At 37.1% G+C, this 72089-nt stretch overlaps 1 protein-coding gene across 1 annotated transcript; it reads right to left on the bottom strand.

Moving 5' to 3' along the window:
* Positions 1 to 52606: 52606 nt before the first annotated feature.
* Positions 52607 to 58619, bottom strand: Pcdh20 (protocadherin 20). The gene is made up of 2 exons (XM_059274321.1): positions 58488 to 58619; positions 52607 to 57435 (listed from the first exon to the last, which is right to left on the bottom strand). The coding sequence occupies exons 1-2, from the start codon at positions 58617 to 58619 to the stop codon at positions 54709 to 54711; spliced, it is 2859 nt and encodes a 952-aa protein (XP_059130304.1). The 3' UTR covers positions 52607 to 54708.
* Between the last annotated feature and the right edge of the window lie 13470 nt (positions 58620 to 72089).

Below are 72089 nucleotides of genomic sequence, written 5' to 3'. Positions count from 1 at the left end.
GATAAACTAGGACAAAGAATGAGTTTATCATGTTAAAATAATCTCACAATTCTGTGCTTGTCTTCAAACATGCCTTAGACTTTGAGTAACATGCAAATATGTGGAACTCCATGTTTGCAGTCACTTCTCTGTTTTTATGAATAGATTAGCTAAGCTTGTTTCCATAGTCAGATGAGCACAGTTGTCCTGCTTTTGTTATTTTCCTGTCAGCATCAACATTATCTTTATATATGAGATTCGTTTATATATTTGTTCTCTTAAAATCTGTGCATTCAGGTGAGAAAGTAACAATATATTATGACTCTCTTAGCATTTCCCTGAGTTACTATTGTTTGAGTAATCTTCAGTTTTCATTATATTTATTTATGTACTCTGTGCATGCGTATGAATTACTTCCACAGCTTTCAATAGAAGACCAGAGGTCAGTTTTCCTGAGTGACTCTTGACTTCTGCCTCATTGAGACTGGATTCTTCTTGTTTCTGCTGGGCCATGTACTCCAGCCTAGCTGGCCTGCCAGCTCCCAGGTGTTTCTCTTATTTTTCCAGTCTTCTCACTATACAAGTTCTAGGATTATAGATTTTTAGTTATATATATATATATATATATATATATATATATATACATATACACTTTATATACTATATATATATTATATAATTTAACTTCTTTATTGACTCTTTGGGAGTCAATAAAAAATTGTTTGTAGAAATATAAATGTAAAAATAATGTAGAAGATGAATAAATATAAAGAAAAATCCTACTCTGTGACTTGCAATGAGGAATGGCATTTTTGAAAGCTATTATGTGACCATCTGGAATTGCCTAACTCTCTATAGGGTCCACATTTTGGGACCCGTGTAGGCTCTGAGGCTGCTCTCTGAACGATGCTTAGTTCACAGTAAGGAAAGCATGTGTCTATATCCAATGGGTTAAATTATATATATCATATAATTTAACTTCTTTATTGACTCTTTGGGAGTTTCACATCATGCCCCCTAAGGGTCTGTTTTGTCATGTGGGTTAAAAAGGTGAGGATAAGAATTGTGTCCTCAGGCTTGCACAACTTGTGCTTTTACTGAATAATCCACTTTCCTTGCCTTAGATGATCTTTATGTCAATAGGTTCACTGAGAAATAAAATTTTTATTGTTTAGTAAACATACAGAAAGAAAGGAAAGGCAGAGAATTTAAAGGAAGAAAAATAATGTAGAAGATGAATAAATATAAAGAAAAATCCTACTCTGTGACTTGCAATGAGGAATGGCATTTTTGAAAGCTATTATGTGACCATCTGGAATTGCCTAACTCTCTATAGGGTCCACATTTTGGGACCCGTGTAGGCTCTGAGGCTGCTCTCTGAACGATGCTTAGTTCACAGTAAGGAAAGCATGTGTCTATATCCAATGGGTTAAATATTTACTCAAAAGTGACACATTGCATTGGCCAAAGAAATCTGCAGAGTGAAAAGTTTACAGAGTGTCACCCTCACTCAAATGATCTGTGAGGCTATCAAACAAAACATTTCCCTTTGATCATCCTCCCTTCCATTGTCAGTGCTTTGATTGGCTTTGTCAATACTCTTCTACTTAACTTTTTTCTATTTTCATAATTAGCCTTTTTGATCTGTATGCTATAATTTTATAATCATTGATTCATTTTCCTCATTTTAACTCCTTGAGATATATTCTTACCCCATTGAGTATCAACATTCTCATTTTTAACATTTCATATAATGATAGATTTCCATTTATATATGTTTATTATTAGTATACTCTACATACATTAACATTATTTTCATGAATATTACTAAAACCTTTTAAAGTTTTTGTGATGATTTTTTTTTTTTAATTTTTATTTTGCAATACAATTCAGTTCTACATATCAGCCACAGATTCCCTTGTTCTCCCCCCTCCCGCCCCCCTCACCTTCCCCCCAGCCCGCCCCCCATTCCAATCTCCTCCAGGGCAAAGCCTTCCCCACAGACTGAGATCAACCTGGTGGACTCAGTCCAGGTAGGTCCAGTCCCCTCCTCCCATGCTGAGCCAAGGGACCCTGCATAGGCCCCAGGTTTCAAACAGCCAACTCATGCAATGAGCACAGGACCCGGTCCCACTGCCTGGATGCCTCCCAAACAGATCAGGCCAATCAACTGTCTCACCCACTCAGAGGGCCTGATCCAGTTGGTGACCCCTCAGCCATTGGTTCATATTTCATGTGTTTCCGTTTGTTTGGCTATTTGTCTCTGTGCTTTATCCGACCTTGGTCTCAACAATTCTCTCTCATATAAACCCTCCTCATTCTCGCTAATTGGACTCCCAGAGATCCACCTGGGGCCTAGTCATGGATCTCTGCCTCCAGGTCCATCAGTAGTTGGATGAGGTTTCTAGCACGACAATTAGGGTGTTTGGCCATCCCATCACCAGAGTAGGTCAGTTCGGATTGTCGCTCGACCATTGCCAGCAGTCTGTTGTGGGGGTATCTTTGTGGATTTCTGTGGGCCTCTCTAGCACTTTGTTTCTTCCTATTCTCATGTGGTCTTCATTTACCATGGTCTCCTATTCCTTGTTCTCCCTCTCTGTTTTTGATCCAGCTGGGATCTCCCACTCACCCAAGCTCTCTTTCCCTCGACCCTCGCCCTTCACTACCCCCACTCCTGTCCAGGCTGTTCATGTAGATCTCATTCCATTTCTCTGTCGTTGGGCGATCCCTGTGTCTTTCTTGGGGTCCTGTTTTCCAGGTAGCCTGCCTGGTGATGTGAGTAGCAGTCCAGTCATCCTTGTTCCACATCTAGTATCCTGTTATGAGTGAGTACATACCATGTTTGTCTTTCTGAGTCTGGGATACCTCACTCAGGATGATTTTTTCTAGATCCATCCATTTGTCTGCAAACCTCATGATGTCATTGTTTTTCTCTGCTGAGTAGTATTCCATTGTGTATATGTACCACATTTTGTTTATCCATTCTTCAGTTGAAGGGCATCTAGGTTGTTTCCATGTTCTGGCTATTACAAACAACGCTGATATGAACATAGCTGAACAAGTGCTCTTGTGGTGTGGTTGAGCATTCCTTGGGTATATGCCCAAGAGTGGTATAGCTGGATCTTGGGGGAGATGGATTCCCAATTTTCTAAGAAATCGCCATATTGATTTCCAAAGTGGTTGTACAAGCTTGCATTCCCACCAGCAGTGGAGGAGAGTTCCCCTAGCTCCACATCCTCTCCAGCATAAGGTGTCTTCAGTGTTTTTGATCTTAGCCATTCTGACAGGCGTAAGGTGGTATCTCAGAGTTGTTTTGATTTGCATTTCCCTGATGATTAGGGATGTTGAGCAATTCCTTAAATGTCTTTCAGCCATTTGAGTTTCCTCTGTTGAGAATTCTCTGTTTAGTTCTATAGCCCATTTCTTAATTGGACTGTTGGGCATTTTGATGTCTAATTTCTTGAGTTCCTTATATATTCTGGATATCAGTCCTCTGTCAGATGTGGGATTGGTGAAGATCTTTTCCCATTCTGTAGGCTGTCGCTTTGCTTTGTTGACCGTTTCCTTTGCCCTACAAAAGCTTCTCAGTTTCAAGAGGTCCCACTGATTGATTGTTTCTCTCAGTGTCTGTGCTACTGGTGTTCTATTTAGAAAGTGGTCTCCTATGCCAATGTGTTCAAGACTACTTCCTACTTTCTCTTCTAGCAGGTTCAGAGTAGCTGGATTTATGTTGAGGTCCTTGATCCACTTGGACTTAAGTTTTGTGCACGGTGATAGATATGGATCTATTTGCAGCCTTCTACATGTTGATATCCAGTTTTGCCAGCACCATTTGTTGAAGATGCTTTCTTTTTTCCATTGTGCACTTTTGGCTTCTTTGTCAAAAATTATTTGTTCATAGGTGTGCGGATTAATATCAGGGTCTTCAATTCGATTCCATTGGTCCACATGTCGGTTTTTATGCCAGTACCAAGCTGTTTTTATTACTGTAGCTCTATAGTACAGCTTGAAGTCAGGGATCGTGATGCCTCCAGAGGTTGTTTTATTGTACAGGATTCTTTTGGCTATCCTGGGTTTTTTGTTTTTCCATATGAAGTTGAGTATTATTCTTTCCAGGTCTGTGAAGAATTGTGTTGGTATTTTGATGGGGATTGCATTGAATCTGTAGATTGCTTTTGGTAAGATTGCCATTTTTACTATGTTAGTTCTGCCTATCCATGAGCATGGGAGATCTTTCCATTTTCTGACATCTTCTTCAATTTCTTTTTTCAGGGACTTAAAGTTCTTGTCATATAGGTCCTTCACTTGCTTGGTTAGTATTACCCCAAGGTATTTTATGTCATTTGTGGCTATAGTAAAGGGTGATGTATCTCTGATTTCCTTCTCCGCTTTTTTGTCCATTGTATATAGGAGGGCTACTGATTTTTTGGAGTTGATCTTGTATCCTGCTATGTTGCTGAAGGTGTTTATAAGCTGTATCAGTTCCTTGGTGGAATCTTTGGGGTTGCTCAAGTATACTATCATGTCATCTGCAAATAGGGAAAGCTTGACTTCTTCCTTTCCAATTTGTATCCCCTTAATCTCCTTATGTTGTCTTATTGCTCTGGCTAGAACTTCAAGTACTATATTGAATAAGTATGGGGAGAGCGGACAGCCTTGCCTCGTTCCTGATTTTAGTGGAATTGCTTTGAGTTTCTCTCCATTTAATTTGATGTTGGCTGTTGGCTTGCTGTAAATTGCCTTTATTATGTTTAGGTATGTTCCCTGTATTCCTGATCGCTCCAAGACCTTTATCATGAAGGGGTGTTGGATTTTGTCAAATGCCTTTTCAGCATCTAGTGAGATGATCATGTGGTTTTTTTCTTTGAGTTTGTTTATATGGTGTATCACATTGACAGACTTTCGTATGTTGAACCATCCTTGCATCCCTGGAATGAATCCTACTTGATCATGGTGGATAATTGTTTTGATGTGGTCTTGGAGTCTGTTTGCCAGTATTTTATTGAGTATTTTTGCATCAATGTTCATGAGGGAGATCGGTCTGTAGTTCTCTTTCTTTGTTGTATCCTTGTTTGGTTTGGGAATCAGGGTAATTGTAGCCTCATAGAAGGAGTTTGGTAATGTTCCTTCTGTTTCTATTGTATGGAACAATTTAGAGAGTATTGGTATTAACTCTTCTTTGAAGATCTGGTAGAATTCTGCACTGAAACCATCTGGTCCTGGGCTTTTTTTGGTTGGGAGACTTTTAATGACTGTTTCTATTTCGTTAGGGGTTATTGGACTATTTAAATAGTTTATCTGGTCTTGATTTAATTTAGGTATGTGGTACCTATCCAGAAAATTATCCATTTCTTTTAGGTTTTCCAGTTTTGTGGAATAGAGGTTTTTGAAGTATGACCTGATGATTCTCTGGATTTCCTCAATGTCTGTTGTTATGTCCCCCTTTTCATTTCTGATTTTGTTGATTTGGATGCTCTCTCTCTGTCTTTTGGTTAGTTTGGATAAGGGCTTGTCTATCTTGTTGATTTTCTCAAAGAACCAACTCTTTGTTTCATTAATTTTTTGTATTGTTCTCTTTGTTTCTATTTTATTGATTTCAGCTCTCACTTTGATAATTTCCTGGCATCTATTTTTCCTGGGAGACTTTGCTTCTTCCTGTTCTAGAACTTTCAGGTGTGCTGTTAAGTCACTAGTGTGAGATTTCTCCAGCTTATTTATGTGGGCGTTTAGTGCTATGAATTTCCCTCTTAGTACTGCTTTCATAGTGTCCCATAGGTTTGGATATGTGGTGTCTTCATTTTCGTTGATCTCTAGGAAGTCTTTAATTTCTTTCTTTATTTCTTCCTTAACCCATTGGTGATTCAGGTGGGTATTGTTCAGTTTCCATGAGATTGTAGGTTTTCTGTAGTTTTTGTTGTTGTTGAAATCCAACTTTAGACCATGGTGGTCTGATAGAACACAGGAGGTTATTCTAATTGTTTTGTATCTGTTTAGATTTGCTTTGTGACCAAGTATGTGGTCAATTTTAGAGAAGGTTCCATGGGGTGCTGAGAAGAAGGTATATTCTTTTTTGTTAGGATGGAATGTTCTGTAGATGTCGATTAAGTCCATTTGAGTCATGACATCAATTAAGTCCTTTATTTCTCTGTTAAGTTTCGATTTGGGGGATCTGTCCAGTGGTGAAAGTGGGGTGTTGAGGTCTCCCACTATTAATGTGTGGGGTTTTATATGTGATTTAAGCTTTAATAATGTTTCTTTTACATATGTGGGTGCCCTTGTGTTTGGGGCATAAATGTTCAGAATTGAGACTTCATCTTGGTGGATCTTTCCTGTGATGAGTATGTAATGCCCTTCTTGATCTCTTTTGATTGATTTTAGTTTGAAGTCTATTTTGCTGGGTATCAGGATGGCTACACCCGCTTGTTTCTTAAGACCGTTTGATTGGAAAGTCTTTTCCCAGCCTTTTATTTTTAGGTAGTGTCTATCTTTGAATTTGAGATGTGTTTCTTGTATGCAGCAGAAAGATGGGTCCTGCTTTCGTATCCATTCTGTAAGCCTATGTCTTTTTATAGGTGAATTAAGTCCATTGATATTGAGGGATATTAATGTCCAGTGATTGTTCATTCCTGTTATTTTTTGGTGGTGATGTGTGTGTACTTTTCTTCGTTGGGGTCTACTGCTGTGGCTTTATCTATTGCCTGTGTTTTCGAGGTTGTATCTGACTTCCTTAGGTTGGAATTTTCCTTCTAGTGCTTTCTGTAGGGCTGGGTTTGTGGATAAATATTGTTTAAATCTGGCTTTGTCATGGAATGTCTTGTTCACTCCATCTATGACGATTGAAAGTTTTGCTGGGTATATTAGTCTAGGCTGACATCCATGGTCTCTTAATGTCTGCATTACATCTGTCCAGGACCTTCTGGCTTTCAAAGTCTCCATTGAGAAATCGGGTGTTATTCTGATAGGTTTGCCTTTATATGTCACTTGGCCTTTTTCCTTTGCTGCTCTTAATATTCTTTCTTTATTCTGTACGTTTAATTGTTTAATTATTATGTGGCGAGGGGACTTTTTCTGGGGGTCTAGTCTGTTTGGTGTTCTATAGGCTTCCTGTATCTTCATAGGCATTTCCTTCTTTAAGTTGGGAAAGTTTTCTTCTATGATCTTGTTGAATATATTTTCTGTGCCCTTGAGTTGGTATTCTTCTCCTTCTTCTACCCCTATTATTCGTAGGTTTGGTCTTTTCATGGTGTCCCAAATTTCTTGGACATTTTGGTTCATGACTTTGTTGACTTTAGTGTTTTCTTTGACTGATGAATCTATTTCTTCTATTGTATCTTCAACGCTAGAGATCCTCTCTTCCATCTCTTGCATTCTGTTGATTATACTTGCATCTGAAGTTCCCAATCGTTTTCTCAGATTTTCTATTTCCAGCATTCCCTCTGTTTGTGTCTTCTTCATTTTTTCTATTTCCTTTTTCAGGTCTTGGACTGTTTCCTTCATTTGTTTCATTGATTTTTCTTGATTTTCTTTCAGTATTTTATTGTTCTCTTCCAGGACTTTATTGATTTCTTCTAATTTGTTTGCCCTTTCCTCTAGTTGTTTACAGCGTTCTTCACATTTTTTTGTCTTTTCCTCTACACGAGCCTCTAGCTTCTTCATGATGACATTCATAAGGCTATTTTCTTCTGCTTCTTCCAATTTCTGATGTTCAGGTCTAGGTGTTGGAGGAGGGCTAGGGCCTGGTGATGGTGTATTACTATTCATTTTGTTGTATGTGTTTCTGCCTTGACGTCTGCCCATCTCCTTGTGGTTCGTTCCTGGCCTTATCCGCACACTTGGTTCAGAGCTGACAGATTCAGGAAGTCTCTCTCTCTTGTCCAGATGGGAGCTCTCTTGTCCAAATTGGAAGTCCGGGGCAGGATGGAAGCTCTGTGCTTCAGAAGGGAAGTCCTGGGCAAGATGGGCTTGTGATGATTTTTTAATCAGTGGTTCATTAATTTTGAAGTACATAAATATTTTTTTCTAAAACATATGAAGTCTTGCTTCATTTTTATCAAAACATCTTGCATTATTTCCATCCAATAAAATTTTTTGCCAAACATAGGCAAGTGGTAAATGTTTGTGGTTATAATAAGGTGTATTTTACTTAATAGTGGAGGCTATGAATTCTTATTGTTTACTATTCAATTTTCTAATCTTTTTGATATTTCTTGCCACATTTATCAACTCAAACTGTTTTTTCTGGACTTCTTATGTTGACTTTCCAATCTCTGGGCTAATGATATTATGATGGTAACTCAAAGTCAGCCATGTTGGCCAAATTTACATCACAAGTCAGCATATGCTAGAAACTTGGGATTTTTATTCTCAAGAGCCATCTATATGACATTCTGTGGCACAGCTTTGGATATAAGTTTATGTATATGTCCATATATGGCATCAGACCTGAGAGCAGAATTTATTACTCTTTCATTCATTGTGCAACATTTCTAGTTTTCTTTCAGATTCTCCTAATATATGTTTTGAAACTGTATAACTATGAACTTTAAAGTGTACATGCAGAATTGATTGTTTTATGTTCTGCAACCCTTATCCTTCTATTTCTAGTGATATGTTTTGCCTTGATGTCTCCTTTGATAGGACAACTTTGGAAGGATTTATTTGTTTATGTTAGATCATTTATGGATTAAATGTTTCCATCTGTGCTTCCACCCACTTAGATATGCCTCTTGTAAATAAAATATAATTAAAGATTTATCCAGTCAAACAACTCTTTTTTTAATCATTGGGACAATTAGTTTGTTTACATCTGAAATATTATGCACATGTTGGAACTTGGATTTTTGTTATCAGTCGATATCTTTGGCTTCATCTTCACTGACATTCCTTATTGGTGTGTCATCTTTTGTATCATATTGTTCTGCTTATCTTTTTCTTTTATTCTAAATGTAGTCTTTAATATTCATTTTCAAGAATATTAATATAAACACAATTGTTTACTGACATGAAAAGAATAGAGAGGAGTGTCTACAAATAAAATCTGGATGATGAAGTTTGCATCAGTTCTTGCAGTTTATAGTTTAAAAGTATAACTGAGAACTCCAATATAGTCCTGAGGTCCATTTAAATTTTCTGTCACTTATCTGGTTTCTAAATTTGACTTTTGATAGTACATAGATTGAAAGTTGTATTTCTTTCTCTTTTTTTCTGTGACATGGTAAAATTCTACTAAGGAGAATTTGTGTTCTTCTCTGCCTTTCTGGCATGGGCAATACTGCCCTGAGTCCCTGTTATCAATGATAGATTTAAGCTGATTTGAAGCTGAACTAATGTGTTGGTAGCAATCTATCATCTCTCATTCATATTTTTTCCTAATATGCATGATTCATAATTCCACTAAAAACAAGAAGTCTATCCAGAGTGTCCTGAGAGGTTAGCCATTCACTGTTGAGACTGGTGTCCTGTGAAGATATCCCTCACTGTTATAGCATTGCATCTTTTTTTTCTTTTTCTAGTCATTATTTTATTTTTAGAATCCATCAATAGTCATTGACATTACACTAGTAGTGTGTATGGTATTACTAGAAATGGCAGTAGTGGTATGGTATTTGGTAGGTCCTTAAATCAAGAAGCGATTCTGCCCACTGGCAGTTGTTATTGAGCCCCATGACTTCAGACCATGGTCTATGTGGGTATTATTCACCTGCAGAACAATGTTATTTGTGCTCACTTGCAGTAACTTTCTTTACTTCTTTCTTTTTTTTTTTCATTTTACATACCAACCACAGTTCTCCCTTCACCTGCTTTCCCCCACCTTCCCCAAACCCCCATCCATTCCTCAGAGGGGGTATGGTCTCCCTTGTGTAGTCAACACAGCCTGGTATACCAAGTTGGGGCAAAACCAAGCCCCTCCCTCCTGCATCAAGGCTGAGCAAGGCAGCCAGCCATAGGGTAATTGGCTCCAAAAAGCCAGTTCATACACCTGGATAAGTCCTGGTCCCACTGCCAGGGGCCCCACAACAGATCAAGTCATACAATTGTCACCCACATTCAGAGGGCCTAGTTCAGTCCCATGCAGGTTCTCCCGCTGTCAGTCTAGAGTCCATGAGTTCCTAATAGCTCAGGTCAGCTGTCTCTGTGGTTTTCCCATCATGATTTTGAATGCCCCTCCCCTCTTGCTCAGATAATCCCTCCTCCCTCTCTTCAACTGAACTCCAGGAGCTGGGTTTAGTGCTTGGCTGCAGATCTCTGCATTTGCTTCCATCAGTTACTGAATATAGGTTCTATGATGACAGTTAGGGTATTCACCAATCTGATTACAGGAGAAAGCCAGTTCAGGCACCCTCTCCACTATTGCTAGGAGTCTTAGCTTGTTAGAGTGCAAATGTTTCTTTTTCTTTAAAAAAATCTTTTTGACTATATCCTTTCGAAATCAGTCTTGAGTAGATAATACGAAAGAATCAGTTATTTCCATTTCATTATGAAACAGTTAAGACATGGGATCTAAAGGATAAAAATATTTGTTTTTCCATATTCTATTAAGATGGACAACTGGGGCTGGAGAGATGGCTCAGCCATTAAAGGCTAGGCTCACAACCAAAAATCTAAGATGGACAACTGCAGAGAAACTTAGCAATTTATCTTCTTTCTGAATTCCATTCATACTTAAGACATGTAAATATTGCAAACCTTAAATTACACTGATTTTGTTGCTGTTTTACTTTGGTCTTTTAATAATGTTTTTAGTATTTATTTGTATATGACCAAGTATACTGTTATCTATTGATTAGATATTGAATGTGTGTCAATTTATCATAAAATAGTTTCTATCTTCCCAGGACCTGTATTAAGTTATAAAAAGATCCAAATCTTTATTAAGGAACAGCCTTCATGTATCAATACATTTACAATCTAAATAAAAACGCAGCTATGCAACATAAATTGATGTCAATGGACGGCAGGGAGAGTGGTGAAGGTGGAGAGAGCAAAATCACGCTTGTGTGGGTTGCAGGGTAAACAGACCGCTGGAGCAAAGGTAGGAACACCACTCAATGCGCGACTTCCCTTTACTCCTTTCTAATAGCATGGGTCACAATCCTGGGTGCAAACCAAGTGAGTGAAAAGACCTTTCATCCTATCCACCAGATGGTTGACTTTAACAATATTAAGTGGGCTGTCAGATGGCTTAGTTGGTAAGGTTCTAGCTGCTCATGCACAAGGACCTGAGTCAGGCTCACCAGGACCCAGGTGTGACTCTGCAAGCCAGTAATCACTGCACTGAGAGACTAAGGCAGGAGGGGGAATCTTGGAGCTCCATGTCCAGAGAGTTATCTTGTCTCAACTCATAAAGTGGGAGCAATAAAAGAAAATAACCGGTGACAACGTCTGACCTCCAAATATTAGTGCACAATCTGCATACTTGCACACACAAATGTCCACAAAAATAAAAATTTCAATAGGAGAGCAGTATGTAGTCTCAAGAGGCCTGTCTCATTTAAGAGAAAAGTGCTTGGCATATAACACATACTTGACAAATTTTTGCCAAAATAAATGTGACTGACTTGCAGTGGACTTTGTTAATAAACAATGTCGGTCCTCTTCATACCTTTTCTATGATAACTGGAATTCTTTAATATATGTTTGAACATTAATAATGTTTTATCCCAAATTCTATGTATAAAAATAACTTACATATTCTTATACAAAGTGGCTAGATATCTGCTTATATAAAATAAATGTTAAAATATATTTATATTTATTTATGAAAACATATTTCATTTGAAAGTATGAGACAAAGATTGACATTTTAATGTAACTGAGGTTAAAATGCACTTTCCAGCAGTAAGAAAAAAAATATTTTACAATTTTATCAACTTTTGGATTCAATTTGGTGCAAGTTGTCTGCCATAGGTCTTTTCTTAGTCCTCACAGTAAGCTTTCTCATAAGTCTGGAGTAGGTCCCTGCTTATCTTTATACGTGATGTTTATCTGTATTAAATCAAGAAATAAATGTGTTCTTTTTTTCTGAAAAACAAACAAACAATCAGAAATGAAACATTAACAAAAAAAAACCTATGTGGTGACTAAACTTAATCTGGGTGAACTCAAAAATCTGTGTATACAACCAATTTACAAGGTCTGGAAAAGGAGAGTGAAGCCTGTAATAATGGAGTCAATATAGTATTATTACACACACCTCAAACTACCCATTGAAAGTAAAATATAAAGGAAAATCAAGCATGGTCTAACTCTCTGTGAAGGTCATTCATCTTCTTGAACATGACACATTCCTGCTGATAATATGAACGGTTATACCACTTCATATGAACTTACTCTGTCATACTTTATTTGAGAAAATTCTCTAATAAACCAGTTTAGAAAAGACATCTCCGATAGGAGAAATCAGAAGTCATCTTGTCATTTGTTTCTCTCACTCTGTGATCTGTCCTCCTCTTTCTAACAGGGAACCTGACAAGGTTGTCAAACTGATATTACAAAGATTACAAGGAGTGGTCTCTTGGGGTGGGGAAATATAACCACATACTAGTTATGTAGTGAGTGAAGCAAAGGGAACTGCTACTTCTGATCCAATTCCATAAAGGAAGGTAATTGCCAGTTGCCTGTTTTGTACCCTTATAGAAATGTCAGTACAGTGTTAAGGTTTTATACAGCCCATGGGTTTTACACTTAAATTGGATCCTGCAAGAATAGAAAAGATTTAAAGTCAACCCAGGAAACAGTCATTTAGTGTGGTAATCAAGCAGAATTTTTCTAAAACCAGCAGTATGAAAAACACTTCTGTCATTTCCACTTTAGTGACTAACCAATAACTCACAAAAGGAATCTACTAAAATTAGATATTTTACACACTTTATAGAATTTTTTTCCTGAATAACCTGATGGATGGAGGCTTTTCCTCTTCTTGCTGAATTTTACATTCTCAACACAGTGTATTTGAGATTTTTATGGAATCAAGGTAGGAATTACAAGTGGTAAGATTGCTCTGTGGTTGACCTAAACATATGTTAGCCTATTTTTCCTTTCTAATGAGAAAACTTATACATAACTCAGACTACAGATATAAGAACTATGTCAAGAAGAGACAATAATTATGAATTATTGGCAATTAAAACTCAGTACCTGGGCTGAAAAAGTAGCTCAGTGGAGTCCTTACATAACCTGAGGGTCTGGGTTTAATCCCCAGAATCACAAAAATAAAATCAAATAATAAATCAAAATGTTGTTTAATTACCACACTTACTTATGCTCTGTGTGTATGCAGCATGCTAGAATCTGAGGAGAGAAGTTTATTTAATACAGTTTATTATTTATTTTATTATACCTTTTCTTAATCAAGGTGCATGGATTTGAGTTGATTTATAAATATATGGACCTGAGAAATCTTAAGCACAATTTCCTTAAGTCATAGTTTTTTGGCTGCTTCAGGAGATACTATCCCCCATGTGGCCAGCTAATAACCTTGAGGGTGATGTTATCTTTGAATTGTTACACAGCAGTTTCCAAAGAAAAGTGTGTGAAAAAGTATCTTTGTCTAGGATCACTTGTGGTGATATTTTATTTGTGCTGAAATGTGGTCATATTTTATTTGTATGTTAATAAATAAAGTTTGCCTGGAGATCAGAGGAAATAGCAAGCCATTTTAAGTAAACACAAAAGTCAGGCAGTGGTAGCACACATCCTTAATCTGATCACTTGGCAGGCAGAATCTCTGTGTGTTCAATACCACAATAGGGAACAGAGCCAAGCAAGGTGACACAGGCCTTTAATCCCAGTACCAACCATAGAGACCTGGAGGTCTGTACAGACAGGCAATGACAAGGAATTAAGGTAGCTGGGCTGAGTCAATGAGAGGGCAGAACAGCAAGGCAATAAAAGCCTAGGTAGACAGGAAGTTGTGGCATTTGGAAGTTGCAGAGCTGGTGAGGTAAGGTTGGTTAGTGGCTCTCACTCTTTCCATGATCTCTAAGGCTTTCACCCCTATATTTGGCTCCGTGTTTTTTATTAAATAAGATTGCTTAGAAATTCAGCTACAAATCCATAATATATTAATCTGTGTATGTGTGAATGTGTAAGCAAAAGAGGGTACATATATTGTATATATGTACGTATATGTGTATGTACATATATTAATAAGATTACTTAGAAATTTGGCTACAGTCACTTATTTTTTTTCTTTTTCTTTTTTTTAAATTGCTTTGGATCACTTATTTTTGACTTGCAAATAAAACACTTTGTACAGCTATTAGAAATTAACTCTGTATTATTAAGGTATAGTCAACTGAAAGTAAATGGTGATCATAAAAAGACTGGATTGCTGTTGAACCTTCTGTTCTATTTACCATACACATCCCATTTGTGGGAAAGGGTCATTCATTTGAATGTAGCAAAGCATAGTGACTATCACAATAAAAATAATTTCTAATTTTAACATTATGTATACTTCAGTGAAAACCATGAGAGTAAAGGTCAGTGCACATTTTATAACAAACTATAATAATTATGAAACTTTGAAAATTCTACAGAGCTCAAGTCCTGGAATGACAAGCCCCAGGGGAGGCCTGAGTAGTGGTCTTTCTCATATTCTCAGTTGACTGTTTTACAGACCATTGAGAATCACTCTGAAACTATTTAAAGGAACAATACTTAATTACATCATTCAAGTAGTGACTGCATTCAAGTGCAATTTTACTTAATTTATTCTGACAGATTCACAATTCATTCACTCATTATTCATTAAATATGTGTTTATAGAATGCCTGCTGACAGGTGAGAGCTAGGTATAATGTTGACAATTTGTAATAAATATTTGGGTTTTATCCTCCAAGACCTTAGAGACAAAAAAGTAAAATGATTGTTCTATTTGGGCTTCAATTATTCACAGATTGTTGCATAAGTAGTTGTGAGAGAAAAGCAATCTCCTTTTAATTTCTTGTGGGTTGATATATTTGATTTTTTTTCTCTTTCAATAACTCTGAAGATGTTTTTGTCTTATAATTTTCATTGTTCATTTCATCCAACTGTCAAACATTTAGCACACTTTTGTCATGCCCTCCAATCAACTAAATTCAAGTGGAGTAGAATCTTTGCTTTGGTAATTCTGTTCTCTTCAACTGCCCTACCCTAAAATCTATTTAAGTACTTGGTAGACTTCAGAAATCCTACTGTAACTATCTGAACTACTGTAAACAGCTTTTAAATTGTATCCCAGATTCAAAATTGTAAAAGAGCTTAACTGTATTCTGAAGATCAATATACAAAATTCAAATTAGTTTCTGTTTGTGGGCAATGAAAAATATAACAGAGAAATTAATAAAGCAATTCACATTAAATAATATTAAAGGAATGAAATATACCAGTCTTAATTTAAAAATAAAGTTTGAAAATTATATACATCCTAAAATAAATATTTTGGAATAAAGGAAGATACTAGTAAATGAAAGCACACATATATTCAAAAATCCAAATGTGGTGATTTAAAGACTGCCTTTTATTTAGAGCCAACTGAATTCTTTGCAGAAATTAACTTTTTTTCTATAAACAGTGTAAAAAATTTAAAGGATCTCAAATAGCCAGTCTTTAAAAAGAACATGGTTCTACAAATCATACTTCTGTATTTGAAATCATACTCTAAATCATAGTCATTCAATCAATAATTCATGAGACTCAGGCATCCTAGGTTAACTATGTATGCATGCAACCAGACATGGGAATTTTTATTTGTGAAGCTTTTTTTTTTATCAATTAAATTGCATATCATAATGGTATATCACAATGTATCATAAAATAAATGCATGTGCTCTCTCTATTTGTACCACATCGGTTTTGTGGTGGTGTGTGACCAGTAACAGATAGTCAAATTGACACCATCAGATGTTAAAAAGTACCTTGACCAAAGAAATACAGCAATTATCAGTAGTTTTTAAACCCACCACTGCAAACATAGGCTTTTAAAGTTCTTTAGAAGACTTAGAAGACAACTAAGTGTACAATATATGTACTCTCTTTTGCTTACACATTCACACATATATAGATTAATATATTATAGATTTGTATCTGAATTTCTAAGCAATCTTATTAAATAAAAACACGGAGTCAAATACAGGGGTGTAAGCTTTAGAGATCAGGGAAAGAGTGAGAGCCACCAACCAACCTTACCTCACCAGCTCTGCAGCTTCCAAAATGCCACAACTTCCTGTCTACCTAGGCTTTTATTGCCTTGCTGTTCTGCCCTCTCATTGGCTCTTACTCTAGCTACCTCACTTCTTTGTCACTGCCTGTCTGTACAGACCTCCAGGTCTCTATGGTTGGTACTGGGTTTAAAGGCCTCTGTTCCCTAATGTGGCCTTGAACACACAAAGACCTTGCCATCATTACTTCAGGACACTGGGTTAAGATGCAGTAAGGTTTTAAGGCCTTAGAGTCTTCCTAGCTTTTAACGTGCTTATTATATTTTTTTATTCTTAGACAATTTGATTAGTGTATTCACTAAAATATGGTAATATTCACCTCTTTTTTTCTCATGCAATTCCTACTGAAAGTCTTCAACACCTCCCACTCCGAACTTCACGTCTTCATCTTCTCTACCTTTTCTTTGATTTTGTAAAATTCAACCTGGTAAATTCAATTAATGTTCCTAATTTGTACATGGGTATGGGGTTATTCTTGGAACACGGAAGAAAATCTGCCAGTGGCCACACCCTCAAATAAGAATGATTATCTCTTTCCCAGCAGTTCTCAACTGCCTATGGCAAGGAGTAAGTCTCGTAAGGAGTGATATAGTAGACACTTCTCCATCTATGGTGGAAGGTTGTAAGCTCAAATGACTTGGTCTTATGAAAGTAATGGGAGATGGTGTGAAGTCAATGGCCACATCATATTCAAAAGACAGCTCTTCACAGCTCTCCTCCCCATCTTCCATTGTGTCCATAATCTTCTCCCAAAATGATCCCTGAACCCTGGTGGTCAGGGTGAAAAAATAGGTAGTAAAAATGTCTCATTTATGGATAAGCATTCACAGTCTCTTATTCCCAGTACTTAAAACTGTTACATGCATCTGCATTGACAGTTAGCCACTGGGGGAAGAAGCTTCTCTGACAACCTTTGGGAGCAGCCCAAGTCTGTGGGTATAAAGATACATATTTAGAAAGCAATTTGACAATGTGGCCATTTAACCAAACAGTAACACTAGGTTTTATCCTAAAGCCTAAAGCAATGGGCTTTTGATAAAACTAGGCTATCAGGCATGGTTTTTCCTTTTGTAGAGCAGGCTGTAAACATAAAAATAACGTAGTTAATTACCCTGTAACAATTATGTCACTATTATACCAGTGGACATAGCTTACAAGGTGGGCTGGTATTGCAGTGTGATTGCAATTGTGATTGAGTGCTCACAATTGCCTGTAAATTCAGTTTTAGGAGATCCATTGCCCTCTTATGACCTCACAAGCATGCAGCATGTATGTGGTACACACGTATACATGTATGCAATATACTCAAAGACATTTAAAAAAGATAAATCTTTTTTAAAGCCAAGTATATCAAAGGTAGCCCTCACAAAACTCTAAAATTTAATTATTTTTTGTCATATTTCTTTAAGAAATACATTCAGTATCCACAAACATTCTCAGTTTAATAATCCATAATGAATTCATTTTTACTACCTATTTTAGTTTTCTTTTGAGATATTTTCACAACTAGTTAGGTGAGATGAAACTGTTAATGCCATAATTTGGGACCTAACAAACAGAAAATTGAATGCATTCCACCTTAAGGTATAAGGTCATTACAGATGCCTTACTTTTAAAGCAATAGCCAATATTGGCTTGACAGTCGATTCACATAAACCATTTGCATAAATTCCTGAATATGATTTAATTTTATTGTCAACAGAGCTGTGCTTCCTCTTATGAGACTTTTTTTTAAATATGGCATATGTTGCTTTTTATGTTTGTTCTCAGAATACATGGATAAGCCTCTAACTTAATTGTATTTACCAAATACCAGATGCCCCAGTAAATGCAATTTCTTTGTTATTTAAATATTTTAATTAATTTCTATTTCAATCATTATGATTCATATTTACTTTCTATGTTACTTAGTAGTCCAGAAAAATTAGCTAGGCATAAATTTTTAATGTATAGACTTATTGCTCAGAAAATAATAATAAACTTTATCCTTTAAGGAGAGAACAGAATTTATAATTCATTTTATTTTGGATGTCAGTCTCAGTGAGTAGGAGCAGCTAACCTCAAAATTCATAGGTTAAACACCATGTGTTCCTGGCCTCACCTGGACATTTTTTTTAGGCTGTTATAAAAATGAGAAAAAAGGCTTCAAATCTGTTAAGTCATAGTATTAGGAAGACAAGAAGAAAGCTGAAATCTAAATATCAGAAATTATCAAAAGATAGAGTGGTTCAAACAATGATACATAGGAAGCAGATTTTTTTTAAAGGTAATTATAAAATGTAGGTTATTAAAGGATCCTTATTTTATTACATGCAATTATCTAACTCAAGTAATACTAGGAGGCACTGTTTCAAATGTGTTTTTTGCCACTTACTGAACCTCAGTACTGATACCAAGAATTACAAAGTGCTTCCAAAAACAAACACTCCAGATCATGAAGATATTCTCTGCCATCGAAATACTCTATTGCTTTTCCTCTTGTGGACACAATGTACTAAAGAGGCTCAGAGGAAATGAATGATTTTTGTCTTCAACAAAAGCTGCTAGTTCTTTGAAAATGTTGTTTGTGTCTTTTCCAGGAAAATACCTCCACAATTTTAAACTAAAACGAAAGTTCCTGAGATATTTATTTATTATTTAAATCTTTTATCATGTGCCTCTTTTCCTAACACGAGTAACAAGTCTTTTTATTAAAGATTAAAGTAAATGACTAGTTACTTGAAGATTGATGAGATAAATGGTGCTAGAGTAATTAAAATATACATTTCTGAAGTGATCAAATTAAAATTAAACTTTAAGTATGATTATAATAATAGTTTAATAAAAAGCCAGGGTTCTAATTGTATAAACTTGAAACAATTTATTTTGTTATAATCTAGGCTTCCTGCCATTTCATTTAGACAAATTATACAATCATTAGAAATATTTCCAGCAATATTTTGTAGAGAAAATATAATCCTAATGTAAAAACAAATTCGAATGATCTCACCGAATGTGCAATCTATGCTGTTTGGGAGACAGATAAGGAAATGCACAGTGACATCAGTGTGGTCTAAATTGAGTTTCAGTGTGTGGAAAGTTCTGTCTAGACTTTGTTAGCAGTGCGAAGAAATGTGGAGTCTGCCTGTGGACCAAGGTCTGGGGCACCTTTATTTTAGAAAGTCATCAGGTCCCTAAATATGAAGAAGCAAAATCTTTCTGTGTTCATAGCCCAGGTGGATGATAGAAATCCTACTTGGTCATCTGCCTGAATAGCATGCACATCTTCTGTATGAAGAGTGTAAAGGAGAACGTTTATATAAAACCTTTGATAATCCAGATGGGGAGCCTACTGAGAAATTTGTTCTAGAGAATCAAATCAGTCTTTCACAATCCAACCACAACGCTGTGATACTGAACAAGCATAGATTTCCTTCAGAGACCATGAATAGCAGCAAGCACGTCTCTCTAAAAAACACGTGGCTGTTAGAACATGTGTGGCAACCGATTCTCTGGAGATTCAGTAGCATTCTTCGTCTCAAAATAAAAATCACAGCGACGAATAGGAAACACTGTGAGTTCTCACAGCCATGTAAACAAAGAAAGCAAGTAATTCACACTGGGAGTTTCCCTGGGACAGTCTGCGCAGTTTTTTTTTCGTTTCAATTTAAACTTTTTATGCTGCTTACTAGATGCCAGGTACTTTGGGTAAGAAAGGGATGCTCAGTGAGCTCTGAGAATAAGCCTTGGAAGTAATGACTGCCTTTACTCCATCTTCCAGGTAAGGAAATTGAGACATGGAGCAATTTCAAAATTGTGGTGATTGGGATGATTCAGATTGCTTGTGAACTCGGCAGGCTCTAGAGTTACCAAGAGAAATCTCTGGGCATAGCTGTGAAGGATTGTTTAGATTGGTTTCATTAGGGCAAGAAGGTGTAACAAACCTACTAATACACCATGCCATCGACTAGCGTCGTGGACTGAATGAAAAGCAGAAGTGAGCTGAACACTAGCATTCATTTCCTGCTCTCACGGATGCAGATACAGTGTGACCAGGGGCTTCCAGCTCCTCAGCCGTCACTCCCCTGCAATGACGCTGCGCCCTGGGACTTTGAACCCTAATATGTGCTTCTTTGAGTCGCTTTTGCCAGGGTAGTTTGTGAAAGCAACAATACAACTAACAAATACAGGGATTTGGCACTAGAAAGTCGGCTGCGATTATGACAAATCTGACCATGTAGTTCTTAGTCTTTGGAAGACATTTTCTGAAGGGATGTGTAAAAATTTAGAACTTTGGGTTAGAAAATAATTCTTGAATACTGTAATCGGAACTTAGTGAGCCATTATCTGGCAACTTCGAAGACAAAAGCACTAAAAAGGTAAAATGAAAAATACAGAAAATGGATTCCCAGCTCATAAAGTTTAAGAGGATTCACAAACTTCACTGCGAATTGGACTTGAAGCCATTCACATGAAATTCTGGCAAAAAAAAAAAAAAAAAAAAAAAAATCTGCTTCTCTCCTGAGAACTGAGTGAACTCGAGTCTAAGGGTAATGGACTAATTTGTTTGATATCAGAAATTTCAAGACAGAATACCTTTTAGGCTGTGTTATAGCTTCTGCTTATGCTCTCATCCAGACCTAAAGTAAGACAGATAAACAGATGGCATAGACATGTACAGAAAATGTACATGTTTGTGGAGAATAAAGAGTTTGATGAACCTCAAAGACACAGTAAAATGCTGAAAAGTGGATGCAATTGTTAGAGCAAAACCTCCTGCTTTTCGTTGGGGCAATATGAAAAGGCCTCTGACAGCAAGGCCCTGCCTATCAAAGGCTCCAACTTGTGACATGCAAACTTACCTGTAATGAAAAAACCTGAAGGTAGAGCGCTGCTGAAGACGGTTCCCTGGCCCTCAAATGTTACAGCCAAGGGCTCAGCATTGTAGTGGGTAGCAATTCCAGCTTTGATCTGGAAGTTCCAATCCCCATTGAGGCTTCCGTAACTGTCACGCCTACAAGGCGGGGACAAGAGAGGACCCTGAAGACCCGAGATCCGGATGCCCGTCCTCTCTTGGTTCCTGGACCATGGATGCTGAAGGTAGACCCAGCCAAGTTCTCCAGAGAACACTGCTGGACTGCGATATGTCTTCCGCAGACCCTGCAACCTACCTATCCCTTCATTTGTAAGTTATGCCACTAAATAAACCTCCCTTTTAACTACGTGGAGTGGTGCTATGGGATGTTCTGTATGGCAAATGTGTTGCTGATTGGTCAATAAATAAAACACTGATTGGCCATTGGCTAGGCTGGAAGTATAGGCGGGACAAGGAGGAGAATAAAGCTGGGAAGTGGAAGGCTGAGTCAGAGAGACACTGCCAGCCTCGATGATGACAAACAGCATGTGAAGATCCCGGAAAGCCACGAGCTATGTGGCAAGGTATAGATGAATGAAAATGGATTAATTTAAGCTGTAAGAACAGTTAGCAAGAAGCCTGCCATGGCCATACAGTTTGTAACTAATATAAGTCTCTGTGTTTACTTGGTCGGGTCTGAGTGGCTGTGGGACTGGCAGGTGAGAGAGATTTGCCCTGACTGTGGGCCAGGCAGGAAAACTCAAGCTACAGTGTGGCCTTAATAATTTCACCAATACAGCATAGAAAGGTTGCTGCAACTATTGACCAAGGGGGACAAGGTCCATGCCAAACTGTTAGTAGAAATTGGCATCATCATCCACAAGGTGCTGGTTTTGTATGTATGACAAATGTAAGTTTGATAGAGTCATGGAATATTGAACCAAAGAGCCACCAAGGTCAAACAATGTGTTCAAATCCCTTGAAAGAGGGTAAATTTTAATATTGTTTAAAACTCTAGGTGATTTCAACTAAAATTATAATGCTTATATTAAAATGTTAGGTTTGAGGTATATGCTGCTTTATTTACTATAGACAAGATTTTAACACAATGAAAGTCTTGTATGAGTCAATAAACAAGAGTTTGCATCTGCCTTTTAAAGCTAAATGTTTGCATACGGAGTTTTGCAAGCATGTCAACTTTCACTGACCTATGTGTATCTTTATCTATGAGACCTGGGATCCGAGGACCTGAAAGAATGGGACAGACTTTGGTGATATTTTATTTGTGCTGAAATGTGGTGATATTTTATTTGTGCTTTAATAAATAAAGCTTGCCTGGAGATCAGAGAAAAAAGGCCAGCCATTATAAATAAACAAAGAAGTCAGGCAGCCGTAACACATCCTAATATCACTTGGCAGGCAGGACCTCTGTGTGTTCAAGGCCACACTGGAAACAGAGCCAGGTGGGGTAGCACATGCCTTAATTCTAATGCTAGTTGACCATGGAGGTCTGGAGGTCTGTACAGACAGACAGAAAGTGACAGAGCTGCGTAGGAAGAGGAAGTGATGTAGCTGGACAGAGAGCAAATAAGATGACAGAAGAGCAAGGCATATGTGCGTGGGTAGACAGGAAGTAACTCACATTTAGAAGCTGTGGAGTTAGTGAGGTAAGGTTAGCTGGTGGCTTTCCCTATTTCCCTGATATCTCTAAGACTTTCACCCCTATATTTGGCTCCGTGTTTTTTATTTAATAAGACCATTTAGAAATTCATCTACAACAGACAGCAGTCTAAGTCTATAGACAACCATACTTCACTTTCAGTGTACTTTTATAACACATGTAACAAAAAAAAGCAATGATCCGTAGAGGGTTGAGTTCAGAAAAATGTGATCAGAAAAACATGTAAATAAATGTCAATACGTACCTACTAAATATTAACAGAGCAACCCTTTCCCAGAACTTTCTCAGGACAGACAAATTTAAACATCATTGCCTGGCAGGTACTATAGATTTATTTGTGGGAAAGCACTAAAGCAAGGCAGAGGCCTTATCCAGATTCAGGGTACACTGACCAGACTGGGTACGATCGATAGCTGTGTTCTGACATCCAGCAAAAATAAACATGTCTTATGAATTTAATGTAAATGTTTGTCATAGGAGACACAAAATCATGTCCAAGAACAACCTAGGGAATAAAATACACCTGAGGTAAAAGGCCCTCTGCCTTTTTTTCTGGAGCTTCTCTCACAATTCTCTAAGGTGTTGTTCATCATGTATCATATTTTTGACCATGTTCTGACACAAACACATTCTGATCAATGTGGTTTCTAAAGGAAAGATTACAGATAATTTGAATAAAAGAACAAAAGGTTTTTCACTTTTGCATTTGAAAATAAAGGAAACGTGATATAGAACTATGACTTAATCAGTGAAAATTTACGTACTGCATATATTACAGTGCATTGAAATTTGAGTGTCAGGGATTATACACCTACTACTAAGATAGCAAAATAAATATCAATTATAAAAATATAATCCATCTTTTATAGATGATGCATATGCAAATGTGTGGTGGTATTTCATCTCTACATTAGCTCTGTGTTTCTTATTTAACAAGACGGTTACATCTACACAAATGCTTATATCAAGGATTTGATGAAATGTCAACCCCCAGGCCCTTCATTAATATTAAACATTTAGAGCTTGGGTATATAACATTTGTTTTCTTAAACTCTTGAATGTCAGTAAGCAAAAGTAAGTACATTTCAGGGGATTGGAGAAATAGCAATCTTCACAGATTTTAATTCCTTGAAGAATTTAACTCATAGCTGAACTCAGAGTGACTTCAGTTTCTCCTCTACAGTTCCCACTGTTTCTTCATTATGGGCACTCAAGGGTTATTATTTTCTTTTAAGTCCACTATTTATTATTGTTATTGTTGTTTTAAGACAGGGTTACTTCGTGTATCCCTGGCTGTCCTGGAACTCGCTCTGTAGATCAGGCTGGCCTCAAACTCAGAGATCTGCCTGCCTCTGCCTCCAGAGTGCTAGGATTTAAAATCTATGCCACAACCACCTAGCTAATTCCACATTTCCCTGGTTTACACTTAATGCATATATCTGTTGAGTTATCGTTTCTCATATTGATCATTGTCCTTGAGATAATTTTTTCCTATTTATTCCTCTCCTGGCATTAACTAGCCTGATATTATATCTGCTCATTTTTAGATATTGCTCACATGCTTCTGTGTGCAAAAATATTACTTTAGCTTTGTATTATTCAATTTAACTTTTATTTTAAGCTTCATTCCATCCTTTAGTGAAAATTTTAATCTGGACTATTCAAAGTAAATTTAGTCAATTTTGTTGTTTCTGTTTAATATGGTCTCAGAATTTTTTTTATTTTTTTTATTTTGCAATACAATTCAGTTCTACATATCAGCCACAGATTCCCTTGTTCTCCCCCCTCCTACCCCCCTCACCTTCCCCCCAGCTCACCCCCCATTCCCACCTCCTCCAGGGCAAAGCCTCCCCTGAGGCAAAATGGATGGATCTAGAAAAAATCATCCTGAGTGAGATAACCCAGACTCAGAAAGACAAATATGGTATGTACTCACTCATAGGAGAATACTAGATATGGAACAAGGATGACCGGACTGCTACTCACATCACCAGGGAGGCTACCTGGAAAACAAGACCCCAAGAAAGACATGGGGATCACCCAATGACGGAGAAATGGAAGAGATCTACATGAAGAGCCTGGACATGAGTGGGGGTAATGAAGGGCAAGGGTCGAGGGAAAGAGAGCTTGGGGGAGCGAGAGATCCCAGCTGGATCAAGAACAGAGAGGGAGAACAAGGAATAAGAGACCATGGTCTCAGAATTTTATAATGTCAAGACTAGAACAATTCTGATGCAAAGAGTGTTAAATGAGAAGGTAGGAATCTCTTGGCAATATAAAGTCTATCTGAAGTCCTTCACATGGACATAAGAATGACAGGATACATAGTATAAAAATATACAATCCCCTTTTATGGTATCTAGTGTATAACGTGTATTCACAAAGACTCCAGAAGTAGTGATCCACACTGCCTCAGACAAATAGTGTCCTGTCAACCCTAGTAGGTATTGCCAATTAACTGCTAAACACCATCACTTGGAAATAAGGAATTTCACATACCGTTACCCTGTAAAAACTTAGTGTAGACACTTGTAGACATCATTAGCCTTGAAGTGTGATTCATCTTTGAAATGACATTCCTAATCCCAGGACCAGGCATTTTTCATGGCTCAGGTGAACACTGGAACAGAAGCACAGACAGGCTCTACTCACTGAGTCTAAACCTGAAGGAGGACACAAGACTGTACTCCTGAGTCCTGCTCTGTGAAATTCAGTGGTCAGTGGAGAATAGAAGAAAGTTCTAACATCGGTGTTTGAGATGTGTGTCCCAAGATGAACAGTTAACATCTTCATGTTCTTTTGGGCTTATTATTTCACTTCCTTAATGCAAGGGAACAAGGTTTTTGGCAGAGAGTCTTGCTGCTCTGCAGCCCATTTATTTCTGTGTTTTCTTCCATTGCTTGTGGTTCAGAGTCAAGAGATGCAAAGTGCATTGTTACTACTGTGAGAGTAGGAACAGCAAGTATCCTTGTAACATCTTAAAACATCTGCCACTTTAAAATCCACAGTGCTTGGCCATAGAATATTAAAGCAGACAGTGACTTAATGAAACACAATGCATACCACTTTTCAATTGTGATACTAGATATAATAGCTTTCAATGTTAATAAAACCAGCTATATAGATTTAAATGTCCACTCAATTTAAGGATAAGTATAAACACCATAAAAGAAAGAACAGTTTTAGTATAAAACAGCGTTAGTGTTTAGCATTGACAAACTTTGACTGGAATAAAATTAATTTTAATAGAATTAATATAAAATCAGATTATTCATGAAGCCAGTATTATTTATTTTTCATTTTGGAAATATCTTATGGTGAATTTTATACTAACTTATTAGAGAATAGTAAAAAGCATAAAATTTTATGCTTTTAAATCACAAGTAGGGTTTTAAGATGAAAAAATGCTTTCTCTTATAGATTTTTCTCACTATCACTCTCAAATTTCCTTGTCCTTCCAATTCATTCTCTGAAGACATGACACAACCCTCAATCATCTCCGACCTGGAATCCTGTACCATCTCTGGTTATTCACCTCCCTGTAGGAAATGTAGTCAGTTTTCTGGCATTTCATTCCACTTTCTGCTGATATTCCACCATCTAAATTCTCCTTCTCCATAAAATGAGCCAAAATTAAATGTCTTTCAAAAAGTAGTTGGTTTTATTCATACTATAAACTTCTAATCTATTTTAATTTAATAAAAAGAATTCACATTACAATGTACATGTTTTACTCCACATGATATTTTAATTTTTTCGTAGAAACTTTCTTGTCACTATTAATATTTTTTTATTTTCTAAGTTATAATTTTTATTACTTTAAACACCCCCTTTTATATTTCTTTATTTTATTTTCCATCTTTTCATCATCTTTCTTTCTTCATTTTTATCTCATACAATACATCCCAACCGCAGCCTCTCTTCCCTCCCCTCCTACCAGTCCCTCACTCTACCTCCACCCTGCCCCAGATTCACTGCTCCTCCATTTCCCTTCAGAAGAGAGCAGGACTCTGAGTGATATCAACCGAACATGGTATAACAAGATACAATAAGACTAGGCATAAACCCTAAAATGAAGGTTGGACACACAGTAGAAGGAAAAGCATCCCAGGAATAGGCAAAAATGTTAGAGAAATCCCTACTGTGCGATAATGCTCTTGAACACTGGTTTAAAAAAATGCTGATTGGCCAGTAGTCTGGCAGGAAGTATGGGCAGGGAGAGCAGAGAGGAGAATTCTGGGAAGAGGAAGGCTGAGTCAGGAGTCTCCAGTCAGACACAGAGGAGTCAAGATGACAAAGCAGAACTGAAAAAAGGTACCAAGCCACATGGCTAAATATAGATAAGAATTATGGGTTAATTTAAGTGTAAGAGCTAGTCAGTAATAAGTCTGAATTAATGGCCCAGCAGTTATAATTAATATAAGCTTCTGAGTGATTATTTTATAAGCGGGCCATGAGACTGCAGGGGCCTGGTGGGACCAGAGAAACTTCCAACTATACATGCACATTCCCAATGTTTGGAATCCAACAAAAATCTCAAGCTAAACACCATAGCACATATGTAGAGGATTTAACACAGACCCATCTGGCAAAACTATCAGCCTTAATTGGTATTCACATGCCAACATTCTCCATTCAGAATGTGTGCATGATCTGTACCCCAAGATCAGACAAATGCATGATCAAGTCCTCTTTTGCTCCTTTCCCCCCTACACATTCAAAGTATTTTTATTGATTTTTGATAATTTCCTATACAATATTTTGATCATATTTCTACTCTAACTTTAGCTCCTCTTAGATCCTTCCTCTCTTTTCTACCCATACTTTTCCTTTACTTAAAAGCTGTTATTTCAAATATCCCCCATGGCCAGAAACTTCTAAAAGCCTTCATTTCCCCTAATTTTCCATAGATGATATCATGTTCCTGCTTCACAAAGAGATTAGTTAATTGTGTTTTCAAGCAAAGAATAGAACTGTCACATTAAGGTGAATAAAGGATAGTTTATTCTTTAGCCAAATGGGAGTGACCATGACCCAAGAACCTTGATTTAATTTACACAAAACTCTATATTCCCATCTGATAACCATTGCATGAAGGTTTTGTGGCACAGGACAACAGAAGTTATTAGGCAAGCCACTTTTAAAATTAATTCTTTGATAACTTTATGCAATGCATTTTGATCATACTTGCAACACTGAACAAATCAAATACCTGTCCCAGCTCCCCATCTATCAAACTTTGTGTCATTTCTTTTAATGTATACTGCCTGTATATTCTTGGGTGTGTATAGATCCAGTCGAGCATGGCAAACCTACCATGGGACACACCATTAGAGAAAACTGATCATTTCTCTCCTGGAAGATATGAATTGCCAGCAGTTTCTCAACTGGAGATTAGAATTTGTGTCTACCTCTCTCTCTATGCTAGAATTTTATCTGGCTTGAAATTGCCCAGATCTTCTGCATGCTGCCACACCCACTGTGAGTGTACAACTGTCATGGTGTGTGCAGAAAACACTATTTATTTGAACTCATCTACCACTCCTCTCTTGATCCCTGAGCTCTGGGGAGGAGGGGAGAGCAGGTCATGTGATATAGATGTTCTACTAAGGGGTGATCATTCTATAGTTTCTTATTTTTGCAATGTGGCTAGCTGTGGTTCTGTGTTGCTCACCATTTGCTGCAGAAAGAAGCTTCTCTGATCAGGGTTGAGAAATATATTAATATATGTGTACAATCATAAGTTCTTAAGAGTCAGTTTGATACTATGCCCATTTAGCAGAATAATATTATATTCTTTCTTAGAGTCCATGATCACCTATCTAACCACAGGTTTTTAAACATGATAATGGTGTCAAGAATGGATTTCATTGTAGAATGGGCCACTGAGAAAATGGTTGACTACTCTCATGGCATTCACACCACTATTGACCAGTGAACGTATCTTGTCAGGCCTGTCATCATTGTATTCCACAGGGATCACAACTAGGTAAGACTGATGATTACTTTTTTCCTCCAGTATAGTGTGAATACCACCTTCTAGTACTCTGAAATATATCCAGCATGGTTAAAGCTTCTAAGTGGGTACCATCTTGATTGCTTCACATTCTACCATCCAAATATGTGATGTCTTTAACAATAAAGTTTTACTGTCAAGTTCTGGGGGTTAACCAAGAGAATTTGCAATAGTCTCTAATATTTTCAGATCTATTGAACTTCACTAGCAAATAACTTCAAAAGAGATAACCCATTCTTGGCAGTGGGCTGTGGTTGCCCCATTATAGTGCAACTTTATTTCAGTTGCACTATATGTAAAATATATGTATATATTTTAGGAAACATCTACAGTAGTAGGTTTCTGTATAACTTTTGAAATGTATATAGTGCTACTTATCACACTTATATTCACTTATATCCCAGGCTACAACCCATTTAATCCTTTCTACTTCATTATTTTTTCCCCTTCATGTCACTGAATTCTGTCTCAAGTCTTTTGGAAACCACTATGACCCTTTAATGATTTCTTTACCTCTATGGACATTTCAAATGAAATATGTGTATCTAAGGATTCTAAGATAATATCTACACGTAAGAGAAACATTTACTCCGTGTCTTTTTCTTTTTTTTTTAGATATGTAGGTGTTTTATTCAGCAATAGGTCCTATGATCAGTTTTTGGAAAGCAGCCAATAGCCTTGGCAGCAGCCTCAATTGTTTGGGGGTTTACATGGAGCTCCTTTTGCCCAACAACCCAGTTAGATGAAACACATTTCTGGCACAGGAGTTTTACTTCATGGCAAGAAATGTTGTGTTGGGGCTCTGTCTCCCCTGTTGATTGGTGATTCCATTTACATTTCTTTCATATGTGCATACATTTTCAGAGGCTTCCACTGTTAGTGTTCTGTATGATCTCTCGCATGGCCCTTATTGTTATCTGTCCTTCCCCATACCCCCTCCCTTCTACCCCTCTGCCATCGCTCTCTCCATTTGATCCTAATTTCATTTTCTTAACATCTGAGGAGTAGTCCATTGATTAAATGTAACACATTTTGATTATCCATTCCCCAACTGAAGGACATCTAGACTGTTCCCATTTCTTGGACATTATAATTACCGCTGCAAACATGGTACCAGAAGATGGGCGCATGAATGCTGTGAAAATGGCGTCCCTACCAAAGCAATCTCCAGATTCATTGCAATACTCACTAAAATTCCCATTCATTTATCCACAGTAATTGAAAAAAAACCTTAAAAGTTCATAAGGAAAAGCAAAGATCCTAGATAGTCAAAATAATCCTAAACAATAAAAATATGTCTGGAATGATCACTATTCCATTTTCAAATTGTGTTACAGAGATATAGTAATAAAAGAACATAATATTTGCATAAAATCAAATATTTTAACCAAAGAAAAAGAACTGAGAACCCACATGTTAGCCCTCAGACCTACAGAGACCTTAGTTTTGACAAAGATGTCAAAAATACTTAGTGGAGAAACCATCTTCAATGGTGCTGGTCAAAGTGAATTGTTGCAAGAGGAAGAATGAAACTAGATCCCTATTTTTCACTCTGTACATAACCAACTCTAAAGAAATCAAGGACCTCTACTTGAGGCCTGGTACTCTGAATCTGATGGAGAAAGTATGTGGTATGTTTGAACCTACTGGCACAGGAAATAACTTTCTGAGAAGGACCCCCAATAGCGCAGACATTACACAACAATTCATCAATGAGACCTCATGAAATTGAAATATACCAAAGGACAGTAACATCTGATAGAAGAGGAAGCATATAGGGTGGGAAAAAAAATCTTTATATGCTATATGCATGACAGTGAAGTTACTATCTAGAATACACAAAGAACTAAAAAAAAAAAACCCAACATACTAATAAAAAGCCCAATAAAAATCAGCATAAAATTAACAGAGATTTCTTAAAGATGAAATGTAAGAGGCTGATTTTTTTTTTAATGTTCAGTATCCTTACACTCCAAGGACATACAACTTAAAAGTACTTTAAAATTTTATCTTACCACAGTCAGAATGACTAAGGTTTTAAAAAAAGTAAATAATGATGATGACAAATGCTGGCATAGATGTGGGGAAAGGGGGGACATTTACTCACTGCTTGTAGGAGTGTAAACAAGTACAGCCAATTTAGAAATCAGTGTGGAGGTTCTTCAATAAGCCAGCAATAGATCTACCACCTGATCCAACCATACCACTTTTGGGTGTGTACCCCAAAGCCTCTAAATTCAACTCAAGATACTTCAAACATGTTGGCAGATACTTTAGGTAGGCTGATTATAGAAAAGAGGGGTTCCTAGGCCTTGGATCCTATCTGTTGACATTCCTAATTTTTATAAGGGTACATTTTGGGTCTGTGGTAGTAGTAAGTATCTTAGGTCAGAAGAAGCTGAACAATGAATGGCTCTCAAAGGTGCTACATTTCATTTGTTCAAGGTAATTCGGCTTTGTCATTTAAATTGTACCTAGTCACGAATTTCAGTAATTTGGCCTTATGTAGCCCTTTACATTGATGCAGCTCTCTCTTTGCTTCCTCTGGGAACTTCACTTCACACAAGTCCTAACTTCTTAATCAAATTCTCCAACTCATATGGACCCTTCTTATGCTTCTTCCTCTTTATGAAGCATTTTTCATGCTGCCCATAGCCACTGACCTGTCCTCTTTTCTGAATGTCAAGCAATCCTGAACAACTGTAGAGGAGTGATTCTTCTCCGTTTCTTTAAGTCTCCCTCCTTATTGTTTCACATATTCTCTCTCTCTCTCTCTCTCTCTCTCTCTCTCTCTCTCTCTCTCTCTCTCTTTCTGTGTGTGTGTGTGTGTGTGTGTGTGTGTGTGTGTGTGTGTGTGTGTGTCCATCTCTCCCTTTGAGGTAAAAGAAAACTTCCACCCATCCCTCCCTTCCATTTTTTTTTTTTTTTTTTTACTTTTCTCATAAAGCTCCAAAGTCCTTCAATTATTGGTCTACCCTTATTCATTTACTATTAACTTCAAACTCTGCATTTGCTGCATGTCCTCTGCTTCACTAGAACTCCTTTTTTTTTTCTGGTTCACCATAAGAGACAGGCTGCTAGACCCGTCAGGCACTTCGAATATACAAATGATCTCACTATATTTCACTTCCTTTTCAGTATTATTTTAGCTTTAGTGTTTGAAACAAGCAATTGATTCTGAAACAAAGTATTCAAAACTGCAAAATTATAACCTTCAGAAGCAATTATTGATCTGAAATGAATGGCTTCTGACTCAGGATCCTACACCAAAGTGCAATAGTCCTTTTATTTTTATGTGCATGTATGTGTGAGGGTTGGGGGTTCTTGCTCTCACCAGAAGTAACAATTCTACTAGAAGCTGGAGTTACAAGTGGTTGTGAGCCACCAGAATCAGTGCTAGGAACTGAGTTTCAGTCTTTTACAAGAGCAGCATATGCTCTTAACAGCTAAGCCACCTCTTCAGCCCCTGTATATATATATTTTTTTTTTAAATTCATTATTCAATGCCTACTTGAAACATGATTTTTACTTGAGGTCAAATATTTTTATGAACTATATTGAGGATAAAAGCCCAATTGTTTAAAATTATTAATAATCTGTATTCACAAATATATGAATATCACTAGAAGCTAGGGATTGAAGTTTATCTTGTCGATGTCCAAGTAATGACAAAGAGAATAAGCATATCTTAAAAAATTGTGTTAAGTTCTGTAAATCAACTCATGTATAATATAAGGGGAAATACTGCAGAGATAAAATTTCATCTATTCTTAAACAGTGGTTTTATTAGTTTAAAAAGTCAAATGCTGATCTCTAATATATCTCTGAACTCATTTGAAGAAATAATTATTTTTCTTCAACTATACAGTTCCTTTTCCATTGATGAATGTATTTTTGATATGAAAGTTATGCATAAGAAAAGCTTGAATCTATAATAATTTCCCATTAATTGCTTCAGTGCTGAAATATATCATTATTCACTAGAAGAAAAGGAGTTCTCAGGGACAAGCTTCCCAGAAAAGGTGGACGCCTCAGCTAAGAATTTAAGGAATGCAAATACTTTTCAGATAAATAAAAAAGAAACCAGGGCTAACTGGACAAGTAAGTGATCACAAGCTGCAGAGACTGGGGTGCTATGGAGTGTGTGGGGATCCAGAACCAGTTCTAATGAAGCACAAACTGATACTTCTAAGAATACAGTCAAGAGGGAAACCATTATTAAATTCTTGGGAGGCAATAAAGTAGTTTGGAGGAATAAGGACAGGAGGGTATGTTCACTGTTCCAGCGGTGGAACATGCCCGGGAGGCAGCCCTCAGCACAGATGGAGCTGGTGGTTTCAAAGATGTTATGAGTTCTGTTTTTTGTCTATCTCCTTCCTCTTTCTCTCTCCCCTCTCCTTTTCCCTCTTCGTTTTTCCTTTTTTCCCGATTTTCTTTGTGGTTAGTGATCACAGACAGGTGCTAGAACAGTGATAGAATGGAACAGACCTAGGCTAAGTGCAACTAACATTGTTGGACTCTAATGTCTGTATATATTTTAGGACAACTCCTTCATAATATTTAAAATGTTTGGTTATATGTGCTTTACTCTTCTATCTGATGCTAGTTCTGTTTTCTATATATATTCCTGTTGCCTATACACCAGCTTAAGGACTCTTTGTTCTAGATTGATGGGACATATTTCTCAAAGTTATAATAAATCAATGTGAGAAAAATAAGATCACTTATTATTACAGAAGTGATACAGAGCAGTAGGAAGTTGTTAGGTGGCTTGTGATTTGGATATGTTTTTATAAAATCAGAGATTTTTTTATAGGTTATTTTGGGTGCACACACTAATTTACTCAACCTATTATGCATGAATGGAAATTGAATAAGCTTTTTTCATTACTCATCATTCTGCAGTAAGTAAGCACATATAGAGAAGCCAGATTTTTGTTAGATTTTAATTCTTAGTTGCTTTGTCTGTTACTTTAGAAGTGGAAGTGCAAAAGCAAAGGAGTGTGTCCACTTTTAAGTGTAAACACACTGACTAGTAACCCTCCAGAGAAAGTAAATCCATTTTTTAATTATCTGCTCTTATATCAATTTTGTTGCAGCTTGGGATCCCTGAAATTATGGATCTATATAATGTTTAAAGTAGTCATAAACTTCTATTAGAAGAAGATATCTTTACTTATATTTTCACGAAGTAGGATCTACTATACTTGATTTTTGTGTCCATTCTCATTTTTTCACTATCTTAAACTTATTTTTTCTTCATAATAAATTCTTATGTGTCTGCCTGAAGGAGTATGGCAGGTGTAAGCCGTAAGGGATAAGTCCTATAGTTTTGCAAATCTCCATAGGTTAGCAGTGCAAATAAGGAAGGGAGAAGCCACAATGAGATGGCATGGATTGCTGGCAGTATGCCTCCGATGGAGTGGCCAGGAAAACAAATGAGGGAGCCATTTGGATGTAATTAGAGAGCAGGAGGCAGAGAAAAGAAAAGAAAAGTCTGGGAAATAAGGCACAGATGATGCTTCTGTCCTCCCATGTCCCCAGACCTTTCAGTCTGCATTTCCTGCCTGTTCTTCTGTGACAATACATGTGGACACCCACTGAAATGTACTCAGCCTTGAGATTATTAATAATTTCGAAATTGAAACCAGCTGCACACAAAATATTGTAAACCAAATGCTCGAATCAATTCTCTTAGTTTTATTTATCTCCCATTAAGACATTTATCTCATTAAGTTGAAGTTTCTTTGCAGTGTCCTTAACTCAACTTTGGTCTCCAAGAAAGAGTTTCACGTGGGTATTTTCAAAGTAACTCTCTGAGGAGGAGTTGAAAATTAATTAAATTATAAATTGATTTCATATCTTGATACAATGTCTTCATGTTCACTAAAAACAATTGACATCTGACATAATACTCATTATCTGTACTTATTCACTTAGTAAGAATTTGGTGATAACTTCTGACTGTACAAAACATATGGCCCTGGAATGTCTATGTGCCTGAGGACCTTACTCTCTGTCCCTAAGTACAGGATGGAGCAGACAGAAGAGAAATTAGAAGAGGACTGATACTTGAATTCGGGATAAATGTGGTTTATACATAATTGTGAAAAATTCTCCAAATTTTAATACCAGTAGTTATAAGACTTACCTTGTGAACACAGACTTTTTTCCCTTGATGGATATGCTCAATCATTTCCTTTTAATTTTAATTATTATTAATGTGGTATATGTATGTATGTATGTGCCTGTGTGTGTCTGTGTGTGTGTCTGTGTCTGTGTGTGTGTGTGTGTGTGTGTGTGTGTGTGTGTGTGTGTGTATGTATGTGTAGGTCATGTACCATAGCATGTACATAGAGGTCAGAGATTAACTCTGTGGAGTCAATTCTCCCCTCCCATTTTACCTGGGTAGCAGGAATCAAACTAAGGCTACCTGGTTGTGTAACAGGTACCCTTAATCCAAAGTACCATCTCACTGGCCCAATGTGTTTAGTCTTCAGCAAATTGAGCAATAATTTTCATTTCAGTTATGTAAAATAAATCATATAATTAGTGAGATTCTTAACAGTTATGAGGTTCTTTGGTAGTAATTCTATTTTAGTTTACTTCAGGGTTATGCCTAGAATTCACTTTTACATTGCTTTATTTTTATTTACTATTATTATTATTATTATTATTATTATTATTATTATTATTAATGGAAAGAAAAATAAGAGAAAAAATTACTTATTTATTACTTTATTTTTTCCTTCTTTATATTTATCGTTTATGTCTTTCATCTCATGTATCTCTATACCATTCATTTCTCCATCCCTTCATATTCGCCCTCTGCCCTTGCAACCTACCCCAAAAAATAAAGTAAAATTTACGGTGGAAAAAAAGAAAAAATAGAGAAGGAAAAAAATCAATCTTGTCATAGAATCTGTAGTGTGACATAGTGAGTCGTGCAATAAAACCTTTTGTCCATATATCTTTGCTTGCAAGTGTTCATTGCAAAGAGTCATTGGTGTGGTTTAAGGCCTCTGGTTTCTACTACACTATCTATGCTCCGCCCTCACTGGAACTCCTCTTGACTATTCAGCTGTTGCCCTGTGTTGTGGATATCCTGAAACTTTGGATCTGCATGGGAGGTCACTTCCTGTGCTCCAGCAGATCCCAAATGGGGTGGATGTTGGGGTAGGCCAACACATAACTTTGGTTCTGGGCTTGGGTAGTTTCAGGGTTGGTCAGCTTGCCAGCTCTCCCTTGTCCTTACTTAAGGGTGAGCTCCTCTGCATTTGCCTGGAGAGTTGACCTCTTGCAGCAATGAGCAAGGCCCAGGGCCAGTTCTTCTGTTTTCATGTCCTTAGAGTTGAATCTTTCACACTTACATCTTCAGAGTCAACTCTACTATGTTGCCCAGGCATTGCATAGAGGCCACTCTCCCGAATGCTGCAGCTCTCTCATGCTCACAACTTTGGGGCTGGCTCACCCACACCTCTGCCAATGTGGTTTGCTCTATTGTGCTGCCCAAGTGAGGTGCAGGGCCTGCTCTCCTGAGAGTTGCAGCTGGTGAAGGACAGGAGCAGCTCTCCCAACTTTATGACCTCAGGGCCAGCTCTCCTACCTGTTTCAGGCATTGATTGGTGGGGAGGCATCTCTCCCCCACGCATACAACTACATGATAGATGAGTATTGGAGACAGCTCTCCGCTCACAACTTCGGAGCTGGCTCACCCATACCTCTGCCCATGAGGTTGGCTCTGTTGTGCTGCCCACCTGATATACAGGGTTTGCTCTCCTGAGGTTGCAGCTGGTGGTGGGCAGGAGCATCTCTCCTGCCTTTCAGACTCCATGGTCAGCTCTCTTCCCTGTCTCCTGTGTTGATGGGAAACGGGGTGGGGGGAATATCTCCCTAATCCATGCTTCAGGTTTATGTCTAGAATTAACTTTTACATTGTTTTAAAATTATACTTTCTTCTTAGTTCATTTTATATTTTATATTCTTCTTTGCCAGACACTTCTTTTGATAACCGAAATAGTTTCCAACTATGTAAATGAAAGCCTCCTAAAGGTTATATTTTTATTTGCTTCTGTAGCTACAAGTGAGACTTCTATGTATGTCCCTCACTTGTACCCTCTGGCCTATGTCTTGCTCTCCACTCAAATACTAAACATGTGTACAATGACATCACAGGTCTGACCTATTCTCATTGCAGATCTTCTTCATAATAGCACCTGCACATTCAGCTCCCAACTGCTGTGACATTGCCTTCAAAGGTCAGGACAGGAGAGTTCTAAAGGACACAATCACTCTAGTTTATGTGTTAGAACTGTCTGCCGCTTAGTATTAACTCATTTGTTCCACACATATTACTCTTGTGTTTACTTTGTGTGTCAGTCACTATGCTAGGTTTGAGATTGTTGCAATAAGGAGAAGAAAGAAAGGAGCCAGTTGCGGTTGCAAGTAGACAATAGAATTACGCTAAGAGGCTTACATTTTAGCAAATAATCCATCCTAGAAGAAAATATTCAGATTGCAGGATCAGACATTCTAGTTAATATACTTACTCTTGGTGAGGATTACACCAATATTGTGGTAATGATGATGGTGGTGGTGATGTGAAAGAAAAATACTCTTTTTTAGTGCTGATTTAAGTCTCTACATAGTCTTTTTTGGTGTTCTGTTTTATAATGGATTTGGTGTTCACATTACCATACTGAGGGAAAGTGGCCAAGTATGAGAACAAGACTATAAACTACTGAGTCTCAAAGTTTTCTATGTATTGAATCACCTTGGAAATTTCTAAAAACTCTGATGAATGGACTGGAGAGATTTCTCAGTGGTTAAGAGCAATTATTGTTCTTTCAAAGGATCTCAATTCAGTTTCAGAACTGACATACAGTGGCTCAGTGTTGTAACTCCAGTTCCAGAGGATTTGATGCTCTCTTTGACCTCCACCAGCATTGTATGAACATGGTGCACCTGCAGACATATATATATATATATATATATATATATATATATATATATATATATATATAATGTATGTCTTTAGGAGGCTTTCATTTACATAGTTGGAATATATAATATATATATTAAAATAAATATACAAACACATCTTTAAGAAAAAAACAGATTTTCATCTTCAATACCACATAAATGAAATGGGAACTCTGGGAGAACCCAGGCATTATTTGTTGTTGTTGTTTTTTGAAACGCTCTGTGCTGTGGGATGTCTTTCTGTATGCTGTGAATATGTTTTGCTCTGATTGGTTGATGCATAAAGCTGCGTTGGCCTATGGCAAGGCAGCTTAGAGACAGGTGGAAAATCCAAGCAGATATATGGAGAGAAGAAAGGGGAGGAGGGAGAGACACCAGCCTGTCACCTAAGGTGACATGCCAGCAGACTGGTAAAGCCATGGAACACATGGCAAAGTATAGATTAATGGAAATGGGTTAATTTAATATATAAGAGCTAGGTTGCCATAGGCCATACAGTTTGTAATTAATATTAAGCCTTTGAATGATTATTTTTAAGTGGCTGCTAGACCTCGGGGATGGGTGGGACTGGAGAAAACTTTTGACTACAGCTCTGTGGTATTTCAATGTACAAACTTGAGAGGCAGTGTTACAACCATGTTTATTTTTTTTAACCTGAGTGTCTGGAGAAATCATCCAAGAATATTGCTAAGTTCCTGATTTGAAAGGTCTGGGGATGACTGTGGATTATTTATGTCAAAAAATGCTTTGGGGTGCTCTATCTACTTATATGTATGTCACACATTGTGGAGTAAGCTAACCAACACTTATCTCCTTGTCAAGATGCTAAAAGCTCTAGTCTTTTCCAAGTAGTGGTTCACTGTCACACCAATTCAGAATTGTGAAATCTCATCAGTGCTCCAAGTCCAGGGAAGCTTGAAAACATTTAGAGAAGAGATTCTAATGTCCTTGGTTGCTTAGTTTCCAAACACTCCATTCTTTGGCATAAAGATCTCTTTCACCAAAACCCACATGGGGCATTCTTTTAGGTACTGAGAACTTTGGCAAAATAATTCTGTCTGGAAAAACAGAACTATAATAAATGAGGCTAGTATTCATTCTTACATGTGAGAACACAGCTGGACGGGATCGTGTATGCGAAAGCAGACCCCACCATTTTGAAACTATGAGCATGTGCTCTTCCACTTCTGGCTTTCACATCCATGAGAAGCAATTTTGCTTGTTCTTTAACCACCTAATTAATGGCATAGCTGAGACTCATTCCTATCTCAATATGACTTGTAGAGCATAGACATCTAGGAAAACTGGTCTTCACATTCATCAGGAGGCAGTATCAGCACAGCCTCACTCATACTTAATCAACAATTAAACCTCACAGGAGAGAAAAAGATAGAGTTAGCAGAGTTTTATAAAATGTAGCATCTTCATAGTCTAAATTCTTTTTATAAATAAAGTATTCTCACCAGAGCTAAACCTCTGTCTAGTGATAACAACACAGATTATGAGAAAGGCATGGTATCCTTGTCTCTATATCTCTCTGTTTCTGTGTTTGTTCTCTATCCCTCTATCTCTCTGTGTCTGTGTGTCTGTGTATCCATGTATCTGTCTGTCTGTATGTATGTATGAGAGAGAGAGAGAGAGAGAGAGAGAGAGAGAGAGAGAGAGAGAGAGAGGCATTATTTAGAATTCAAATATTTAGCCCCACAGGTAATCATCCAATTTCTTTCTGAAATGTGTCATGGACTATTTCTTAGGTCCTATCTGTCTCCCTGTCCCAATTCTTTCCATATTCACTGTGTAGAAATTTTATCCTTTAGGTATATTTTCTTCTGTTTGCATTTTACATTTATCTGAACCAGTGTCCCCATTTTTGCTCCATATCAAAATTTATGAAAATCACCTTTCAGTTATCAAAAATGACAAAGAAATATGCATGTTTAAAAAGGGATTCTGCCTTCCTCTAAAATGAGGAGAGACTACTGTTTTGTGCTTTAGCTTATCAGAGGGAAAAAACCTCATATCAATCCAAATGCATTGGACTACATTTGTAGGATGATATCATTTATTATTACAGTGTGTTCTCTAACACGTGTTAGGTTTGGGAAATGTGGTAGTAAATTCTTGTATGCACTTAGTGCCATCTAAAACAATGATTCTAATGAACTTCATCTTCTGCTATACATTTATTGTATATAATGCACAATATTTGAATTGGAAATAGGGCAGATAAAAAGGTGGAATAAAAAGGCTTCAGGAGAAAAACTTTCCAAGATGATTGCTTATTTTTTTAAAAATTAGAGATTATAAATCATTTTATAGAATCCATTAATTAAGGAGACTCATCTGCTAGAGACACAAGTATTTTTCTGTAATGGTATAAAAAGATATACATTAACATATAGCTTTTTCTTAATTCCAACAGCCTTTTACAAATGCAGTATCTTCTTGCTCATCCAACTTATCTCAATTACAAATATTAGTCACTGAGTTTATCTTATCCTAAATTGTGTCTGAGTTCGATTCTCAAATCCAGTGTTATTCACGTCAGTGCTATTCAACTAGCAAAAGCTTTCACAGAAATAAAAACAACTGCAGTTCTCTATGTAACACTGTGACTTCATTAACTAATGGGAATATGTTTATTCAGCAGTGTTACAAGTCTCTCACTTTATTTTCTATTTCTATTTGTGTTACTTATTCTAAGATTTGTTTACTTTCCTTCACTTAGCAAATAATTAGACATCTATTTAACGCTTTTATTTTAGAGAGAACAGTTCAAATATCTATTGTAATGTTTATTCACATACAGTGTTAGGTTTTTTATATGAATAAGCTAAACCTTTTCATTTATGGACTCTTCTTGTACTTTTTTTGGGATAGTGTAATATTTTTGGTGAACACTGCCTCTACCACTGACCATGGTGTTTTATCACAGCAACAGAAAAGAACAACTAGAATAGTTGTGTCTGCTAGGGAATTTTCTGGGCTACATATACCAGGAAAACCTTTCTCTGTTAATTGTATTGTGATGTAAATGTACTTTTCCCTTTGTCATATAATAGAGCATACTCACAGGTTCCATGGATTAAGGCATTGACAACTTTATGGGAATAGTCTGCCTACTGGTTAGAACAATAAATATTTTGCTTACTATGTGGAATAACAGCATGACAAACAAATATTCACAAAGAAGCTCAAAGGGGAAGAACAAAATACAAAATATTTTAGAATTCTTCCTGGCTCTAAGAGACAGTTTGCATACCTTCTGAGACTTTACCCTTTCCATTATATATATTCATTAGTACAGTCATTTAGAAATCCTCTTCAAATGACCTGATGATTTTTCTCCCCAGATATTTTTAGTGGAAACTTTGACATGCCATAGAAACTTAAAGAGCAACTCCTGAGTCAAACAAAGCAAAATGAAGTTTACTTCACCCAAGTTCTATTAGACTAATATTCAAAGATCTCATATAGGCCAACTTATTCAGCTATTCTTGACAGAAATGTATGCACTCAGATGCTGAATATACTGATAAAAGGAGATTGGGATACACTACAGTTCATTTTGTTGGGAAATAGTCTTTTAAAGGGCCACTTTGAGACATCAAGCACATACAAAATACTTGTTTTTGCTCAATTTGTGCTCATCATTCAATGTAAGTATTGTAGAAAGAGGCCAAATACAGGCTACAGGAGTTCTTGCACTGAATATGTCAACTGCTACTTATAAGAGAAATCTACAAAATAGAATTTTTCACTTCATTTTTTTCATGTATTTTGAAGTTATCCCTCCCTGTCCTCCTCCCTACCTCTCTACCAATCCCACTTCTTTTCTTCATCGATCAAACAAAAAACTACAAACACAAAACAAGCAAACTGAAGAAAATTATAAGCAAAAAAGTACCCAGGCAAGCAAACAAACAAGCAAACAAACAAAAAAAAATGAAAAGTGCAGAAAAATATGGAGTTCATTTTGTGTTGGTCAACTACTCCTTGGCAAATAGTCTGTCCTGAAAAGTTGTTGATGTGCCCAGTGACACTCAATTGGGTAAAACTGATTTTCTTTTCTTTCTTTTTTTTTTTTTTTTTTGGTTTTTTCGAGACAAGGTTTCTCTGTGTAGCTTTGCGCCTTTCCTGGGACTCACTTGGTAGCCCAGGCTGGCCTCGAACTCACAGACATCCGCCTGGCTCTGCCTCCCGAGTGCTGGGATTAAAGGCGTGCGCCACCACCGCCCGGCAAAACTGATTTTCTTTTTCCTAACATGCGTCACCTATAAATAGCTTCTTGGTTAGGGTTGAGACTTCACTGGATAATTTGCAGAGAGTGAGAGACTTTGGAGCACTCAGTCTTCAATGGGATATATTCACTCCCAGGGATCTATGGAAAAGAGGAAGAGGGAAGATTTTTTTTTTTTAAAGCCAGAGGTGGTATATGACTCCAAGGAAAGAGCGTCTTCCACACACAGCAGTATGGATGTTGACAGATGCAGCATTTATGAACTCATGGAGACCGTGGCAACATGCACAAAACCTGCACAGGTTCAAGCCAGACAGAATCCCAACACTGAGAAGGGAAAGTGACAGACATAAAACAGAACTTTAAACTGTTGAAAACAACTGACTCAAAGTGTCATAAATGGAAAGCTGTTTGAAACAGTGCCTTCTATATAGCAATGCCTAGTCTCTGCCTGTGTACATCAAGCTGGCTTTGAATCTGTAGTTCTTGTGTTGTCTCTGCCTCCAGAGTACTGGGTTATAGGCCTCCACCACCATGTCCAGCCTTAAGAAGAGTTGCTTTCAGCACATGGCTTAGAATTAGCACTGTCAGTATTTGAGATTGAAAACTTTAGAATTTTATAATTTAAATACAAAATTCCATGAAGTAAACTAATTCCTCATATATAAAGCAGTAGGTTAAGGAAAGAAAGTGGATAGATGATTTTTCTAAGAGGAAAATATCATTAGAGAAATTGTATCTATTTTCAGAATTTAGTTTTTGGCGTTCATGATAATGGTTAAACCCAAGGTCTCAGACATACTAAGCAAGTGCTCTACTGTGAATGACAGCCACAACCCTTCCATTCATAATTTTAAAAGCTGTGTTCAATAGATTGTCTTCCTTGGCTTAGCTACTTTTACTCTTCATCTAGTTGCAGTACTTTTTTTTCACTTTTTTTGGGGTGGTGGTGGTGCAGGGTTTCTCTGTGTAGTTTTGGTGCCTGTCCTGGATCTCCCACTGTAGAGCAGGCTGGCCTTGAATTCACAGAGATCCACCTGGCTCTGCCTCCAGAGTGCTGGAATTAAAGGCGTGCGCCACCACAGCCCGACGGTATCTTTTTTCTATGACTGGTCTACAGTTGTTTTCTCTGGAGGAAATTTTGTCCGCAATGAACACACATGCAACACATGCAATCATTGTATTAATATTAGCATTAGTATTATTACCCCTCGTCACATTTCACCAGATATCTTTTTTTTTTGAGACAGGGTTTCTCTGTGTAGCTTTACGCCTTTCCTGAAACTCACTCTGTTGTCAGGCTGGCCTCGAACTCACAGAGATCCGCCTGGCCCTGCCTCTCAAGTGCTGGGATTAAAGGAATGTGCCACCACCGCCTGGCTTTCACCAGATATCTTAGCATTAAAATAATACTATATAGTATTATTTCAAAGACTTTGCACAACTGTTTCCAAAGTCTGTTTTATACTACAGTAAATTAAAAACTCACATTGCCAGGAAAACACATTAAGAAAACACAAAGCCTAATTTGAAATGAAAGAAAGTATATTTGCAAAATGAAAATCAGTGCTATTTTTGGAGCACAGTTACAGGGTTATTTTTACATAGTCTAGGTTAATTAACATAATAATTGTATTTTACTTGTACTGACAAGTAAATTTGAATCATTCTCAGGAGACTGTCTGGTCCACAGTGTCCAGTACACACATTTCTTGATTCTTTAAGAAACATTGTTCTTAGGAGTTATAAAGAATTCAATTTTCCTAAAGAATACCAGAAATAAATGTTATCAAATATTTAAATTTGTTCATCATTTGTAAAGAAAGTAATCATCCTTTATTTTGTAATTTATATATTATCAATATTATACTAGTAAATAGCTTTTTAATTTATAGCACTTACCTCTGGAGAGCATCTTATCTGCCATAAGGTTCTTACCTGTTTGGAGTACAGGTGTTTATGGAGAGTCACAGTGGAAAGTTGATGGGAGAGTTGCAAATCTTACCTTATATACAAAGAGTTTTATTGGTTTTTTCAAACTAAAGAATAATTCTTAAGAAAATTGAAGGGAGTTTACTTCTATGCTCAGCATAATAATCAATTTTTAAAGGCACAGACTGAACACATTGGCTACATTCATGACTCATGTATATTGTACATTGTGTTTAGCTTTCCTAAACTTTGATAGTACTATACTCTAAACCTTAAAGGAAAAATTGTAACCCCATACTCCTTTGGAGTCGACAAACTGAGTTTGTGTGCTCCATAGGAGCACAGGATTTTCTTCCATATATGTCTTTCCACCTGTAATCCTCAAAGCCTGATCTTCTGTGTGTTTCTTAAAATTATTATTTTAGGTGATTTTTATTTCTTATGTAATTTCAAGTTGACTAATAACAAAACCACTTATTTTTTTCTTTCTACTTTCTTGCTTTTGCTTTTATTCCTTTGGCTAAAATGTCAACCTCTTCATTTTAAAATTAATTACTCCCAATGTCATCACATTCTAACCACACTTTTATAAACTGAATATGCAATATTTTTAAGTACAATACTTAATCCTTATTACAAATCAGTTTTATTACTTCTCATTTTTTTCAGGGATTACAAAAGCTTTGCTTGATAATTCATACTTGTTCTTTAGTTGGACTTTTTGTTGTTTTCTGACAATAAGTTTGCCAAAAGCTAAATTTCATATTTCCTATATATTTACTTCTATTTATAAAGTACAAGGAGTTTCATTTTTAAAATTATGTTATCTCTCTTGTAAATATGGGGAAATATATAACTATTCACTTAATAATTTATGTTGGTTGACTAATTAGATGACATTTTATCTCTGGGAATTAGACACCCGGTCTATTGTCTCTGTAAGCATCGGAATGGTACCTTTCCAATGAAGGTAAAGTTGGAGAAGTTGTCTTACAACAGCTCTGATGGAGGAGCAGCTGTGTTAACCTTTTTTTTTTTTTCAATTTTTTAAAATGTTTTGACGGTTTTATACAGTTGCATAATGGCTTTCAGCCATTTGCCAATAACGCCAATATTCAGTCAACTGCCAATAATTCCTCAGGGAGGAGTGGAGTCTCATATGCCTCTCTTGCACCCATGAGGAAATTTTACAGGCCCAGTTGTGCAGATAACCACATCTACTGTGAGGTCATGAATATTCCATTTATGTCATGTACTGGAGAAATATTTTTGCTATACATCCCCATGTCTACTTTTGCATTTTACTCCCTCTCCAGCTTATGAAATATTTCCCCAAGCTTTGTATGAGGTGATATATCTGTTCTGTTTAGAGTATTGCACTACACCATCACTTATTCTTTGCACTTCGGCCAGTTATGAGTTTCTGCATTAACTGTTTGCTGTCTGCTACAATAATAAGCTCCTCTGGTGATGTCTATATGCAACACTAGTCTATGAATATAAACATGAGTATTTGGATGGCAGTTTGACAACAGAGCATTTAGCAAAACAACAGTATTTTCCTCCCTAGGATCCATGACCTTTCTAGCAAGGAGTTCTTGGCCAGGTTTTTGGAACCAAGCACAGATTCTATAATGTTCTATAGTATTTGCCTCATGTCCAATCCAAAAGTGTTTGGCTATTGTGATTGTTTGGATGAGAATGGTCTATAGGCTTATACTTTTGAATGCTTGGGTCCCCAGTTAGTCGAACTTTGGGAAAGAATGGGATGTGTGGCCTCATCAGAGATGGTATGTCACTAGGGGAAGGCTTTGAAGTTTCAAAAGCTAATGTTCTTCACAGGTAGTGTTCTCTCTGTCTCTGTCTCTGCTGCCTTCCTGTGGATCATAATGTAAGCTCTCAGTTACTATTCCAGTGCCATGCCTGCCTGCCTTCTGCCATGCTCCACCAAAATGATCACAGACCCTAACTATCTTGAACCTGAAGTCCAAATAAACTCTAAGTTGCCTTGCTCATGGTATTCTTTATAATAATACAAAGGTAACTAAGACAGTTACCCATAATAAGCATGCCACTATCACACAAGAGGGCACAATTTGACTGTCAGATTTATTATTGTAGTTCACAGGACTCAAAACTGGCTAAGTCTTGATGATGACTCCCCCGCCCCCAACCCCCCCACCCAGCCAGAAACTTCTGTCACTATGAATGTTATCCAATTATGGAGGACATTTCCAAATAATCTTAAGTTTGATCTCTATATGTCCTATGAAGAAACTATGTGTTTTCTCCAACAATATTCCTAGATTGGTTTACGTGTTTCTCTTCTCACCTCTTCTTCTCTACCATTGACTCTGCTTCTGCTTAGACTCTTCTTCCACCATTAGTCTCTGCCTTCAGTTTCTTTGTGTTTTACTATTCATGTTCCTCCCTCTAATGGCCCCTTTCTATCTGTCTGGCCTTTACCAGCAGTCAGTTTTCTAAAGTCAGTCAGCACAGTTTTCTAAAGATGCATAGCTAGAATGTTCAAATTACAGAAAACATGGGGCATTTGTGTTTCTGAGCCTGAGTTACTTCACTCAATATTCCAGATCCATCCATTTTCCTCAACGTTCCCTAATTTTACTTTCTTTTTTAGCCCTAAAACAAAATGAATATATATCACATTAAACTATTCATTCACGTGGTTGATTGACATCTAGGCTGGTTTTATTTCCCTGGGATTATGAATAGAGCCACAATGCTACAGAAATGCAGTTTTATAGGGCATAGAGTCATTTGGGTATATGCTGAATTTTCTTTAACTTTTTAAACATTTTTAAATTCAGGATTGCTATTCTCTCACTTAACATCCTTAGCTATTGTCTTTTCTATTACCCCAACAAAACATCATGACCAAGGCAACCTATAAAAGAAAGAGATTAATTTGATGTTCACAGTTCCATATGATTCCATGAATATCAAAGTAGGGAAATGGCAGTCAGACGTCATGCTGAGTTATCAGCTGAGAGCTTCGTCTTGATTCACAACAGGAAACAGAAAAACACTGAGACTGGTGTGGACATTTAAAACCTTAAAGCCCACCCCCTGTGACACATCCAATCCAAAAAGCCACACCTAATCCTTCTTAATCAATCTCACTTATGTGGGACCAAGCATTCAAACATACATGCCTCTTGGGGCCATTCTCATTAAAACTACCATATTTCACTCTCTAATACCCATAGGCTCCTGGCCTTATCATAATGCAAAGTAAATTGAGTTCAACTTCAAAAATCCTCACAGGCTTTCAGTCTCAATTCATTGTAAAAGTCACATCTTCTGAGAATCAAGACAATCTCTTAATTATAAGCCATGTAAAAGTAAAAAGCAAAATTATATACATACAATGTACATAGTATATACATTACCAACATACAATAGAACAGAATATACCTCATTCTTCCAAAACACAAAAGGTTTAATGAGGAATTATGGCACCAAAGCAAAACTGAAAACCAGCAAAGAAATTTCCAAATCCTATGACTCCATGTCTGATGTCGAAGGGCTCAGAAGGCTCTGTCCTTCTAGCTTTGCTGACTAAAACACACTTCTATCTCAGTCTGATTCTACTTCCTGTATACAATTCTTCCTGGAAGATATTCCACAGACTATCATTTCTAACATCTTGGGGACTCCAACACAATCCAAGCTTTGCTTTCACAGCTTCATTCAATGTTATCTCAGGTCCTCAATGAAGGAGTCCCTGGGTCACAGGCTTGGCCTTAGTGGCTTTCCTTAACCAGACAGGAAGTTTCCACAAACTCTTTAATCCAGCATCCTTCATTACTCTAAAGCTGGAGCCAAGTTTCTATCAAGTTTGGCTGCCTGCTAGGGCTGGTATTTGGCCACCCCTTTAATAAAACCTTCGCAACCTTTGACTATTTGTTGCTCTTTAGGACAAATTATTTGTAGGCATTTTCTTTTCACAAGATGCAGTGTTAGCTGGGTGGATTCTTGATCTGAGTGCATCACTCCCTTTATTCCATTTTCATTTCAGGCCTATATTTCCTCTTTCAGCAAAAGTCCTAACTTAAATTTCCTGCTGCTCATTTTTTCTCCTCAAACTGTACATTTTGCTTTTCTTTTTGCCTTGCTTGCTCTTGTTAACTGAGACCTGCAGAAAAAATGGTTGCTAATAACAATGTGACAGACTCGATAATAGGCTCTCTTGAAATCCACTCTTCCAATGACATTGTTCTAAAACTCTTTGATTAGCCTCAGGCAGATTCTTAAGCCTAGTGAAAAAGAACAACCACATTCTTTGCCAAAATATCCCAAGAATGGTTTCTAGTCCAGTTTCTAATATTGTTAACCTCCAAAACCTCATGAGCTTAGTCTCCATCGTCCACATTGATCTCAGTACCACTGTCTTCCAAGTTCTTACCTGATTTGCCCATCAAGCCCCACTTACAGCATTCAACTGCTTTTCAAGTCCAAAGTCACAAAGTCTTCCACATACCATGACCACGCCTTTCATGGCAATAGACTACTCTCCGGTGTCTTCTTTTGTCTTAAGTACTTTTCTATTGCTTTGATGAAATACCATGGCCAAGGCAACTTATAAAATAGAGAGTTTAATTTTGGTCTTATGTTTCCAGAAGATTGGAGTATATGACCTCATGACAGGGAACATGGCAGCTAGTAGTCAGACATGTCATAGAAATAGTAGCTGAGAGCTTACATCCAGAAAGCAAAGAGAGAAACCCTAGATATGGTTATGCCTGTGAAACCTCAAAGCCCACCTCCCGTGACACACCTCCTCTAACAAGACCACACCTACTTAAAAAGTGAAATAAATCCTAATGCTTTTTTAACAGTTCCACTAACTGGGAACCAAGTATTAAAACATATATGCCTAAGAGGGCCATTCTTATTCAAACAACCACAGATATATTACTTTTCTTTATTTCATTCCTTTATGTCTCTCTTTCTTCCTTTAGGGATTGAATCCATGTCCTTAAACATGCTAGACTACTATCCTGTTTCACTCTGCAACCTTTTTTGTAATATCAAAAGTCTTAGTTACTTCAAGTGCAAAATCAGTGGTGTGGTCTCTCTATTATCACAGTTTGAAAATATAAATCATATTCAAGGCCCTTGTGATGTTTCTAAAAGAAAAGGAATATATGAACTCATTGTCAGAGAAAAAGGAAACCGTGAACCTTATGATATATAAAAGGGGCAAATCCATGTTGGAGCATGGATTCTGTAACAGCTTTTTATCTAAAATATTGTTAAACTCATGGACTTTCGTTACATAATAAATAATATTGTTTTGATAATTTTTTATGGAAGAATGGGAGAATAAACTGTTATGACTACTTCATGGGACACTTTTAATTTCAGTAACAACAACAATTAATATCATAGAATACTCAATTTGTGGAAAATATTAGTTACAATTATCTCTTTAAATTTTCAAAATTCTACTTAACAAAAGATATGCTAATAATTTTCACATAAGAGGATATTAGAAGGGGAAAGTATATGGAAAGAGTCCAAGACCGCCTATGATGCTGCTTTATAACAAATGCATGCTTGTTCAACTGAGATTGGAGACTTTCCTACTGACTCTTAAGTACAGATAAGTTCTTCAAAATAAAACACCAAAACAGTGTAGAGAATAGGATGTGCTAAATTATGTATGCTATTGAAAACTGATGTTGAAGCTCAGAGACTGTGCTGCTTAGGCTCTTATTTGCTAGTTCTTGAGGTCATGTTTTCTAGACTATCCCCCAAACCACTAAATTCATCATAATCCTTTTTTGTTTTCAGGTAACGTTGGCAATTATATTTATCCTGAACATCATAAATTAACATCTTACTATATTTTCCCAATTTTTCAGCATGAAAGTTTTGTGCATGTGCATTTTTATTGTGCCTACAAAGCAAATACAGTAGCAAATTCTTAGAATAAGACATATTTGGTGACATTACACTCATAATGAAATATCTACCACATGGACACACAGTAATGTTTACTAAATTGAATAGAATTGACAGACATAAAGATGAAATAAACTGGGTAAATTAGTGCCTTTGTAATTCCATCTGTCATAAAACCGAACATTAGAGATGGGAGTTATTGCCTCAAATCACTCATTGCTGATTTACTGTGAATATGATCACTTATGTTTTTCAAATTTGTAAAAAAAAAAAAAAAAGGCTCAAAAAATTACAGAAACTATTTACTTGCTGGTTTTCATATGTAAATTTTTATAGTAACACTAGTTTTACCCATTATATTGTATTTATGCCCTATATAAAAATCCTGTATATTTCATATACTCTAGTATAAAGCTCTTATTAAGTTAAATTATCACTAAAGGTTTTGTTCAATATGTATTTACTTCTCAACAAAATTTATACATATCGTCAAAGTGGTCTTTTAAATACAGAGATTTCTTGATTGGAAAATTAAGATAATATTATCTTTCCTCTCCAAACTCTTTTTTGATTTCTTTCATTGCTTTATCCCTGCAGCCAGGAAGACCTGGAAGGCTGGCAGCTCTGCAAACAGACATACACACAGTTTTCTGCCTTGCATACAATCCTTTCACTTTCAGATGCCCTTGTCCCTTTGCCTAAGGTTTCTCTTTGTGAGGAACAGAGAATAGAAATCACTTCCATTCTGAGGTCTTCTGGAAACTTCTAAAATTAGGGTAGGTCCTGTTGCCAAGATAATCCATAACATAGGTGTTTTTATCAGGCAGAACATTTTGAAATTTTGTTTTCTTATCGGCCTTCCACACCATAATACAAGTTTGTAGGAAACCCTGCCATCTTGACGGTTAGTTCCTTCTTAATTTTGTGTAGAAAATACATATAAAATGAGAAACTGGATGTTTTTAATTAGCACAGTGTTCTTTCTTTGCACATTATTAGGTTTGTGTGGTGTTCATTCACTTTGTGTGGTGTCCTTAAAGGATGGCAATCCAGGGACCGGTGAGATGGGTCAAAGGATAAAGGGGCGTGCTGCTAAGTATCACAACCTGAGTTTGATCCCTGGAACTGACGGCTCCAAGTTGTTCTCTGACCTCCACATATAGCTGCACCATGACCCCACTAAAAATTAAATAAAAATAAATGTAAAGGAAAACATTTCAAATTTAGAAGTTTATCATGCAAAGAAAAGGAATAATTTAAGAAATATTATGTATAAATAAGTGATGTGAAAATCATTAAAGATTGTAATTATGTGTATTCTCTCTGAAAGTTTACATGATAATTTCTTACCTAAAATTAAAATAACTAGGGAAAAGATGATGGATCTCCATTGCACAGTAATTAGGAATGGACTTAATATTTTTTTATGATTTCTTGCACCCCTGTTGACTCTCCTGTCAATATTTATTTACTAGTTACACGTAAACACACCATGATAAGCAGATTATGTAAGTCAGGGATATGGAATTTTGTGACAGTGAACTGCTTTACCTTTGAGTATACAAATCCAGCTTAGAGTGAAGACAGCCTCCGATATGTGTGCTCCATGTCTCCGTGAACTGAGGCTCCCCATGGAGCTGAAGAACACCCCTTTTGCACTGCTACATTTGGATTGCATTTTCCTGTTTCTGTCAAAGATCAATACTTTGAAATTTGTCCTCATGGAGAATTGTTTGATTTCTCCATTTATAGTTGTCAATTGGGGGAATCTTCTAGTAGCGCAAATTGGACTCTTTGATAGACTGCTTACGGCAATCAAGTCAACTTCCTACACCCTCTTTAACGCTTCTTTTACTGATGTTATTTCATAGTACAATCAAGTCAACTTCCTACACCCTCTTTAATGCTTCTTTTACTGATGTTATTTCATAGGACAATCAAGTCAACTTCCTACACCCTCTTTAACGCTCCTTTTACTGATGTTATTTCATAGGACAATCAAGTCAACTTCCTACACTGTCTTTATCGCTCCTTTTACTGATGTTATTTCACAGTACAATCCAGCCTGCTGTTATCAAAAACACCAGTACAGCATCCAGATCATTAAAGATTTAAGTTTTTCTAACGTACCCACTCTTCAGGATTGTTTTAAAAGAAGTGTGTGTGTGTGTGTGTGTGTGTGTGTGTGTGTGTGTTATTTTTGAACTTTTTACGATAAAAGTTTATCTGTCAGTAAAAAAATTAGCTTTAAAATCTGTACGGTCAATAGTCAGATAATGCCAAAAATAATGTAAGTTATTTCCACCTCCCCCCCCCCAGCTTAAATTACTATATTGGTATTGTATTTCTCAGTTCAAATTAATGAACCCTTTCCTCCATAATGTAGGATGTATTTGGCACGACAAATATCCGAGCCATCCCTTCATCATTAAATTGGGCAAGGGTAACTCACTGGTTCTCAAACTGTTAAATGGATATTAGGGCTTTTAATGAATGGAACAGTTATCTTTGTGCCAGCTTAACTAACAACACTGACATGATTAGCATACATTTTGGCAACTGTTCTAGCACAGAGTCTTAGGAAAAAGAAGCTTTTATCTTTAAGCTTAGTCGACTTTAGCTTTCTCTGATATTTCTGTTTTTAATGTGAATAAAATAATGTGTAAAGGAAATCCTACAACAAAAATTATTTTAAAATACATAATTTTATTAAGGTTATAGATATTTCTCATGCAAGAAAAACGAAGTCCAGTAGCCACCCCCCCTCAACACACGAACCATGTTCGAATTTTGAAATGAATAGAATATTTATTTTTCTCTTTATAATGTTGGCAAAAGTCATGGAGCTCGTGGATGACTTGTTTTTTATTAATGGTGCTACATATCTTTTATGTAGTTCCTCCTTTGATAAGAGAAACTAAATAAAACATGACTGGAAAGGATGTTTTCCTATTTTGTTACATAAGAGGTATGAATGAACAATTTATGGGCTTACATGGCCTTATAAGTCTCCTAGTTCAAGTACCTATCATACAAAAGGAACTTTCATGAAAATATATTGATTTTTTGTCTCAAACTCTGCTGCCTTATATATTTATTTATCCAGATTACCAAGTTGAAGAAAACAAAAATAAGTAATTAATATAAATCTAATAAATCCTATGTTTGTGTTTAAGTTTTTTTCTTCATGGTGTATTATTAACTTAAAAGTTATTGCAAGCTAGTGAAACACAGCAAACAAAAGTTTTGCTGGAATGTGAGAGAAAAGTTACACTGATATTAAATTTATAATTAGTTAATATTAATATACACATGCATGGGTGCAAGTTTTCATAAGAACTTAAACATAGAAGCACACTCTCTTCCATATATGCTACAATTATACACACCCTTAATAATTTACCCAATGCTTAATTAAGTCATGAATTAGTTTAATATAAACTTTAGCATAGCAGAATACTACAATATCTCACATTTAATCCTAAAAACAAACAGACACCAATAGCAGGCACTTCAGTGAAAGAACAAGCCCATGTTCAAATATAAAATGGTAAAAACAATCAAGAAATTATGAAAATATATACCTTTAATTTGCAGACATATAAACAATTTTGGTACGGTACAGACACGTGATGATGATAAGTAAAGTGACCCATTTGAAGCTAACACATTTCTTGTTTACACTGACAGCTTTTCTACAGTTCTTACATAAAATAAAATCTCCATCTCATGCAAAGAAGGACAAGTTAGAAATCACTGACAAACCAGGTTTCTTCATTGCAAAAGAGTCAGTAAAAACTAAATTATCAAAGGAATCTGCTTACAAATAAACTATTGGATGTTTTCCAGAACCAAAGAAAGGAGCCAGAATGGTAGCCAACGGAGCTAAACAACTACAGAAAAAGTATCACGTTCGCATAAAATGCCTAACTAAAACAACCAATAGTGAACACTAGCTTTCAGAGGAATTTAACTTGAATGCAACTTTTATTTTTCTCACGTGGTAGATGAATACAATCACACACAACCTAACATATAATCCAAGAACAAACTGCTGCTGACAAGCTGAGGATGCACTGACGTCGTCGTAAACACCAAGCCAGCAAGCTGAGATTGAGACCCCGGTGTGCTTCTTGTGCAACGTCTAGTTACATTTCACAAAGAGAATAATTCACAAATGGTGCCCACCTCCTGTAATTCTAGCAAGTAGGTGCCGTGGTAAAGCCAACAGGCAGCAGGTGGACATATGCAAAAGAGTGCACTCTTCAGCAGGTCAAATTTGTAACACATGGCAATGTTTTGATGCTTGCCCAACATGAATTGCACTTCTTTTAAATGTCCTCTATTTCAAACTACAATTGATGTCCTTACGAGGTAATGAATCCTGTTTACAAGTGAATTTCTTTTCATTCTTATCATATATTTATGTAGGGAAATTCAATTTACTTTAATTTTATATTTAATGTGAAAAACAACATATTTAAAATATACTCTCTCGTTAATGTACAACAACTATCATGTACAATACTGCAGCTCCCTGCAAAGGGGCATCTGGTGCCCTCTTGTGGTGAAAAGACATTTTAGAACAACAAAAATGTACTTTTCTTACCTTAGTCTTGAGTTTTGTCAGTCATCTGCTTGGTGTAGTTGCCAGTTATGTCCAGCGTTTTATATATTTATATATAAATAACAATGATATAGCTGTTAGTACTAATTTTCATTTAAAAATTCTGTACACGTTTTATAACCTCTGAATTTGAATTAAAAACCTGTAAACAGCTATTTACAATATGTTACAAGTTATAAATTAGTTGTCCTTCAGTGGAACTGCATTAACACATCCTTGTTTGCGTTGACAAAGACTACTCATGGCAGGTAAAACATCCCTCTCTGTTATTCCACAATGAGACATCAAATATTAGAAATATCCATTGGTTTCCTCTCTCTCATACACAAGTCAATTTTTCCTTTCAGTGGAATTTGTACTTCCAAATTTTCGTCTTCCCTGCGATGCTTTTTACCTTTCCGTAAGCAGATATATATGCCCATCCCTGTTACTAGTGTGATGGAACCCAAGCTGATGACAGACAGAGCTACTAATGTAGGCATACAGGACACAGATTCTACCTTCCTATGAGTTGGTTCTATTGAGATTTGTGGTTCTTTCTCTTCTATATTAATTTCTGGTTCTTTTCTTAAAAGACTCTCAATATAGCTTTCGTTACTGACAGTGTCATTGACAAACAGGTTCACCATGACAGTGGAATGGAGAGGCTCGGGGTAGCCATGGTCACTCACTTTCACCAGCAAGCGATGCAGTCCATAATCTGTCTGCAGCAAAGCTTCTTCCAGAGTTATGTTGCCAGTTTTAGGGTCAATTCTGAAGGACTCAGGCCTGGGACCTCTTCTCCCTATGATACTGTAAGCTATGACAGCATTCATGCCTGTATCTTTGTCAACAGCATAGACCTCTGTAACTGGTGAGCCAGGGAGAGTGGAAGGTAGGACCAACAAATAAGACATGTTAGACTGAGGAAATAAGACAAGAGGAGGGTTATCATTGATGTCTAGAAGGAGAATTGTGATTTTTGTGGTGGAAGAAAGGGCCGGCTCACCCCCATCAACAGCTTCCACCCACAGAGTGTAAGAGCTTTGCTGCTCTCTGTCTAAAGAGACTTTCGCTCTCAGCATGCCCTTTCCTGTATCTATGACAAAAATGTCACTCTGGTTTACCACTGAAAGGGCCACCCATCCATTCCTCCCAGCATCGGCATCTGTTACACTAATGACTCCAATTTCACCATATCCTGGGAAGTTTTCTGGCACAAAAAAGCTGAAGTCCTTGTTGATGAACCTGGGACTGTTGTCATTTTTATCCAACACCGTGAGAGCCACTGTAGCCACTGATTCTCTGGGTGGCTTCCCACAGTCCACAGCACGGACAGTGTACCTATACTTTTCTTTCTCTTCTCTGTCCAGCTGGGTAGACACGGTCAGAATCCCTGTGACACTGTCTAAGGAAAAATACGATGGTGCATCTGGCCCCAGGAAATAGGAAACTTGCCCTCTCTCACCGCTGTCAGCGTCCGTGGCATAGAGCTTCGTTAGAAAGGCATTGGGGGCGTTGTTTTCTTCAATGGTCAGTTCTATCAAAGGTTGAAGGAAAACAGGAGCATTGTCATTGTCATCTAAAAGTTGTACTTTAATGACTCTCTTGACATGAAACCCTTCTGAGTTCCAGGCCACTACAGCTATTTCATAGAATTGCTGCTGCTCATAGTCCATAGGTTTTGTGGTCTCCAACAAATATTCATTGTTGTACGGCTTGTAGGGTGCTAGCCTAAATGGTCCTTCACCATCGAGGTAGCAGTTAATCTTGGATTTACCTTCTGGATCTCTTATGGTGAAAAATGCAATTGGGGTGTTAACAGGTTCCAGTTCTTTCAGATACACAACCCCATCCATCTCATTTGCAATATAACGTGGGACGATTTCCGGGGGTCTGAAAATGACTTTGATGATGGACACAAGAGCAGTGATCACTGCAGGAATACAGCCTGGTCCATTGGCAAGGATGGTGAGCTTATGTGTCTGTAGAACACTCCCACCAATCGTACTGAAAAGTTTAATGACTCCAGTCGTCTCATCCAGGTGGAATAAATCCTTGGATTCCTGTGGAACTTTCTGGCTGTAACTGTAAGTGATCTGTGCGTTGGTCCCTAAGTCTCTATCGACAGCCTGGACAGCTGCAATGGGGGTGCCCACTGTAGCATTTCCATAGACGGTGACATTAATTTGTGAGTCTATAAAGAGAGGACAATTGTCATTAATGTCACTTATGCCAATGGTGAGGGTGGCACTGCCCAGCAGTGGTGGGGAACCACCATCCTCAGCTATGATGATGCTTACATACTGGTCCTGGGTTTCTCTGTCCAAAGCACCCATGACAATCAAGTAGGGGGTTCGTTCCCCATTCTCATTCTCCTCCACATCCAGGGTAAACATGCCATGGTAGTCCAGTAAGCGATAGGTTTGCACTCCATTAATGCCTACATCGGGGTCCACGGCTGGGTGCTCTATCGCCAATCGGGTGTTTACAGGTGAATTTTCCGGGACCCAAACAGAGATTTCAGAAATTGGGAACTGTGGAGCATTGTCATTGATATCCCTGATGGCAATTTTCACCTTCACAAACCTAAAATATTCCTGAGGCAGGACCAGCACATCCAGAAGCAAAAGGCAAGAGTCAGAGGAAGGAGAGGAGGCAATGGAGGTGCTGCCGCCCCAGGCAGTCCCTCCGCCCCCATTGAGACACAGAGCTTCTCTGTCGATCTCCTGGGCAGAAGTGTGCAGCTCCCCGGAGCGGTTGTCTAGGGTCACATACTGGCCACTGAGCCCTCCAGAGGCCAAGCTGAAAGAAAGAGGGGGGTTCCCCTCGGTGGCAGTGCGCTCTGGATGCAGCAGTTGCTGACTCTGCCTCCCAGAGGCCCGGGGCAGCAGCCTTAGGTCTTCGGCCAGGCTGCCTATGAGCACCCCCGCGGGCAGTCCCTCGTTTAGGCTGTACAGAAGCTCCGTGGCACGGCTGTAACTCGCGAGGCAGTTGAAGGGTCCCACGAAGAGGAAAAGCAGAAAAACATGCTGGAGTGAAGGGAGGGGGAGAAGGTGATTACACACTCCGGGAAGCAGAGATGGGAGTTAGGAAGGAGTGACCCCCCGCCCGGGACAACGCTAAATCCTCATCCCTACTTCCACAAACAAAACATCTCATTGCAAGCGCAAGGGATGAGAGGAAACTTACTGTCACAGAGGGAGGTCTGTGGAGCAAAGCTGTCTTGAAACTTACTCGTTTCTCCTCATCTTATATTCTCCCCACTCCCACCCGGTAGGATCACTAGCCTCGTCTAGCTAACATTTACAATCACAAATCATATGGCATTGGGTCCCTGGAAACACACAGCAGAGAAGACTTGGACTCAAGGGCTGCGCAACGCGACAGGAAACCTCTTTAGGTTATAGGGAGAGAAGGAGATGGTGGCGGAAAGCACTGAGCGGTGAATGATTTACTTCTCATTGAAATGATTCTGCCATGAAGGTCCCCAAACACCTAACGTGTTACACTCATTTTCTATGAAGCCACTATAAGCAACAGCATCAACACCAATAATAATAACAACAATTTATGGAAAATTGAGACATAATCCCTACCTGCTCCCCCCTTAGATTGGGGAGGATTTTTTTTTTTTTCATTTTAGTTCGCACATAAAAATCAAATCAGATGATCTGGGTCGCTATCTCTTAACGTGCCTTCTACCTCCTGCCAAGCTTAGGACCCAGCAATGTAAACGCGGAAAATTATTATGCAAAAGCATTTGTCAGTTGCAGTAGACAGTTAGAAGCTTACATCGGCCACAGGAATCAATTCTTAGACCCCTGAATATAAAGAGAATTGAGGGCACCCTCGGCCCTCCACCTCATCCAACATTTCTGCTTCAGAAACTTCCTTTCTCAACCCGAGGGACGAAGCTATTTGCTAAAATACCATAGGCGCTGTATCCAAAACTCCGTTCTCCCCCCTCCCATCTTCTCCTGAAGTTAGCATTATGGGAAAACGTTTGAAAACACCGTCAAGGAGTAGGAACAGCTGGAGAGCATTGCAACTTCTGGGGGACCCGGGGTTTCTGCATCCTTACCGTCAGGTTCCTGTGGCTGGTACTGCTCCTGGGACGATGTAGATGCCCCATATCCAGGCACGGGTGCCAGGTCGCCGGGCGCAAGCTCACTGCCTGGACCAGCGAGCTGCGCGCGTTCCCTTGGCCGCGCATTCCCTGGGAGGCTGCAGTCAGCGCGCTCCAGAAGGGAGGGTGGCGGAGGACACTCCCTCCCCGTTCATGCAAATCGCTGGGGAACTTCAGCCAATAGTCACTGGCCTGTCAATTAAGACCAGGAACTCGGATGCACTGGAAAGTCTAGGGCCAGAAGGGGACATTTACAGTGTCCACTCCTGGACATGATACGTCCACAGCCCGCCAAAGAAGCTGGAACGAGGACTGGCTCTTCAAGGCTGCAAGGAGATGCCACCAGGTCTGGCACCAGAGCGCCTGTCAACCAGCCTTGCTCTTTATTGCGCCAGTTAAATCCCAAGTCCACAGGTTGCTCGCAAGAGAGGGAGAATTAAAATAAATCAAGACCACACTGGTATCCGAAGGCACAAAAGCGGTTCCACAAAATCCTGCTTTGCCAACCAGTTCCTCCCAGTCATGCGGGTCCAGCAGTTCTTGGCATAGAGCAAGAAAACACACTTTTCTCAAAGAACAGAAGCCTCAACTTCCTTGTGCCAGGATGAGAGAGAGCCAGAAAAGACAATCTATGAAATCCATAAAGGTTCCTCATGTCTTCATTTTAAGTTGCGCTGTTGGTGATGGCAAAGATGATAGTTTCCAGGGTGCAAGCGTCTTTGGGTGTCTGCCTGGAGGTTTGATTTTAGAGACAGCCGCAGTTTGTACCTGAAAGGCTAGAAGGAAGTGGCGTGTGTGTGTGTGTGTGTGTGTGTGTGTGTGTGTGTGTGTGTGTGTGTGTGTGTGTGTGTGTACGCACTGCAAGCCATCAGCTGTCTTTCTGGAAGGGAAATATTTAAAGAAGAGAGGGCAGTCACCAAAGCTTAAATAAAACACTGATTATTTTTTTAAATTTTTGTTTTCTCTTCTTACTCTCCTCTCCTAAATGCCTACTGGAGAAGTGACCCCTTAGAAACAGATCTTGGAGCAGGGTCCAATATGCTTTGCTAGCTTTTCTGACTCTGACCCTCAACAGTTTGTGACCTGTAATATTTCATGAAATCAGAGCTGGTGGGAAAAATCCAGTGCATTCAGTCTGTGAGACTGCCTGATCAGCAGGGTGCTGTATAAGGAATGCCCAAGGCCACTCAGCCTCTCTTCAAGTTTAGATTCTCTTCACTAGGCTTCCAAATTTCCCCTTTACTGACCTAAACAAACTTCTTATCTGCTGAGTGGTAAGTGACTGAGTCTAGACCAGAAAAAAATCTATTCCTCTGGCATCAGAAATAGCAATTTTCTGTGTTGTCCAGAGGAAAGTTAATTTAGTTTCCTTCTACCTTGTACTAACCCAAATAGAAATTGTTTGTCTAAGCTAATTGTTCAGCTTATGCTCATGTTTTCTCCTCGTGTTCACTAATCCTAGGTCCAGAGTCCTAAACATTGACAAAGTACCCCATTAGAATACCTGGTGTGTAACAGCTTGTTATTACAGAAATGGTGCTGTACATGCAACAGACCAAACACTTTATACTGCATTATAATATGAACATACTCTTTACAGCTATGCTATGGGAAAGTAGGTGAAGTGGCAAACCCACGTGTACACCTCTGGCCGTGGTCTTCTGGGTGGAAGGCCATTATGCATCTGGTAAACCAACCCCATCCACAGGGAGGCGTGTTTGTTTCCTCTGCCTCACTACTTCATCTGCTGGTTCTGCCCTACAGCTGAACTTTTACCATCATTGGTAAATATTTACCTTGGAGTCTGTAGTGAAAACATCATCAGATTCTAAAAAATCTGTCCCACATTCCATCTAAATTGTGTTTATGACTTAATGCAATACCCTTAGCCTCTGGAAGTCAGGAGCCATGCCTAGAGTGAGAGCATCTTTCAATGGTCATAAAACCCACAATATGCAATAATTCAGTTGCTGCATAGAGAGCAAATGCATTGGATTGTATATGCTCACACACTTCATGCCCTCTTCAACTGCTTAAGGTCTCCATCTCTGACTCGGGTGCTGTTTCTATCTCTGTCTTTCTGTGTAGGTGTGTATGTTTCCTAGGTTTTCATTTGTTTATGAGAACGTTGCAGTGGAACTGTTGTTTATAAAGACAATCTAGCTGGAAAACATCTCTTCATGATGATTTACACAACTGGCTTTTCTTTTCTCTGGCATCCTTCCCTTCTTTTTTACAAATCTACTTTTTAAAAAGTATCCCTTACAAACCCACCACAGTGGACTTTTTTCTTTTTCTTTTCTTTTCTTTCTTTTTTTTTTTTTGCCATATTATCCAGCTGTCTTTATGGAAAACTACATTACTGTTCCACATCTTTGTTAAGCTGGATAGAAATTAAATCTCCCTTCTAGACTATAATTTGCCTACAGTGTTTCTAAAAAGATCGGATATAAGAACTGTAGCAGAATCTCTTCAAGTGAGTTGAAAGACAGGTACTGAATAGGTTCCGAAAGTACTATTTGTGATGACAAGATGAGACAGTTTCTCTTTAAATCGCTCTGCCAGTTTTTGAGTCCCTCCCTGAATGGTTGTTTGTCATAAAAAACAGGAGCCTTGGCTCAACACTAGGTGACACCTTATGTGTCACACACACAGTGTTAAATGAACTACTTGTTATCATCTCCCGTCTTTGAGGATCTAAGCAGAGGCATCACGCAGTGTTCTGTTTTTTAATTGGGTTTAAAAAAAAAGGCAAACCAAATGAGCTTCTGTGGTTCTATGCACAATTTTCTTGGGCATTGTAAATGCATCCCCAGACTCTTGTTCCTTCTGGACATAGCCTTCTGACCTACCATCTGGTGCCACAGATTTCTTTTTAAAGATGATTTAGAGAGCTTCCATGCTATTAGTCCCTTGAAAGTAATACTCATGAGCTTCTCGGATGTCTCAATCGCTCTGGGCCTGCTTCCCAGGTGTTTTGTAAAAATTGATCTAGAAGAATAGTTAGATTATGTGCCTCCCAAGCCTGTTTCTGCTGTAGACAAAGAAACAGCATGAAATAATGGCTGGTATTTTGAACAGAGCTGGGGATTTGGACTCTACTCTCTCATTTGTTGCTTAAGTCCTGTGTGACTTTGGACAGATTGTTACACCTCTGCTTTAATTTCCTACCGAACATCCCCACACACCACAAGTACATACATGCGTAAACTGGCTTAATTGATTTCTGTCATTAACAGATGCTGCTTGATAATACACAGATGAGTTTGGTTATAATTCACTAAGTTATATAACTAAATGGTAGTAATGCTTTTCAGTGGCTGCAAGCCTTCTCTCCCTAATGTTTTTCCTTATATAATGGAATGAGCATGTTTCTATGTGTTCATAAAGAGTCAAGCTTCAAAACTGTACTGTAATAAGCATACGTTAAAATATTTGAATTCATAAAATACTATTTATGTTATTATGTCTGTAATTAATTTTCATTTTACCTTTTAAACTTATTTTAATAATAGCATGGTGTTCACAAAGGTTACTTAATTAACCCTTTAACACTAATACGTTTAATGTATTTTGAACACAACCCGATGTACGTTCCATCTGGTTCAAAATTGTAAAATATAAATTGTATTACCTTATTTTAAGATAGTTTGATTACATTATTAATAGCTTCTCAAAACCAAGTACGATGATTTAAAATGTATGTTAAGCATGAATGTATGTAATATATTAATACATCAGAGTTTTTATAGTATAATCCATATGATATACAATACAAAACCTATTCTGGTTGATTAAACAATGTTAATGGTGACTACATTTAAGAGAATAAACAATTTTTGAGAAATGTTAAGATGATAATTTATTAGTATTTATGTTATGAACATACAGTCAAGTAATTTATTTGTTATTTTATTAATCCTTGTGGCAGTTTTAGAATACAATTATTATGACAACAATTTTGCAAGGTTACATGATGTCTGGTGTGGTTATTGGACTCTGATCTGTGATGTAGAATATATATGATTTTTGTCTTCTGGTATAGCCTTCTTCCATGAATGGATGGATTGACTAATCAATCAATCAGTTAATTAATCAAGACCTATCATCTAATTGTGCTTAATTCAGCCAACAAGCTGATAACCACGGAAACATTGTTAGAGATATGGATTTGTGATATTACTATTTTTTTTGGTGTTTAAAAAGTTCTTTAACCAATTAGTACTGTCCATACAAACAAACCCATTTTACCTATGTTTGAATAGCTTAGCTATCTCAATTTGTAGACTTAAAATATATTGCATACATAATTATATATATACTTGAAAACATAAATAATCTTTTAGTATTGTGTGTGTGTGTGTGTGTGTGTGTGTGTGTGTGTGTGTGTGTGTGATCGGTGTGTGGAGGGGGCACATGTGTCATGGATCAAATATGGAGGTTAGAGTACAACTTTGTGGAGTCAAATCTCTCTTTCCACCTTTGCATTGGATTCAGGGTTGAAAGCAAATTGCCTGTCTTGTGGGGCAACTATGTTATAGGCTAAGCCGTATCAACAGCCTTTAAATAATCTTGAGGACACCAGGATCACATAGTGGTTTTTCGTTTGTTTGTTTGTTTGTCTCTTTTACTTATTAACTGAAAGTAAGAGAGACAAATCAGTAATTTAAACTCTCAAAATACCCTCATTTCTTAAAAAATGGATTAAATTTTGATATCAAGATTTTCTGATATTAGAAGATAACTTAAGAAAGGAGCACCCTTTCTTATGCTCTAATTTTAGGATCAAATCCTGATTTCAAGTATTGCAGTAAGTGTTGACTTCTTTATTTTTCAATTATTTACTAATTTTTAAATATGCGATTTTTAAAAGAAGCTAGTTATTTTCATAATGTACAAGTATATTACAGCTATATTAGGAAAACTAAAATATGCTGTTTTATTTTCTTTATTACTTTAGAAATTAAATTATGAGGCCAGTAGAGAATCAGCATACTGGTTCTTTGTTAAAAAGCTAGACATTTAATACAATAACAAAATGTACGTTTACATGTCCTATATCAAGTAAGATGCAGATGAGCTAAATTATTATAGTAAGAATTTCTATTCTAAAGCATGTTCTGTGTAATTAATAAATAGGAATTTTGTGAATATTATTCTTAACTAATTAGTATCTTTCATATTATGGAAAATTTTGTGCAAAAACATTTTACATATCTTTACCTATATATCCATGAAGGAAGGCAATAGGGTCAAATGGTCCTTTTCTTTTCATAATTTAATATTACTTAACAAAGATAAGTATAGCTGGGTGAAGTCACTAGAAAAGCCCAGGCTTAATTATAGCTAACATTTTCAACTTTCACTCCTTACACTCAAAATAAATTTTAAAAGCCATTTTCAACTCATTTGAATTCCACATTCTTCCTTCTCACTTCTGGCAGAGGTGATAATGAGCAGAAAAAGCATCAGAAGAAAGGTGGGGTGACTGAGGAAGAGAAGAAGTGAAGGGCACATGGCAAATCCACAATGTAGATGGACCAGCAACTGCTGACTGATGAATGGTTTATTGAATGCAGTTTATTGGTGATGCATGTGTCTTAATCCTTGGAATCAGTACCTTGGAGTCTTGAAAGAGGGAGAAATACAGGCTGTGCACAGAATAAAGCAATTGTAAAACCTATAAATTAGCATAGAAATTGGGTCATGGCCCTAACAAATCTACTGAGGGACAGAAAGAATTATAAGTCCATCTTAAGGCATAGATCCTGCCTTTCTTCTGACATCTATTTTTCATTCTCACAAACTGAAGTGCTTCATGTAGGAAAGATTAATGAAATTTTATGTTAAGGTAGATCTTCACCTAGCTTGATAAAATCTCATTCTATTTTATTGTGTAAATCTAAGGTGGGTTGCTAAACACTGCGTAGCCTTTCTGACTTGTGTGTGTGGTACATAAAAGCACCAAAGGAGTATTGTAGGGTCAGTGACAATGTTATCTATAAGATGTCAACATTTTCATGGTGGGATGACTGTCATTATGAGCTACCTCTTTTGGGGGTATCTTTTCTGTAGAGTTACAGGCTTTTGATTTTTACTTCATTTACTGCTAAAGCTGTAATTATTTGGGCTATCCAGAAAGGATATTATCAGTAACTATTTTAAATTTTATATCATTTAAGCATTTACTTGGTTAAAGAAAAGTTCATACTGACGATAATTCTGTATCACATAATCCTAACAATTCTTAGCTCTAGATAATACTAAAATAAAGATATTAATTTTTACTAAATATACAGCAATAATTATATTTTATGGATTGTTGACTGCTGTGGATAACAGAATTTTGCATTAAATTTAAAGAGAGTTGATAGCTAGTGGCAAAAATTTATTAGTAAATTTATTGTAAATATTTTATGCTGTTTCAGAATTTAAAATAAGTCAAATACACAGTTAAATATTTTAAAGTAATATATGTCACTGATCAGAATATAGACCTTGTATAATTCAACATGTAAACAAACTAGAAAACAAAAAGTGTTTCTTGTGCTTTCTCTTTGTTGTTTTATTTTATTTTGCTTTGCTTTTTATTTTGTTCTGGTCTGTTTGCTTTCTTTGTTTCCATATTTGCTGTCTAAAGAGAGAAAGTTTATTTAGAGTTGGGTGCATGAGTCAGGGAGGATCTGGGAGGAATTAGGGGAAAGGAGACTGTGACCAGAATATATTGTATGAAAAACTATCCTTTTCAATATAAAAGAGAGAGAGATTAGTGAATACCTTAACTCATCATAGATCCCTCATCCAGTTACTGATGGAGGCAGATGCAGAGATCCATGGGCGGGTTCCAGGCCGAGCTCCAGGAGTCCAATCGATGAGAGAGAGGAGGGATTCTATGAGCAAGGGGCTTCGAGATCACGATGGGGAAAAGTACAGAGATGGTCAGCCACACTAGTGGAAATGCATGAACTGTGAACCAATAGCTGAGGAGCCCCCATGGAACTGGACTGGGCTCTCTAGATAGGCAAAACAGTTGTTTAGCAGGCTTTGTGGAGCCTAGTGCCTAAGGTGTGACACCTTGTGCAGCCTTGATGCAGGGGAGAAGGCCTTGTACCTGCCTCAACTGAATGTGCAGGGCTCTGCTGACTCCCCATGGGAGACCTTGACTTGGAGGAGGTGGGAATGGGGGGGTGAGTTTGGGAGGAATGGCTAGAAAGGAGAGGGAGGAGGAGGAATCTGTGGTTGGTATGTAAGATGAATAGAAAATTTCTTAATAATAATAACAACAACAACAATAATAAAAAGAGAGATTTAAAAAGAAAATTTAAAAAGGAGATTGGGATGATTTTCTGTAGGATTTTTCGTTAAGTTAAAAGGATTAAAATTCCTTGAGTAATATATTTATTTGCTATAGGATGGGGAGGATCTAGGAGGAATTGGAGACAGGGAAAATCATGAAAAAAAATTCTTTTCAATAAAAAAAAATTCCAAAGAAAGAAACATCATATTTTAAAAAATTTAAAATTCAGAATGTAAATACATAGTATATTTTTGATAAAGTGAAAGGATTGGTGCTCATTTGCTCATTTCTAGATCCCGTTACCTCTTGTGAAGAAAGGAGAAAGGAAAATCCCACTCTGTCAGAGGATGGCCAGGCTTGTTGACCATTTAGCAATGACCATAAAAGATGTTTACGCACAGCATATGCCATAAAGCTCCGAAGCTTCATGAGTCCTCCTTACCTATTTGCTAGAGCTCTGTGGGATTTCTGGATAAAGTCTGACCGCAGGTAAGATCTTCACACACGTCATCTACTATAAGGAATAGGAGCACTTCGACCCAGTTGTATAAATATTTCAATTGTTTCATTACCAAAGGCTTTAGGAGATGTGGTGGTTTGAATGAAAAAGGACTTGTCTTGGGTGCCTGAAATGGCTTTTTGGAACACATTCTCTAGGGTGGGATACCTTGCTCAGCCTTGACATGGTTGTGGGGGGTAGGGGGGAGGGAGAGGAGGGTCTTGGTCCTGCCTCAATTCAATATGCTAGACTTAGTTGACTCTCCAAGGGAGGCCTTACCCTCTCTGAGGAGTGAATGGGGGATGGAGTTGGGGGAGGTGAGGGGCCAGAAGAAGGGGAGGGAGGAGTAACTGGAACTGGTATGTAAAATGAAAAAAAAGTTTAAAAAAAAATAAATAAATAGAGGGAAAGAAAAAAGAAAAGAAAAAGAAAATAGCCACCATGGAATCACAAGAAGTGGCATTATTTGAAACAGTTAAGACCTCTGGCCTTGTTGGAGTAGGTGTGGCCTTGCTGAAGGAAGTGTGTCACAGGAGGTGGGCTTTGAGGTTTCAAATGCTCAAGCCAGGTCCAGTGTCTTTCTTTCTTCCTGCAAATCCTGAAGTAGAACTTTCTGCTATCTCTCATGCACCATGTTTGTCTGCCTGCCAACATGACAATGGACCAAACTTCTGAACCTATAAGGCAGCCCCAAATAAATGCTTTCCTTTATAAGAGTTGCTGTGGTCATGGTGTCTCTTCTCAGCAATAGAAACCCTAAGACAGGAGGTGATACCAAACAGCCTCCAGTTAACTTCCTGAATGCCATGGTCAAAACATCAAGACAATGTTTTAGAATTTACATGAAATATTAGCCAACTGGAATGACATTTATATATTCCTTCCAATTAAATGGGACATTCCTTAGTACTTTTTAGAAGATGAAGAAAGCTAGTAACAACTGGTCCCAGGTCCTTGGTGTCTGTGGCTTTCATTATGAGTCCTTTACCCATGCATAATCTACTTTGTCTGCCTTCTGTGACATTATACTTAGTGGAATCTGTTGAACTTTTTACCTTTTCTCTATTTTGGCTATGCTGGATTTCTCTTGTTCCTGTTTTCACCTTTTAATTGTAGTTCATTCCAAAGGACTCCGTTTTCTCTCTGGAGAGCTCTTCTATTATAATCCTAGTTTTCTATTTCTAGACACGGGCCTTCCAAATCCCCTCCCTAGGTCTTCAAATTCTATGTAGCCTCAATTTTTCTGTGATTATGCAATGTCAGCAAGGGTTGAAGAGACCTTTCTTCTCAGGTGACATTTAAAATGAAGGAGTTTGTCTGTTCTAAACCAGACAATCCACACATGGAAATGTGTCTAGCACAAAACAAAATCTCCCATACTCACAAGCAGGTCATTTATTGAAATGTCTGTTCGTCAGTATTATTCTAACATTCATTTATGAACATAACTACTTGTGCCATCTGTTGGTGGAAGGCTGAATTGAGGTTCGTAGCTTTGCTCTTCTGATATTTATACACAGGACTGGCTGTTCTAGGATGAAACGGAACACTGGTAAAATTCTGATGAAAACACATGGTGGAATAGAGCATTGCAATGTAGGGAAATCAGTTACCCTCCTCATAAGAGCCTTGGAGTGTGGCATTGAATAGATTGATTAGAAATTAGCAACAGCTAGCATTTTGTGAGCATTTATTAGACTAACATGTATACATGTGTGCCTCTGTGTGTGTGTGGGGTGGTGGTGGTATATAAATCCTCACAGTAACCCTATTGGGTAATTTTTCCCATTTTAAAATAATTACTTCAAAATTTAAAATCCCAAAATTTTACAGCCATAATTTAAACCATGCAATACAGTTATTCTGATATTACTCTCCAGAGTATAGGTCATCACAAGGTCCAATAGACTGAAAAGTGTATTTTGAAGAAAGAAGGAACGCATTCTTGCCTAATGAGGGTACACTGATTTTCCAGGACAGTATGTTTTAACCAGCTTTCTTATGACATTAATAATTCTCTCTTACATATCTAAAATGTAGTCTTTCAGCTAATAAAATATGTGGTCAGATTAAGCACATTTAGAATATTGGCACATAAAATCAACATACAATAAAAGATAATAACCAGTGTAAAGACTCACATAATAAAAGATAAGCCGTGTAAAGACTTCCACAGTCATGTGGCGTGTAAATGTATTTTGTTTTCCTTTCTGAAGATGGAAATAGAAAGCAAAGGAGGAACTGGGGGAATCAAACTGTAAAGTGAGTGAAACGTTTATTCACAACAGACTGAACCTGTCATCATCTACCCAGTACAATCCTAACAGCTATCTGGCTCTCGTTCCTTCTGCCTTTCTCTGTGCTTCCACAAATTGTCTCTCTGAAACGGTCTTTTTGTATTAACACTGGCCAGTTTTGATGCCTGAGCACATAATTTCCTTAAAAGCAGAGGAACTTCTTCTGGGAATGTCCTGGGACCATTCTCTTTTTATCAAAGCACACTTTCATGATAGTGTATCAAAGGAGGCAGACGATGTGATGTGTCCCCTTACTTCCATCACAACATGTGGCATTTCACTGAAGACTGCAAGAACAGATGGACACAGTAAAGCACCTTGATTGTGAGATTAGACATTAGATTAGAAAATCGTCTAGATTCAAGTCCTCATGCTTCAAGTTACTACTGAGGCTGCCTTGATTATTACCTAGAATCTTGAAAGACTCCGTATTTCCATTTCATAGAAGTAGCTGAAAATTTTCAGCATTTACTTACCGGACTATAAACATCACACTTACTTTAAAAATGGAATTTTTACAACAATCATGTGAACTGAAACTTCCATCGTCATTAATTTTAATATGAGACCTTAAGGAAGCTATGTAGCTGGCAATAGATGATGAAGCCAGTCACGGGCAAAACGGGGACAGGAAATGAGGCAGCCTGCCTTCAGCTCCCTCCCTCATTGATTACCCTATATTTGTCCTATAATCAGGGTTTTGAGAAAGAATGTATCCTGTGATGTTGGTGCATATGTAAAAAAGAAAATTTATTTAAATTGCTTACTACAGTTTTTGAACACAATAAAGTACGGCAAATGGTACCTAAGATAAAATCATTTCAATTCTTCTCCTTCCTTTCCTCCTATCTATTAAAGAAATAGTAATAATTATAAAGATAATTATTACTACTTTTGCATCCTTGTCAACACATTTTACTACAGCTGAAGTTTCTGTACATTACCTGCTTAGATTCTTCCAAAATATGATTATTATTTCACCGTATATTTCATGTGACTTACTCTAATTCAGTTTGTTCTAGTATTTTCTTTCATATCAATTTTAATTCCTAAGGGTTTTTATTTAGTTTGCAGATTTTTAGGATATTTCATTTATGTTTTATAGTTTTTGCTTATTTTATATACTTTCTATATATCATTTCTGAAATATCTGGTATAGATTAACTAAACAGATATAACTATTTTACCTGTTTCAATATTTAATCCAAACAGATTTTAAATCATGCTTCCTTTATTCATATCTTTGTACATATTTATTATTAGTAGTATAAATTGCTAAGTATTCAGCATATACTTCAATGGGTTGGGGAATTTAAGATTTTCTGAATGTTTTAAATAAATGAAATTCTAAAAGGTTTTAATAATTTACAATAGTAAAAGTTTATTAATGTATTTTAGTAAAATGCCAATAACTCATATATTTTAGATTTTATTTTAAAATATGATTATGTATTATTAATTTTGAGATAGAAGTAATTTTGAAAATGAAAACTGTCTTCCATATTTTTATTTTTGTTAATTGATGGTGTTTCTTATTGCTATGTAAAGTATATTGCACAATTCAGGGGCTACTGTTTCCCTTTCAAATTTTTGATATTTTTAGTTATAGCCATAACTTGACATATATTTACAATGTTATTTTATTTTAATTGTCTCAAAATAACAAACTGTTTATGGATTTATTAAATATAGAGCTTGTGGGTAGTCAGTGTCCTTCTGATAACTTTAAATCACTAGAAGCAATGATATCTTTAAACATTTATTAAATATTCTCAGAATACTTTAAAGTTTGACTAGCAGTATAGATACTAAATCACTAGATGCACAGAACTCTGTAGTTTAGGTAGTATGTAGCAAACTACTATTTGTAATTATCATAGCAATTTGTATTTATGTAATAGGCTTTGTTTTTAATGTGTGCTATATAGTACTCACATCTAGCAATGAATAATTTCACATTGTTGTACCAGAGTTAATCCACAATTTGGTTAATATGAATGTAGTTTACAGAAGAAATATGATTTTTTTTATAAAATAATGGATATTGCAAGCATTATCTTCTCTTTTTCATACCAGTTCCAAGAACAGCCATTGCTGCCCTATGGGATATGTACATTCATTTCTTTTTAATATGATACATTCTTCCATAGACTTCAGTAAATGACAACAATGTTGAAATTTCTTCCTCCTGTAAGAAGAAAACATTGCTGCTTTGAGAAGCATTTTGCTCCTCACAATGCTTGGCTGTAGTTTTAAATTTGAAGCTTTGCAATGGAGAATCCATGCCAACAATGAGATGCTGTGGTACAGCTGTACACATGTTCCTTACTCTAAAATGAAAGAAATGATGCACACATCCTTGGATTATTTACCAGCAAGCAACAGTAACAGACTGTGTCAGGTTATGAATGGTTTTAAAAGAAGCATAACTAAGCTGTTATTTCTCCTCCTACTTTTAAATGCCATGCTACATCTATTATGTTATGAGATTACTAACCATTGAAAGGGATAAACACGCAACCTTCAAAACAAAATTAATATTTCATTAATTTTAAGTATAAACACATTTTGTGTAATGTCTTCGGTAAACTATACAAAAATTTCATGTTTTCTACACTGTAATTTATATACAGTCTTAAAAAGCTAGAGATGTATGTTTGTTTCTCCAACTCTCCTGTTTATACAAAAACAAAATGTGTTCCACAGTAACTCTGTTCTTTTGACTCTGACAGTGCTATTATTTTTAAAGTTTAATAAAACATGCTAATAAGACACACTGGAATTAATTTGACTTGTATAATTTTATGTTAGAATTATTAATTAAAATTAAACACATATACATAAATCTAATTCCTTGGTGTGTATTGGTATTCCAAGCCTTTCTTGTTATGAATTATATTATATGTTATATATACCTATGTAAATTTTATTGAATTATTGTAATGACAGATCTTCAGTTTTAGGTACTATGTTCTTATTATTACCATGTATAAAGGTGTCTACCACAAAATGTTAAATTTCAGAGTCTGAACAAAAAGCCATACTGAAATAATGTAAAACACACTTTCACAGGAATTTATTAATGTGGTGCCTGATATTAATTTGGCAAATTCAGTTTTGACTTTAGGAGGTTCCATTTCCATTCAATAATTCTTAGTCCAAAGATTATAGCACAATTTTAATCATCTCAAAAGATAGTGACTGCATGTATACTCTTTTTACGGTTTTGTCTAAATTCATTGCTTGTTTCTGTTCTTTGGAGACTGAATCTTGGGCATGGAGCTAAAGGTGGCCTTGACTTCTAATCCCCCTGTCTTCACCTTCCAAATTCCGGGATTAGAAGCATATACCACCAGATGTAGGCTTGAGGAAAGTTTTAATTAGTGATTTCAAGTTCTGCTGTTTTGATATTTATCTAGGATCTGCCACTATTATATTATTTCCTAGAAATTATCAGTAAAATA

Source organism: Peromyscus eremicus, chromosome 9 (genome assembly GCF_949786415.1).
Source record: "Peromyscus eremicus chromosome 9, PerEre_H2_v1, whole genome shotgun sequence".
Classification (NCBI taxonomy): Eukaryota; Metazoa; Chordata; class Mammalia; order Rodentia; family Cricetidae; genus Peromyscus; species Peromyscus eremicus.
This window is presented reverse-complemented; position numbering and strand designations above follow the sequence as displayed.

What these genes read in the sequence shown, in the direction of transcription:
- Pcdh20 (XM_059274321.1), bottom strand. Translation starts at nt 58,619, where the DNA reads ATGCGCGGCCAAGGGAACGCGCGCAGCTCGCTGGTCCAGGCAGTGAGC. An exon ending in CCAGCCACAGGAACCTGACG is followed by an intron (nt 57,436 to 58,487) that starts GTAAGGATGCAG and finishes CCTTCACTCCAG; the next exon opens with CATGTTTTTCTGCTTTTCCT.